General features: G+C 42.5%; 3 protein-coding genes across 3 annotated transcripts; 2 read left to right on the forward strand and 1 right to left on the reverse strand.

Annotated features, from left to right (window-relative positions):
• Positions 1 to 16,161: 16,161 nt before the first annotated feature.
• MRPS22 (mitochondrial ribosomal protein S22) lies at positions 16,162 to 22,945 on the forward strand. Its single transcript, XM_053389984.1, has 8 exons — positions 16,162 to 16,321; positions 17,078 to 17,241; positions 18,083 to 18,247; positions 19,514 to 19,657; positions 20,574 to 20,657; positions 21,079 to 21,224; positions 22,293 to 22,401; positions 22,765 to 22,945. Exons 1-8 carry the CDS (start codon positions 16,189 to 16,191, stop codon positions 22,855 to 22,857), a joined length of 1,038 nt encoding a protein of 345 aa, XP_053245959.1. The 5' UTR covers positions 16,162 to 16,188; the 3' UTR covers positions 22,858 to 22,945.
• A 136-nt stretch (positions 22,946 to 23,081) lies between these two features.
• Positions 23,082 to 41,941, reverse strand: COPB2 (COPI coat complex subunit beta 2). Its single transcript, XM_053389982.1, has 22 exons — positions 41,818 to 41,941; positions 39,457 to 39,594; positions 38,960 to 39,046; positions 38,082 to 38,208; positions 36,361 to 36,509; positions 35,758 to 35,904; positions 35,310 to 35,409; positions 33,751 to 33,893; positions 33,321 to 33,520; positions 33,035 to 33,145; positions 32,517 to 32,605; positions 32,317 to 32,423; positions 31,980 to 32,123; positions 30,925 to 31,055; positions 29,511 to 29,718; positions 29,131 to 29,241; positions 27,985 to 28,199; positions 26,930 to 27,022; positions 26,662 to 26,842; positions 26,481 to 26,549; positions 25,248 to 25,337; positions 23,082 to 23,409 (listed from the first exon to the last, which is right to left on the reverse strand). The coding sequence occupies exons 1-22, from the start codon at positions 41,818 to 41,820 to the stop codon at positions 23,317 to 23,319; spliced, it is 2,736 nt and encodes a 911-aa protein (XP_053245957.1). The 5' UTR covers positions 41,821 to 41,941; the 3' UTR covers positions 23,082 to 23,316.
• A 9,811-nt stretch (positions 41,942 to 51,752) lies between these two features.
• MRI1 (methylthioribose-1-phosphate isomerase 1) lies at positions 51,753 to 56,842 on the forward strand. Its single transcript, XM_053389985.1, has 6 exons — positions 51,753 to 51,933; positions 53,076 to 53,317; positions 53,401 to 53,570; positions 54,065 to 54,241; positions 55,133 to 55,357; positions 55,910 to 56,842. The coding sequence occupies exons 1-6, from the start codon at positions 51,802 to 51,804 to the stop codon at positions 56,041 to 56,043; spliced, it is 1,080 nt and encodes a 359-aa protein (XP_053245960.1). The 5' UTR covers positions 51,753 to 51,801; the 3' UTR covers positions 56,044 to 56,842.
• The last annotated feature ends 14,951 nt before the right edge of the window (positions 56,843 to 71,793 follow it).

A 71,793-nucleotide genomic window follows, 5' to 3' on the forward strand; every position in this document is an offset into this window, starting at 1 on the left:
CCCTTCCTGCCAGCCTTGTCACCAGAACTGTATCCTCACCCACAGCTGTGCCTGTACTGCAACCAACATGTAGCAGCACTGGCTAAGGCAATGGGGCTGTGTTGGTGGCAGGAGCGAAGCACTGGCATGGCTGGCGGGAGCGCAAGGGCAGATGAGGGAGTGGGTCCAGTCTACCACCTGAAGCAAATGGCTTCACCTTGCCCAATGGTCGAGCCACTCCGATGAAAGGGGTACATCTAAAGATAAGATTGTATCCCAGCATGGTGTCGTAAGAAATAGAATAACAGCCATGTGGCCTAACAGGGACCACCATGTTATCTGTGACACAAATATGCCACTAAATGTTCAGTAGTGTGGAGCAGTGGTGTAGTGGTGCAGGGACCGACAAGGACAAACTGCACTTTTTTCATAGCAGGGCCATGCTCTTTGTGAATCCTCTGCATGCCACAAGCTTATGTCAGAGAGAAACCCACTCAGAATGGTAAGCAGAGGAAGGGCTAGCTTACAGTAGCATGCGTGGCTAAGCATTTATACTGTCACTTTTATTTTGAAAAATCCCCAAATCGCTTTGTTATGACCAGTGCTATTTTTCTAGAAAAATAGGTGCCAGAACTCACCATGAACACCTCCCTCAGGCTCTTAGAATGACAATGGTGCCCACCTGAGAGGTGCCGGAACTGAGTTCCAGTTGAAAAAAAGCTCTGGTTGTGACCAACCAAAACATCACAAAATGGCAAGCAAGCATCTGAGTCTGCCCTAACTTTTCATCCAGCTGGATGATAAGCAAAATGGGAGGGAGAGGGGGAAATAACGCTAGATTGGATTTTGAAACTTATAATGTCCCTGCCCTCTAGCTAACAATCTAAAACGACATGAAGCAGATAGGAAGTAGCTTGGGAAGGAAAAGGAAAACAAACCAGAACCATTTTAAATCCAGTGTACTTTCCAATCAATGTGTCTCCTTCATTCAGTTTACAAACAAGGACACAATTTAACCAAAGATGAGCACTTCCAGGTCCCACTGAATTTACTGGTAGAGAACTAAGCAAGTTTTCTCACCAATAATCAGTTAATTCTCCCAGTGAAATCAGAAAGACCAAAAAGACTGGAAGGAGGCTTAAATACAACAACCATCTGTTCTTAACAGAGGTCATGAAAATGTCTGAACATCCATCTAGCAGGCTGAATCGTACAATACACTGAGTGAAGTGGCTGTGAGTATACTTTATTCAGAGTAATCATAACTTTGAATTGCATTAGACTGATCAGGTTTAAGCAAAGCCATTCATTGTATGTAAGGAGAGGAAAATGCTGACCCTAAACATTATGCTGCCATCGAATTAGGGAGGTTTTTGCTGCAATAAATCTTGCTGTGCAGTAGGTACTATGCTGGCAGATGACCCAGTGTTCAAGCTGGGGGTTTTTTGTTTTGTTTTGTTTTTGCTATGACCTGACAACTATAAAAAAAGATATTCTGCATTAATCTCCACCAGATCTCCAGGACCGTTTTCAAACTTAGATGAAACTCTCTCTAATCAAAGTTGACTTTGGGGGAAATGAAATGCACAAGGAAATGACAAGCTAGCAGAAGGCTAACCACTCGAGTGCCCCAGAGGCTGCTTCAAAAGTTCACAGCCAAACCAAGACCTGGGTGTCGACCCCAAATGTCTCTCCTGAAGAGATGTGACCCGGGGTGTGACATCTAGATGACATGGTCAAACTACCTGGAACAGACCGAGCACTTGCATAGATCAAATCTTTGGAATGCTTTTCAATTCCCATGGCTATTAACAAAGACTTTGTAGCTTTCATTTTCGCCAAGCATCTGTCTTGTGCTTGACTTGAAAGGTAACTCCTTCCACCCCCCCACCCCAAAATCCCTTTAGGATGTCTTGTTCCTTTAAAAAAAAAAGTTGCCATGATAAGGTATAATTTAATAAAAGGGGGCAAAAATGACATCTAATGAAAAAAATGTTTGCTTCAAAAGAAATGGAAAAGCGTAAGTCACATAGAGATGTAAAAGTGATACACAGGTGCATAGTGCATATTCCTTCTAATGTCCTTTGTGGATGTTGTAAGCAACAGTTAAAAACAGGCAGGCGAGCTTGGCAAGTTAGTGTGGTCCTGGGAACCTGGTGGAAGCCTGGACTCATGAACTCACCCAGCGTGAATTCTCACTTCACATTTTGTTCTCTTGTACGGACACAAAGTACAAAACAGATAAACAGATGTGAAGGGCACATGTATAAAATTTAGTGCATGTTTCTTTAAAATTTTCAGAAGTGTATGTGTGGAGAGGGGGGGTGCAATGCAATCTGATTCTGAATTTACTTTTTGCACTCTGGCATGGATACCCAAGCACAAAATACATAAGTTGCTCAACAAGTGCAAAGGGCACACATGTATAAAATTTGACGCATGTGCCTTCAAAATGTTCAGAACTGGGGGCCCAATCATTTCTGGAGCACCACTTCTAAGAATTTAAAGAGAAATGCACCCAATTTTACACACATGCACCCTTCACACTTGATGAAAATCTTATGCATTTAGTACTCAGGTACACAACATGCAAAACAAAAATTGGCCCTGAGTGGTCTTGGCTAGTTTCTTGTCTCCCATATTTCATTTCATTTCATTTCATTTTTAATATGGACCAAATTCCTAAATGGAGAACACTCCTGTTTAGAAAGAAGTGGGCAATTCAAAATTAGATAGTCTTCTAATTCAATGTACATGGAATGAAATGCACACCACTCTGGCTGGATCTGGACTTGGGGGTGGGGCACTCAGCACAGTACCATGATGAGCTCTCTCCTACACTGGTGTCCCCCATTGTGGGTTATGGGGCAGGGAGTGTCCTGATCCGACTCTCCTGTGTTCCCCTCAATGTTCCTCATGAAGCATAATTCCAGAGTGTTGTAGGATATTTAGATGCTGACCATGTGGTGGCCCAGCACTGGGGAATGGGGAATTAAAGGAGGGGCAGGCCAGGCATCACAGCAGACCTGTCAGGGCATCGCCCCCGGCCAGTACCTGAGGATTCCACATGGTCACCCTTGACCTGCACACCTCCAATAATTCCAGGTGGTGACCTCAGAATTAAAACAGACATGCATTCTAAAATGTAGCTGAAGTGGTTTGAACATACATTTCTAAAAGAAAAGAAAAGCCTTTGGTTTTGCTTTGTTTGCTTTTGCCTCTATACATTTTGAATGTTGCATTGCAATATTATGATTGCCTAAGACCTTAAATAATAAAATCAACGGGCATTAGCTACATTCCAATTCATTTTGTTTTCAGGTCAAGGATGTGTGTTCAGACAATTTTCACCAGACCTAGAATGTCTGTCTGTCTTCTGCTATGTCATGAAGGGTCACTTTGCTTGTTTTACATACATTCAAACAGTAATTAAATTATCACAGACCATATGTTTCAGATTCCATTGCCATGTAATGCCAACTTCTAGATCCCCTTCCCTTTGCACCCATGTGTATACATACCTGTCAACTGAGGATTACACTTCGTGCATCTGATAGACTCTAGTCTACGAAAGCTGATGCCATAATAAAACTGGTTAGCCTTTAAGGTGCCACAAGGGCTGTTATTGTTTTCGTCTTCACCCCGTCTCTCAGGTTTGTGTGCTATTTGCTACATATGAGTTCTTTGGATGTGGCAATTCTGTTGCACGTGGAGCAAACTTAAGGGAAGCCTCCCTCGCAGCATTTCTGCAAGAAGAAACAAAATAGATGTTCCAACTCAACAATTCATTTACCCTCTTTCTATTCCATTCATTTTGGATGGAACAACTACCCCATGCACATATTTGTTTGTGCATGAAGATGTGCTCTTCTTTAAATGAATGAAGGTACATATTGGAACATACACTGAAGGACCATGAGGTGCAGAATTGGACTGGGGAAACAAGACCATGAAACCCTTGCACATTAAAACTTCAAAAACAGATCAGTCTCATGGTCATTTTTTAATTCAGCACCATGCAACTTGAATTTAAGATTTCATTTGAACCCATACAGTAAAATTTGAGGTTTATCACAGCATTTTTTTCTGGGCCATAACTGTGTCAGGACCTTTTTTCTACAATAATCCTTCTTGAATAACTCACAGAAGGTGTATTAGATGCCATCTAGTCTAACCTGCTGCTCAGTGCAGGTTTTGCAACACAGGATGCATCTACAGCCCTGTTGGATCAATGTGAAAGAAGCAATGCTACATCTAATATATGTGCACAGACAGTCCTTTTTTCCTGGGGGGACGCAGGGGTATGCATACCCCTAAACATTTTGTGAATCTAAGTTTGGCCTCACTGAGGGGCAGTATTTCAATACGAGTAGGAAAATGAGAGTACCCCTAAACAGTTTTTTTTAGAAAAAACCCACTGTGCACAGATATCTATGGTTGCCTCCAGGCTGTCATTATTTTGCAGGAGGGCTTCGAGTACATACCACAAATTTAGATTTACACAATTAAAGTGTATTCAAGCACTCTGTCTCACTCGGGAAACAAACCTACTTTAAAAGAAATGGACTTCTTGTAGTTAGCAAAGTAATGCGAAAATACATTTTAAAATGCCAAATGAACAAATGAGTAATGGGAACAACATATAAATACCACTCAAGCAAATCAGGATGAATGCTCATTGCCTTATATTCATTCCACAACGAAATCAGAAGGAAAGCTCAGTAAAGACTGGGCATAGTCTACTCTCTTGTGCAAGAAACAAGAATGAATTATTTCCTCCGTACTCAGCTTGAGAAAAAACTGAACTATGGAACTCCCTGCCACAGGGATATTGGCCATTCCCAAAGTGGTGTTAGATAGCAATAAAAAATTATGTCCGTATTTGTCAACTGATTAGGCTAATATCCATCTGCCACCATTTTGATGTTGACTCTGCCCATGCACTAGCATTTTGTGACTGGTTGGCTTCAGGGATTTTTAGTCTTCCGAAGTGGACCCTGGGATTAAAAAGTGCGAGAAGCCCAAATTAGATCCTTAGGTGATATATTTATTTACAAAATGCATATTCCAGAAATGTACATATTATGTTCTCAGGATGGCTGACAATGTAGTAAAAAAGTATGCAAGAGAATAATATAAAACATGCAAGCTAATGCATCAAAATTAAAGCAACAAATTAAAGTAGCAAAGCTCATTTAAACCAAACCAAGTTAAAAATGTTTCCATTAGCACATTTTTAAAGCCTAGGAGAACAGAAGAGATTTTGCCTGGTGCTTAATTATAGCAATGAGGTTTCCAGGTTGGCCTCCTTGGAGACAGCTTTCCAAAGGTGAGGAGCCACCACAGAAAAGTCTCTCTCTCTCCCCCGCCCACACTTTATGTTTGTTCAAGGCTCCTATATTTGCCCACTCATGAGATGATTGTTTTATATTGTATAAGCCATCATTTATCCATTATTATCCTATATGTGCCATTTCTGATTTCCCAGGCTTCTTAGAGGCAACTAGCCCACTCCACATAGTCATCTCATCCTGAGGATTTTGGAAGAACAGTATAAAGGTAGCTATGTAACAGAAAAATAAAAATAAACTTTATGCATCACTGCAACCTTATGCTAACTTGAGAATAAGAATTAATTAAATAGGATTACTTCCAAGTAAACACTCATAGGCTCAGGCTGTGCAGCTGAAGATAATTGCCCCCCCCCCATTTGTTCAGCTGATTGCACTTTAACTTCCTTATGAGATTCATTCGTTATCTTTCCAGAGTGATTCATTTGTCATCAGAGATCCTTTTCTAGATCAGCCGCTGTTTACATTGCTTTGGTTTAGCATTCATTTTATTTTATTTTCCATTCCAAGGATATTTTACTGCATGCTCACTGCTAAGACCTTCAGCTATGACCACACACATCCTAAGTTCACTTCCCACATCAGCTGGAGCTCATTGCTGTGTTGAGATGGAATAAATGAATAGAGTGCTTTCAACATATTTGACCAAAGGAGGTGGGAGTAGAAGGAGAGGAGAAGCTAGAAATCCAAAATAGGGAACTAAGCCACAAATAGAAGATGCTGCAGCTGCAATCATTATGGCCCGTTACAGTTGGGAAACCTCATCAAAAACAATAGGACATGCATGTGATGCCCATAGGACTGGCTGCACATCTCTGAATGCCCATTTACCTGTATGTTCATTGCTCACTCTACTCATATATGCCACACTGAACTGAGTTTGGATTTTAGATCATGAATAGGAAATCCAGCTGCCACTTCTGAGGATTTCCTGTTTCTCTGAAGGACGCTGGCTCATTTGCTCATCCCTTTACAAGAAAAAGAACAACTATCTGTTGCAATTCTGTGGTTAGAAAGAAAGCAATTTCTGTACAGGAGTACATTTTATAAAATTTGCAGTGTTTCTCAAGCCATGTAATGTGTACAAAAATGTATATGTTAGGGCAAAGTGTGTATATATTTCAGAAAATAACATACAAGAATGCATGTTATTAGGGGAAATTGTTCTGCAGTGGTGTGTGTGTATTAGGCAAAAGTGCATGCAACATGTGTCTGTTTCAGATAAATTCACACTAAAATGCTGCTGAATTTTCATGTTATGCATATTGTGTGAGACAACAGAAAATGAAGAATTTTGTAGGGAGCCACCTATGGAACAACTAAGTACACAGAAGGCTGGGGCTGATAGCAGGCTCTGGAAGGCCCCAAGTCAGCAAAGGCTGACTTAAAGCTTGATTATGGTGATAAATCAATACATTTTTTTACTTGTGTAACTAGCTAATCAGAATCCATATGTCAACCATAGGGGGGAAAGGCTTTCTGCTTCATCCATACATTCCTCAGTAAGCCACTGCAAGGTTGTTGTTTTTTGTTTTTGACAAAAAGCTTGGGGAGTCTGTAACTTGATTATTTTACAATGTTCACTTGCAATGGAAATAGAAGCCAGGGCCAGCCCAAGACAAAATCCTGCAAGCATTGCTCCCTCTCCCTAGCAGTGAAAACACAAGAATAATATGTTAAAATAGCTTTAGCAATTTGCTACATGAGACCCCAAACCAGAAAATACAACAGAAAATGAGTGCATTATGTAGTCACTTGTGGAACAGTTGTCACAGTGAAAGAAGAGGTGCAGATGTGATGGAGACGCCTCACTCTGTCTCATGGTGGAGCTGGTCCTTGCTGGTCCTGTGGCTTTTCACCCTAGAATAATCTGGAATGGTGGTGTGATGCATTTTTCAAAGAAACTCAGTGCTCAAGAGAAAGGCCAGTCTATCTTGAACTTTTCAGAAGCTCTTTCATGACAAGTGAAAGACCCTCCCTGCTTCGGTTTCTTATAAACCAGAATCTCCATATTTGTTGCTAACTAGGGCAAAGCAAACCCAAAAGCTGTATTCACACGGAAGTGGGTCAGTCAAAAGCCTCTGCATTTCTTCTAACGTAGACATTCTTGCACAGAAGTTTCCTCAAAAAGGATACATTTTTGTATGTTTTTTTCAATAATATGTACATTTTATTTATTTTTGTTTGACACGTTATATGCCACTTAACTACATTTTTGTACATGTTATTTGGCTGGGAAATTGCATTCCAATATTCAGGGAAGTGCACATTTTGAAGGATACCTATATTTCAGATCATATATTGCTCCTTAAAGTATATTAGGTGGGTTTGCTTTTTAAACAGGAACTGAATTGAATTTATCCCTCATTCCTACTATCCAGACACTTAAAACTATGGCCTATTTCACATAGTATGTGATAGGAAACTCAGGTTTGTCCTTGACCTGTATTGATGCAGGTGTTTGTTGCGTTCACGCTTTTCAATTATACATAATACACACAAAAAGTGCAAATACTATTTCTGTGGCTGAGTCCTCACTTGAGAGAGATCTTGTGATTTTAATAACTATGTATCAGGGAGAAATCTGATAACTAATATTTGATAACTAAGATTGTGTTCCAGCTGGCTGAAAGTATACCAACTAAATTACTTTCTACCACCAGATTTTAAAAGGGATTGGTGGATTCAAGCCTTTCCAACTGAAACGGAAGGTGCAATTATGTTGTGGTGGATCTGACAAAGGAATCACTATTTGCAGGACTTGAACCAATGCATTCAAGTTACAAGAAAGGAGATTCTGATGAAACATCAGGAAGAACTTTCTGACTGTAAGAGCTGTTTGACAGTGGAACAGTCTCAGAAGGTTGTGGACTCTCCTTCCTTGGAGGTTCTTAAGCAGAGGGTGCATGACCATCTGGCATGGGTGCTTTAGTTGAGATTTCTGAACTGCACGGGGTTGGACTAGATGACCCTTAGGGTCCCTTCCAACTGTACAATTCTATGATTCTGTGATCACAATACATTTGTTGATCCTTAAGGTGTGATCAGACTCCTCACTGCTTTGTAAACCATTTCTTTTTCAGGTTTCCCAGATGAAACAAAATTGCTAATTTTTCATTGCTCTGACTTGCAACATTGTTTGTCGTTTTACTCTAAATATTTGCCGAATGCAAAACCTAGACCTTTTGCATCTGTGTTCATTATGAATTGTGTGCACTGTCCTGTATGTAATTTGCTCCTGTGTTTCTCTTTGAAAAGGGCCACTGCTTCAGTCAACAGTTGGTAGGAAAAGGAGATGCACATATTTGAAATTGAAAGTTGGTTGATTTAACAAGTAATCTTCCATACTTGGCATTTTGTGAGTGTGTGTGAGAGAGAGAGGAGAGGGCATATAAATAAAAAAAGATGTGAGTGCCCTCTAGCTGATAAAACTGCACTTCACATCATTTTCAGACCCATGAAGCCAATCTCATATTGTAAAGTCTAATTGTTAAATTCTAAAAAATGCTTTTCTACTGGTTTCAATTGGATTTGCTTCCAGATAAGTGTGCTTGGGATCACACCATTAGTGGCAGTAATGCATAAAATTCTATTGAAGGTTGTTGTTTTTAGCTCTGACATTGATAAACCACATTCGCCCATATATGTCTCCACCTTCACTTCAATTTATTATTATTATCATTTTAAAAAAATCTCAGGGTGCTTTCGCTCTAAAGCTCCAGAATTGTGTAAAGGATGTCATAAAAAGGGACATGGGAGCGAAATATTTTCATTCCTTCCTGTTGTCTAAGGAATGTTCTGATGATATCAGGGTCTGCAAAATTCCTCTCCCTTCTCCTCCAACCCTGAATATCTAGTAATTATCTAGTTTTTGCTTAGACAAAAGAAAGGCGCATGCTGAGCTCACACTCCTCTATCCCATCCAACAAAATGTGGCCTTAAATAAAACTCCCGCAAGGAAGAAAAGCTTGTCTACAAGGCACTAGAATACTTTTTTCTTTTTTTAGAAAAAAGACTGAGCAAGTCCATTACTTTTTTGCAATAAAAGCACAATATGCTATAAAATAATTCAAAAGAAACTAAAAAAAAGATTTTGCAGAATGATATATGAAATTTAATTGCTCCTGTAGCTCATGTGTATCACATGAAGGAAGACAGCGCCCCCTGGTGTTCTTCAGAAAAGATGTTCCTACCCACACAGTGCTTAGGTTCTGAAACCAGCCTGACCCAAAACTGATCCAAGTCACTGGGAGAGCAATTGCTGGTAAATGGATGGCACTTGACTGCCATCTTAATATGTTGCTGCATGCTTGGTAAATAATGCACATGATGTCAAAGTGAGATCAAAAGGGAACCGCAGTAAAATTATGCCCAGCTGTGTTGGTTGAGACTGATGGTAACTAAGAAAGTTGCCCTCGCCTATCCAGCTATTGAACTGACTGACTGTCTGGCTGTTTAATAATACCTGTATGCCTTTCCTTTCCTATCCTTCCACTCCATCCTGGAAGATGCTTAGAGAATGGTGTTCAAGTTTGGACACCATCGTTTAACAAGGTAAAGGGACCCCTGACCGTTAGGTCCAGTCGCGGATGACTCTGGGATTGTGGTGCTCATCTCGCTTTGTTGGCTGAGGGAGCCGGCGTACAGCTTCCAGGTCATGTGGCCAGCATGACTAAGCCGCTTCTGGTGAACCAGAGAAGCACATGGAAACACCATTTACCTTCCCGCCGGAGCAGTACCTATTTATCTACTTGCATTTCATGCTTTCAAACTGCTAGGTTGGCAGGAGCAGGGACCTAGCAACGGGAGCTCACCCCATTTCAGGGATTCGAACCACCGACCTTCTGATCGGCAAGCCCTAGGCTCTGTAGTTTAACCCACAGCGCCACCCGTGTCCCTATTGTTTAACAAGGTTATGTACCAATTGCCTCCTTGGTAGTCGTGCCCACTCTGTGGAACACCCTCCCATCAAATGTCAAGGAAATAAGCAACTACCAGACTTTTAGAAAACATCTGAAGGCAGCCCTGTTTAGGGAAGTTTTTAATGCTTGATGTATTTATCATGTTTTTAATACAGTAGTACCTCTGGTTACGTACTTAATTCGTTCCGGAGGTCCGTTCTTAACCTGAAACTGTTCTTAACCTGAAGCACCATTTTAGCTAATGGGGCCTCCTGCTGCTGCCGCGCTGCCAGAGCACAATTTCTGTTCTTATCCTGAAGCAAAGTTCTTAACCCGAGGTAATATTTCTGGGTTAGCAGAGTCTGTAACCTGAAGCATATGTAACCTGAAGCGTATGTAACCCAAGGTACCACTGTATTCTATTGGGAGCTGCCCAGAGTGGCTGGGGAAACCCGGCCAGATGGGTGGGGTATAAATAAATTATTCTTCTTCTTGTTGTTGTTGTTAGCTGCAGGAGGATGAAAAGACTAAAAACCAATATGAAAGAGGAAAGGGAGACAGAATTGGATATATGCAGCTTAATTCTCCACCACCATGCCTAGTTCTGTGCTGGTATGGTGGTAATACAGTTCTCTACTCATGGGAGGGTTATTTTTTTTATTTTAAAAATCTAGCGCTTTACTTTTCAACTGATTCCCCCCCCCCCCAAATTCATAAGTTCAATAGTAACACTGGATAGGTGCCAATTGCAAATATAATATTAGGCCAGCTTTGCACTTTCAAAGTGCTTAGCTTTGCTTACCAAAAAGAGTTGACAGATTGATAGAATCATAGAGTTGGAGGGAACCCTGAGGCTGAGGATCATCTAGTCCAACCCAAATATGTAGCACAATGAACATGCTGCAAATGAAAAACTGCACTATGCAGGTACCCTGATTTGCATAGGAAAGTGTCTGGGTAAATTCCAACTATTTTTAAACGCATGTCACTGCTTCTATCTATACTATGCTAGTGTAACATTTTAACTTGCCAAGTCAAATCAAATGCAAGTAATTTTTTGTAACTGCATTCATGGTCAATGGAAACCATCTTTTGGAGACTCCTTGCAAGGAATATGGAAATAGCAGGCAATTAAGTGTAGTACCTTACAGCCTAAATAAACGCAATTTACTAATTTTGATAAGTGCTCTCTTTCAATCTGAGCACCATCTCCTTTGTTAAATAAAAAAAAAGGTCACTCCCATTGGAATCATGATTATACGCAGGTGGAAGTGGCTTTTAGCCCATACTAGAGCATCCCTCGGGAAAAAGAAAAATCCACACAACTGCCAGCACACGACTTCCATTTCGGAAAACAGAAAGCCAAACACTAATTTTTGTATAACCGGCAACGGCATGAAATGTGACTTTATAGCCAAATTACACGGGCCAATCTCTTCCCTCATAAATGCCAGATGGAATTTTTGGGCACAATCCAGCCAAAGTTCAGTACTTTTATATACCATCAGTTTCAATGGCAGAGTCACACACATGTTTAACTTTAACAGCGAAGTCCTATGCGTGTTTACTCGGAAATAAATTTAAAGCGAGAGCAGTGGGACATTCTCTGAGGAAAACAGGCGTAGGATTTCAGCCTAAAGTCCAATCTGTGCCATTTAGAGTCCTAGGTTAGAAGTAAAGACCCAATTCTCTATGACATTTGAGTCACCTTTGAGTGGGGCTGAAGCCCATCCCAAATGGTTCCAAGCATAGTCAGTCATGTGCTGGAGTAGCTCTGGAGTGAATCCAATGCTGAACTGATTGACCAAACTAGATAGATAGATAGATAGTCTGGTCAATCAGACCTGGTCAATATATATATATATTGAGTCTGGTGTGTGTGTGTGTGTGTGTGTGTGTGTGTGTATGGAATTTGTATGCCACTTTATTGTAAAAACTTCTAAGAGGCTTACATAAAATATACATAATTTTAATTTTATGCATTAAAATTATTGATTAAAGTCTCGTGCCTGCCCTTTCCCCATTTTGCTCCCTGTTCGAAAATCAGCCCTGGCCCAGATTCACCTTCCTCTGCTAGCTACCATTTCATTTCCTCCTGCTCATTTCCTCTTTCCTTTACATTGACTTCAGCTCTGATCATCCACTTCACCCACCTCCTACGTGGCAAAGAGTTCCTGGAAATGCTCGTGTGCCATTTGAAATTGAGCAAGGGCTCACAGCTTGAGCTGGACGTCCTCCAGTGAGGCTCCAGATTTGGGAGCATTGTGGGAAATTTGCATGGTGGCTAAAACTGCCTGGAACTGCTCAGAGTGCCAGGCTTGGGGGTGGGGGGTATGGGGGGGGGGTTAGAGCCGGCATCTGTAAAGGGTCCTGCCAGCTGCCCAAATCTACAAAGTGCTGAAGGCATGTATGGCATTTACCACCAACATATGCTCACAACATACCTTTGTGCTCACCAGCGCCCATGACTGTTATAGACTAATTTCACATCTCCAAACGTGTTTACAGAGTGTTGACTCTACTTACATGATTCAAATGCATGTCCTTTTGTAAGCACCACAAACTGACTATACCTTGATTTATGATTATAAATATATATGGAATTAACTTTATCTCACATGCCAGCAAAGCTAATCCTCCCAGCAGCTGTTCCCACTCAAGTACAAAATGAATATGATTTTAACTACGCCTGGATCTAACCTAATAAATTCTATTGTTTTCCTAAGCACTTCTGCAAATTAAAGTGAACTCTGGGTTGCCATCCAGACACACGTATTGGGCTGAAGTGGCTTTTAGGCATGTAGCCAAATAACTTCCCAATTCCCTAATAGGGTATATAGAACTCTCCCTCTAGAAAATATGTGCATCAAACGTGGAAAAACAAGCTCCTTTCCATTTCCTTTAAGTTTTTTTTTAGAGTTTCCTAGCATTGCCAAAGTGCCTCGGCAGGATTTAACTGTGTGACCTTGTGGCAAAGAAGTGTGCAGCCTCCAAGTCTCCCACCCTGCAGGCCTGTCAACTCCGCCATCAGCAGCTGGCTCCCCCCTTATCCCGTCTGCTCAAAGGTGCATAGTTAGGGGTGGACAAATCTATCTATTTCACTTTCTCATTTTCCAATCTCCACATTTCCCCATCAGCTCATTTTTTTTAAGTCCACATGAGAATTCAGCAGCACTTTAGTGCAAATTTGTCCAAACTTAACATACTTTTGTACACAATTCTACTGAATATAATGCATTTTACCGTATATGTTATTTTCAGTTCACCCTAACATATGCACTTATGTATACATTACGTACTTGCCTGGAGAACTGCAGCACAAAATTATGAGAAAAGCACATTTCTTTTTTTTAAATAAATATTTTTATTAATTTTACAGTACAAAATTATAAAAACGTAACACACACTTTCTCGCAAATATATTCTTTTTGGACTTCCCTCAGCTCTTCTGATAATCCTCTGTTTTAATCATTTCTTACGCATTTCCTGTTTTTATATTGCCTTATATTAATAACCTCTCCTCTCTCCTTTTCCCATTTTTACAATATTTCTAATATTAATTCTTCACAGAGCTTCTTGCAAACCAACAAACGTTGTTTGATCATCGCATATACTTTTCAAATAATCTACAAATTTACTCCAGTCCTCAGTGAACTTCTGGTCCCACCAGAAAAGCCCATTTCAAAGGATGGCTGTGTTTTGGTTCACACATTGTTTTGGGAAGTGCAAATTAGGTAGGTTTGCCTTTAAATAAAAACTGAATACTCCATCCCTATGTTGGCCAGATTTAAATTTTAAGAGGAAAGGAACTTTTGAAAGACTAATGCAATGTTTCCCAAACTTATGATAGCTTAAACTGTTTTGCCTGTTGAATCTTGATTTCGGATTTAGGGTCCACAAAGGTGTTGGAAATGTAATGTTTTAATAAAGATGATGATGATGATGATGATGATGATGATAATAATAATAATAATAATAATAATAATAATAATAATAATTATTATTATTATTATTATTATTATTATTATTATTATTATTATTATTATTTTATATGCCACCCATCTGACTGGCTTGCTCCAGACACTCTGGGTAGCTCCCAACAAAATATTAAAAATAGAAAAAAACATCAACCATTAAAAACTTCTAGAGTTACAATTCCTGGGCAGAACCTTTCATGCAAGTCTGTTGTAAGGTGTTCCTAGTCAAGGGCTGTGGAAACGGTGGTACTCTAGAGGTTATTGTGCAGGACCAGCCCCTGATCACTGCCTATGCTGGCTAGGTCTGATGGGAGTTAAACATTTGGTGGGTTAGCTCCCCATTTCTCTCCTAGTCCAAGCGAGGCTTGATCACCATTGCTCTTCTGTATTTTTACAGTTGGTGTAAATATGTGATTGATTGATTGATTGATTGATTGATTCTTTTTGGCACACCCAGATGTGTCATCAAATTAAGAGGCAGAAAATCCCCAAGACGGCATGGGGAGGGATGGTACCTCAGGTGGGGGACATGTCATGCTCCTTCTGGGGCAGTTTGTCCAGCTTGCACTCAGCTCTCACCTGTGGCTCCTAGAAGCTGTCAACATGTGACTGGCCGCATGCTGGGAACAGCTTCGACTGGCTGGCTGGCTAAACCAGGTGAGGGTAGCCAATGGCTCTCAAACCTTTGGTGAGTTAGGGACTTCCCCTGCATGTGAAGACAGGCTCCAGCAGACTTGAGTGGACAAGACCAATAGGGGGGCCAACAGTCAAGAAGGCAGTTCTTTAGAGGGAAGTGAGGGGCAGATGGGGCATGTCAACCTGGGAAGGTAGCCCATCTCGGGAGAAGGAAAACTCTGATCTTAAACCTTCACTGCCTTCAGGGATATATATCTTCAGGAGAAGAGGGGTGAATGAGTAAACCCTGCACAAATCCAGAGTAGAGTCCCTATGACATTTGGATGGTGTCTTGTATGCCTCCTTCCAGCAACTCCTGCAGCCAAGCTGGTGCCGAACATCTTGCTCTGCTTCCCTTTGGACCACATCAGCGAGACCGAGAGGGAGGGTCTTGTCATCTGGGCAGCCCAGGATCTCCATACACACTGCCCAGGCTTGCACCTTGGGGAGGCCCCCTTGGTTCTGCTAACCCAGCAGTTTGAGTTCACCCTGCCTGGAGGCACACTTTCATTACTTTCATTATTATCATTTTGTGTGTGGGTGTGTGCACATATGTGTTTTTTTGTATGGAATGTTTGGGAGGGAATAAGACGGTAAATAACAAACTAAATATTGATGTATGTAATTTTTATTTCTTAATTATATTAAGTGGTAGTATGGTTGTATTGCTTTTTGTAACATTAAATCACTCAATAAAGATTATTTAAAAAAAAAAAAAAAACAGCAGCAGCTGGAGGGGACTTTGCCCAGCCACGAACTCAGGCATAGGCAAACTCGGCCCTCCAGAAGTTTTGAGACTACAACTCCCATCATCCCTAGCTAACAGGACCAGTGGTCAGGGATGATGGGCATTGTAGTCCCAAAACATCTGGAGGGCTGAGTTTGCCTATGCCTGCGCTAACTCTTAAAACTGAGCCCCACTCGCGTCACAGGGCAGCGTTTGTGCTGCCTTGAGCTGCCATTGCAATAAATCGCGCTAAACCAGGACGAGGTGCCTATCTCGAGCGCCTCCTCTCTCGTGTGACTTTCTCTTCCTCCCACCCTCGCCTCTCCTTCGGCGCTGCTGCTTTTTGCACGCAAGCAAAGCTCCACAGTGCTGGGTGCGGGCGGACTCAAAAGCCTAGCCAACAAACCAGCACCAGCTCTTCAAACCGGCGCTCTCTCTATGGCGCAAGCATAGAGGCCGTTGCCCCATCGGAGCCTAGAGCGGATTGGTCAAACTCCGCTTCCGGATTGCGTTACCTTAGAAACCCGCGGCGCTGCGACCCGGAAGCGCTTGGCGGACCAGTTCCGGGTCGCCGCGCCATGGCTGCGCTAGGAGCGTCGGGGTGCTTGCGGGGCGGGGGGGTCGCCGTGGCTTCGCTGCTCTTGAGGCAGCGGGCGCAGGGACGCCGCGCCGCGTGGGGATGGCGGGGCCTCTGCCAAGGCCCGGAGGCGGGTGAGTCTTTCCCTCGGGGGGCGGATGCAGGCGGACAGGCTGCCCCCCACGTTGGGCGCGGGAGGCGACGCCGCGTTTGAAAGCGCCTCCTGTGGAAATGGCTCACCTGGTTGGGGCTCAAGGGCTGACCAAGGAGGCAGGTGGGCAGGCGGAACTTGCTGCTGCTGCTGGCTTTTGCCGGTTAACGACCCCACCCCAATAAATGGGACGCTTAGGGGAAGGGGCTGGGCTGGCACCGATCTGCTGGGCCTGATCCAGGCATCTTTGTTGTTCTAGCCTGGGAGCTGGCGCAGTGAAAGAAGCATCTTTCCCTCCTCCACTGGCCCACACAAGTGGCAGGGCTCTGGCCAGGACGTTAGGGTTGCAGCCTAAGTCTTTTTTGTAAAACATCCAATATTGCAACCAAAAGTTAGTCCCCATGTGTTTAATGCGACTTACTCTAAGATAAAACATGCATAGGTCATGCCTAGGTTACAGCTGGTAACTTAGTAGCATCGTTATAGTCTCACTTTTCAAAACTGCATTTTAAAAACGGTATTTGAGCTGTTGCTTTCCTGCCAGACCAGAGCTTTCCAAACTTTTCACGTTGGGGGTGCACTTTTTGGACATGCATTACTCCGCCACACAGTAATTTAGTTTTACTAACAAACCAGAGATTAAGCTAACCCCTTATAAGAGATATCATACGACACACTGCAGCTGACGCAGTAACACATTTTGGAAAGCTCTGTGCTAGACCAACCACTTGTTTTTCAGGGGAGAAGAAATCTGATGTTCCAAAACCTTCTTTTACGGATGAAAAAGTTCAGAACTTACTCTTCCAGATGACAGGACTGAATTTGCAGAAAGTCTTTAAGCCAGTAAAACAAGAACTCAACCCCCCAACGTACAAGCTTATGACAGAAGCGCAGCTGGAGGAGGTATATTGCCAGTGTTCAAGAAATAATATATATGGGTTTAAGATATGAATAGAAGACACTTCTGGTTGTTTTTTATTTATTTGCTTTGGCCGTAAGAAGAGTTAGGAAATATAGGCGCTCAAAACATTTATATATTTGTTAAGATGTATATGTTGTGGTTCTAACATACCAAGGTAGTTGCAAAAAACATTTATAATAATTTAAATTATTCAGAGCAATACAATGACAATATAATATACCTTGAGAAATGTATTGCTTATGCAGTGGTAATAATGAGCATGAATGTTGAAATGTTGTAAACAGTAACTGATTCAGAGTAGCCCTGTACAGCAGGAAAAAAATCTCTGTGTCTCATTTTGATCCAGATGGCAATCAAGTACATGAAAATTGATGCAATCTAACTTGAAGTATTCTAATGTGGTCACAACTCTTTAATATCCCAGGCACTTAGTTATGGGGCATGTAAATAAGTATTTCCATGAACTCAGATCAATAATAGTAGGTGCAGCTTGTAAAAAAAAAAAAGTATCTGCTCTTTCATTTGTCACTCATGTTTTCATTAGTATTTTTGAACAATTATCAAATGCTAACATGTTTTGCCAATGAAATGACAACAAATAATAATTTTTGTGTAAAAAATTGTAGTAAGACATGCAAAAATATCTGAAACCTTTGGGTTTAATTGTCACCATTTCAATTTGCATATTTTTGCATGGCTAAACCATTTCTCCCCCTGTCCTTCAAAAACCTATATCTATCAAATATTCACACATTCTTTATGTTAGATGATTTTCCAATATGACATTTTCTGTGCAATTAATTACTCACTTCTTCCTTTTAGGCCACAAAAGCTGCTGTTGAGAAGGCTAAAGAGAGGCTCAAAATGCCTCCTGTATTAAGTGAGCGGGAGCCAATTCATGATGTATTAGCAGAAGACAAGATTCTGGATGGAGTAGAACCTTATAAATATGTATTTACTGACCTAGCATACAGCACCCCCCACCGTGTGAGTCTGTTAGCTACCTTGTAAGAACATCAATGAATTTTACCCACTTTGCAGTTCCACTAATACACACTGTAATCTACAAGGAAATGCACTGTTTTATTGTACACACAGAATCACAACAGCAGCTGCCTCTGGAATCAGGATATGCAGTTTTAGGATAGATAGCTGGGTCTGCTTTTTTGCTGTTTTTTAATACCATTGATGGATTTGAGGAAAGGAAGAATCTTTACCATCCTCCAGCACAGAGGCTTTTTGCTCATGGCATGTTGTGACGCTATATTCTTGGGCTGACCTATACCCTCTTGTAAAGTGGTACTTGATGCTTCTCAAAAAACACTTTCCCCCCATGGACCACTTGAATATTGGCTGAGTCTTGACAGACCACATCACAAATTTGTATTTTGTAATACAAATCCAAACAAAGCTCACATTTAAAGAACTGCAGTCTTGCCTTTTTAATAGGATGGGCCTGTTTTTGTGAGCAAAGATCTGTGAAATGGTAATGTTTGTCAGCTTTATTATCAGATCAGGTGCAGCATCCATCCTGCTTCTTCATTTTGAAGTATGGTGATGTTAGCCTTTTCACAGGCTATCATGGTGGAGATTGCAGACCACAAGTTTAAGAACTTTTGCCCTATCTGATCCCACTTGTCCCTCAAGATACTTCCCATGGGTTCAACAGAGGCCTGAATCATTTTCTTTTGGATGACTGAACAGGGAGGGCTCTGTCTCCCTTACTATAATCTTTCTATTGGAATTAAGTTTACACTTGAACTTATAGAATTCATTGCTACAAGATGCTGTGCCTTTTAGTACAGGTAGATTTAAAATGGATTAGATAAATTCATACAGGATATGCCAATAAAGGGATACTGGGTATAATAGCTAAATGAAACCAAAGAGAATGATTTTCCAGGTGTGTACTGACTAGCCTGTGACCTTTCTAGAGACTATTGGCTGACTGTTGTTGAGAGAACAGCTGGATTAGCAGAACTGAACTAGTAAGGTAACTCCCATACTCCTAGCTTTTTGCTCTTTAAATCCCTTCCAAGCAGCAGTAACATCAGCTTCAGGTAAGCTGAACAAGCATGTTCTGTTTTCGCTGTGCAGAAGACATGATACAATTCACTTTTTCAAATATCTTGATAGGAAGTTACTGAAAAACAGTTGGCCTTTTGAAAGTTTGCACTGTTCCATATCTTAAAGTAAAGAGACGTGATGGAACAGCTGACTACAAGTGCAGCTTACTTCTCTTTTCAATTTCAGGAACGCTTTATTGTAGTTCGAGAAACAAATGGAACATTACGCAAGGCCACTTGGGAGGAACGGGACAGAATGATACAAATATACTTCCCAAAAGAAGGGCGCAAAATTATTCCTCCAGTTCTATTCAAAGAAGAAAACCTTATGGTAAAAGCTAGTATTCAGCCTTGTGCAAAGCAATTAATCTTACTAACATGAGCAATATGAGACAAATATATTTGCCCTACTGCACCTTTGCCATTGTCTCAACTTCCTTACCAGTATCCTTCTTCATGATTTTCTAAATTATCCTTAGGCTATATGGCCTATTTGGAAACTCAGTTCTCTGTTTGCGAAACCATAGTTTAAAAGCTGGGAATGAGCAGTGAAAATACACACTCCATTCTCACTTGTCTTCTGGTTTCCTTCCTGTCTGGGCACTTATTTCCTGGTATAATTAACCTGCAGTTTGCCATTATGTCCAAAACTCATTTAATGAGAGTTTTACTTCCCAGAATCTTAAACCACATTTTGAAGTTGCATTTAAGAATACAGTAATAAACTACCATTCTCAATTTGGGTTATTAGAGCAAACTGCAGTTTAATTACACCAGGATGGGATGAGGAAACACATCCTATCCTTTGCAGCCTATGGGAAGGTGGGAGGACTTGGCTGATAAGGAAGGTACCTCATCAACTTACTGGGAAGGTCACAGGAGGGCCCTGAGACCTGCAACCTTCACAGACCCCAGTAAGCAGCCCTCCATCTTTTAGTGGGGGCACTATGCACTATTTTGTTTTTGCCCATGGACCCCCAGAACAGAGTCCTCATGTAAGTGGTGTAGTATAAAAATCCAATGAAAATGAAGCTGATAAAACTACTTTGAGATCCGGATCTTTGACAGTGCTGGTAATCTTGATAGAATCTATTAAAGAATGGACCCAAAACGTTTGCGCAACTGCAATCGGATGGGAACCCTAAATTATTGCCATTGTTTAGACCTGGACTATTACTGTTATTGAGTCTGTTTTTTTTGATGCAAGATGCTTCATTTATATTTCATTCTTGTTACAATTGTTCCAGACGACGTTTCTTCAAGACCGCCATGAAGAACTCCTTGATCGTTGCCTTGTACAGTTTGAGCCAGATTCACCTGACTATATCAGAGTGAGTTGCCAACATTTGGGCAGCGAGTGTGGGGCTGAGACAGCTTCTGTTTCCAAAGGGGTAGTCATGTTTTTGTTGCAACAGTCTTAACTTTCTGCACAACAAATAAATTTATTATGGCATAAACTTTCATGGGCTGCAGCTGACCAAAGTGTTATCCTATATGCCAGATGACACCACTGTTTACAATCCCCTTCTTACTTGACCCTGTAAGATGGTTGTGTGTATACCTGCAATTCAGGATAACATTACATGCAGATGAAATGGACTTGTCCATGAAAGGTAATGCTATATAATACATTTGTTTAGTCTTTAAGGTGCCCCAAGTCTTTGTTGTTTTTGCTACATACACTTATTCCGGAAACTTACTCGGGAAGCTATTACGACGTTTAAGCATTATTATGTTTCAACTTCTGCACAGGTTCATCAGCGGACGTATGATGATATTGAGAAACATGGAAAATATGATCTGCTGCGTTCAACAAGACACTTTGGAGGAATGGTGTGGTACTTTACAAATAGAAAGAGGATTGATGGATTGCTGATAGACATGCTCCAAAGAGATTTGTAAGTGCTGTTTATTGAGCTAGAGTTATCTAGGTTCTCCATGGCAATATAGAATTTAAAAGTTCATATTTAAGCAGCCTATCTGCTGAGATTAGTTGCACTTGTAAGCATATGTGTTCAGGATCAAAGCACTGGTTGACTTTTATTCAGGAACTGTAGGCTGGGTTCTTAACGATCATTAACATACTTTGAAAAAGTTTGCCATGAGACACTAGTTAATAGTGTTTCCTGTCAATAATAGACTATGCCTAGCTAGCAATTCCTGCAGTTATTGCTTATTTTCATTTCCACCTGTATGGGTAGGATAATTCAGTTCCATTTAATATTATTTATTAAACTTGTATATCACCCTTTATATACCACTCCATACATCTCTGAGTGGTTCACAACATAAAAATACAAGATAAAAAAGAGAAAATACATAATAAAAACAAGAATAATCCCCCCCACATTTTATTATTATTTAATCATCCGAAACATATTTTGCTGTCATCCAGGAATCAATTCAGTTTGAGTAAGGCTGCAGAACATGATTGGAGTGTCAGGGTAAGGTATCAGATTGGATTTTCCTGTGAAGCTGCAGTCCTTTGGAATAATCCCTTTAACTTGGTGGGAAGTAAGACTTCTCCAATATATGTTCATCAGTGATGCTGGATAGTTTGGAGGTACCCAATATTGAAAGGGGGTGATTTATATTGTAAAGGTACGTGTGTGAGTATAGAACGCCCAGAGCAGGTGGTGTGTTGGAGAGGTCTTTCTACGATATAATCCCTACTGCTGGAATGGCTCCTATATGGGTCTGAACCCAAATAGAGACACTACCTGCACAGGTGGCAAGGGTGAAGCTGAGATCAGAAATGAATTCAGCTGGGTAAAAACCCATGTCTTTGAAGATATTTGCTCATAGTGGTGGCTTACATCTGTTAGTAATTCCTCAAAACTTAGTTCTTTTAGCTAGTGAATTTAATAAAACAAGCAGCTAGTTCCAGTTTAATGTGCTTGTGTGGAGTACTAACTGTGATGGTTCCTGGAAAAGCAATTAAGTCTTGAATAACTTCTGTATTTCAGAATCGAGGACGCAGTAAGCTTAGTTACTTTGTATCACATGCTCCATCCTGATTGCCAGTCAGCAAAAGAAGCACAAGAATATGACATACAAGGACTAGATTTAATTAAGGTATACAAATCTTTTATGTGGGCCTCTTTTCATGTGATAGGTACTTATCACAGCAATTTTCCTTTTTTGGAGTTTTGGGACAAGAAATATTGTACACATTTGTGAAAGCAATTCATCCATGGAACAGTTTGTTAAAATGCCAACATTTCATGTAGCTGAAGTTATCTTTAATCAGTGTTAAATAATCCCTATATGGACTAGAGACTGCACAGCTTTTAACTTCATAACCTGTATCCTCCATTTCACAAAATGTAATTTAGAACATAAGGTAGTTTCGTCATTTTGAGGTTACATGCTAGAACCCAACCCTAGTAACACCGTCAAAAGCTTGCTGGCTACCTAATCATTTACATTTTTGTACAGGTTTTTGTGAAGACAGAAACACAGAGAGCTGGATACATTGAACTTGCACTCCAGTCTTATCAAGCAACTACGCCTAGGTCTGCAGCTTCATAAAGAACTTATCAATCCACTGAATATGTCTGTGAGTGGAAGGGTGGTGTAAAATGTATATAGAATTCTGAATAAAATACTTTTTGCTGTATAGCGTATGGGAAGTAGCTTTAGTTAGCTTTCAAAGCACAGTTGGCCTGTTTTGATTAACAGAAATACAGAGAACTTGTCATATCGAATAGTTTTGTGGGTACAATGCTTAGTAATCAAAACATTAAAAGGGAATCTACATTTTAAAAGACATTTATTACAAGGCATGGTCTTCATGTGACAAGAGCTTGGAATAGTATCTAAGGAGTTCTACACAACAGAAATAGATACTGCAATGCGTTTCACAGGTCTAACCCTACTTACTTGATCCAGCTTGCATATAAAAACCAAGCTTCTTTCCACCATGAAGACTGCAGTAAATGAAGTTTAGGGAAAGAAATTTGTAAGAAATTTGGTCATTAAAAAAAATATTCAGTCAGACATCTCTTCATCCAAATTAATATCGGTAGTATCAATATCCTCCAGGTCTAAGTTATCCAAGTCTTCATCCAGCTCCAATAATGCCTGTGGCAGGAAATACATAGAAGAAAATGGCTTACTAAATACCATGCATCTATCATTGCTAAAGAACTACTTACTGGGAACTACTTATTTTATTTCTGCAAATTGAAATGCTCCAACTACTGCTTTTTAGTGATATTGGACTATCCTGCTACCACATTTGCTTATTATAAAACACAGTCCCAAAATTTGGGTATAATAAGCAACTCTGATTTAAACCAATGTACAATCTGTATGTTGAATGAAGAGGAAGAGGACTTGTTTCTGACTTCTTAAAGAACTGTGAAACCTAGAACACTTATCCAAACAGGGCTACTAACACTCTGAGCAATGGTGATTAAGGCAGTTTTAGAGGCTGTATAATAGGACAGTATTTACATTAATATCTAAAATACTACACATTCCACAAGCAGAAGTAAGTTTACCTAGGCAGTAGAGATGAGGATGGGGCAGGGTTTGGTACAGTACAGCAAGTCAGCAGCAAGATTAAAATGAGGTTATTGGCAAAATTGGTTTTATCAAAGATATCCTGTGTTCTGTTGGGATAGTCACTATCTCTGACACAAATATCTGACTGGCTTTGATACAAAGCATTGACAATGAACTGCATCTGAATAAGGACTTCCTGGAGAAGTAGGTTTGCATGCTGATAGAACTACTTTAAGGTTGTATCCACTGCTGTCACACATACAAGAATGGACTTCTGCTCGCACAATGGGACTTCACTGTCTCCTACACACTTTCAATCTGCTTTGGGACTCTGGAGCAGAAGAGGAATGCAAGTCCTGTGGCACAACTGGAAACCTACTTGTGCAACACAGGATTCTGTCCTAAAGAACCAAAACCTAACAAGCTGAATGGAAGAATTCAAGTTTTTATGCAGCTAGGTTCAAACCTGAAACCTATGGCTTTAGCTGACTAGTGTTGGATATTGCCCCTTATCTTGTCATACTCTGGGCATGACTTAAGTCCACTGACTTCAATGGATCTACTGGGAATATGACTAATCTCGGATATCACAAATACCTATCTTGCTAGAAAGAGTTAGGGAACGTTCAGTTTTGCAGTCCAACTTGATCGTGGTGTATAAACACATTAGGGATATGTGGGAGAAAGTTGAAGGAAGCATTCTTTTTAGCACACACTCTGCAAAAAAGCTTCATGTGCCCAAGTTAAGAACACCCATCCTAAACAAAATCTGATTACAGCCAAGAGCATGCAGTAAGAATGTACTGTGATGTACTGATCAGAAATGTAAACAACTACTAAGCACAAGTTTCTATATTCAATTAAGAAGAAATCAATCCAATGGCAAACTTTCCTAAAGAGGTCAGATTAACATTTAGCCACACTCTGGAGAAAGTGTTTTTCTCTCAAGAGCTCTCAAGTACAAATCTGATCTCAAAGGCTGATCTTCACAAGAAACATGTAACATAGGAAAGTGAGCAAAGTGGGGGAAATTGCAGAATGGAGTTAGCTTGTCACTGAATTGTTATATGCAGAGTGGAAATGTAATGGTAGAATTCTAGATTGTCTCACTCCCCAAATGATCTGCCTTTAATGTTCGTACATTGCAAAAGTAACTAAACCAAGCTTAACCTCATGTGCCAGTTTATTACATTGAGGGAGATTTGCTATCACCAATCTTGAATCTAAAGCTCTGCTGACTTACTCTTATTCTTGTAGAAAAACTCTAATTTTTCTACTCTAGCTTGTAGAAACCTCTAATTTTGAAACTTCCAATGACAGTTTGGAACAAGAGAACAAGAGAAATAAGGATTGCTACTGGGATAAGAACCTTCCCAGCTTTAGGGTTTTTCATGGTGCACTTGACGTTTTACCTTTTCATCTTTTATTGTTTCAATTGGGTCCTTCCCTGCAACCGGAGGCACTATCACAGGCTTAGGAACTAGTTCTTCCTCTTCTGAATCCTTATGACGAAAAAGGAAATATTTAAATATTTGATAAGGCTCATATAAGGAAAAACTGGATCCCATTCTTAGGTTGCGTAACCCAAAGAAACAGATTCAGCAAGAAAGCGTGTAATACAAGCCCTACACAAAAGCAAATTCGAGAGAAGGCAGCATATGGAAAGACTATGTACCATTTTATTCCATTAAGACATTGTTCCTACAATCTTACCTATTGCCCTTAGAACCTCTGATCTAATTGACACTCGCCCTGTTCAGATGACATAACAAATAATGACCTGGTCGTGACAAAAATAAACTCTAGTGAGCTACCCATTTTTCTAACACACACTCAATAGGGAAGGAAACTTAAAATGTCTGGTTATATTTAAACAGGTACAGCTTTGCCCTAACCACAGTTAACATACCAGGATCTCAAAGCTAGTTTCAGATCCTTGTTTATTTGAATTAACTTTGGTTGGAACTAACCACAGCTGCACATAGTTAGATGTAATGGGAAACTGCAAAATGTTCAAAACTGATCAAAAGCTTTAAACTTCTATCAGGTTGTTGGAGCACAGCATTCAAACCTGAGCATTCTCATTACAAGAAACTATAGTTTATTGTGACGTGAACCAGGTCTCTCATTCCTGGAATGTGCAACATTTGCTCGCCATTCCTTTCTTACTACCCTTCCTTCTCCCTTGCTCCCAAAATTTAGTCTAGAAGGACAATCTTCTTAGATGTTGTGAAGTATATGTGGATGGCCTCATAAAGCGATAAATAATAAAAAGAAAACTAAGAATTTTGGAGCTGTTGCTCAGGGCTATTTCAAAGTGCTGAAAGCAACTGTGATGGGAAGAAATGCAGCAATGTTCAGGAAGACAACCGATTTATTCAGACACAGAAATCAGGAAAACTGACAGCAACAGAATTAACAGAAGTGCCAATGCTATCCATAACGGTTTCTATATTAAGGTAACATAGTATGAAAAGAACACAATTACACAGCAATTGCTTATCACCAAAGTAAATGTAAAATTTAAAGAGGACGGGCAATCTAAATGGCTCAGTTTTGTTTTTTTTAAACAGTCCATAAAAAGCCACAGGATTTTGAACATTTAGTGGAGATAACTCTTACTCCAGAATTTCAATACCACTGACCTGCAATGCTTCCCCTATTTTTGGTGTGAAACCTTTAGCTTCTTCCAGTATGTTTCGCTCTTCATTTGGCTACCAAAGAAAGAGAATATATCATGTGAGTAGAGACTTCTGCTGACACTAAATAATTCTCAAGGTTGTACCAGATTCTATATGACATTGCTCATAACTTGTATCTACTTACAGTGACTAGGGGATATTTATTGGCTGGCCGCAAATCAGTTTGTGTTGCCTTGATGTATTCTTCAGCAACAAAAGCTTCCTTTAATCCAGGGAACAAGTTTTCATATTCTGTGGGATCGGCCAGCGATTCTGCAGCTTTCTGGTTGACTTTAGAGAGATTTTCTCTCCATAGTTTTACAACCCTATCGATGGAACAGATGGTCATTGCAAGCACCTCCACTATAAGCAAAATATTTTTACAAAACACACACTAACCACTTCAAAGTTACCTTGAAACTTGGCTCGGCAAATATGTCCGTGCTAGGAAAGCAGCTTCTGGTAAGCGTCCGGTTTTAATCAACAGCTCAAGACAACTGTCAAGCCTACAATGGTACATTTAAAGAAAGTCACATTTTCATTTGTTTGGGTTTGGTTAAATAAAACAAAGCAAAAATAAAAGTAAAATCTAGTTTTTAAAATGTACCCATTACTGGAGTATAACACAAATGTGACAATAGTAATAATCAGAGGATTATACTAATATCAAACCATTGTGTTCAACGTTACTGGCAATGTGGTTTTAAAGGCTAAGGAATGTCTAATGCCCTGATCCTATGAAGCAACTACATAGGATCAGGCATAAAGCTGCTAAGGTTTCTTAGAGGAAACAGGTTATTCTCTTATACCATTTTGGCTGTGAGTCCTGGAAGACCTGCTCCCTGCCTTGCAGGCCTTTTTCCACCTGGACTGGGACCTTGCACCCATAGCCTTTCCCATGTCCATTTAAGTCATAATCCATTTTATTGTCTTTCCAATGCTGGCTCTCTCAAAATTAAAGGATCTCATTGACCACCTTTCCTTGTTGGTTTCCATCCTCCCCCCCCCCTCTGTTTCAGGTACTTACTAATAACTTTATAAGTAATAATAATAATTTTTAAACTGCCCACTACTACTGCCATTTGTTCCTGGTTTCTTCTAATCAGCTGCTAACTCAGACAGTTGCAAAGCCTTTGGCTGCTCTGCAGAATGACCAGAGGTCAGATCTTTTGTCAGTCAACACAACTCAGCTGTCTGAGCCAGCAGCAGCAGAAAAAGATTACTACTGCTGAGTGATTCAGAAAGCACTGTAAATCTGGGAAAGAAGAACTAATGCCAAAGCAATTTGGGGGCAGTTCTCTGCAGAAACAAGTCAAGTGCATCAGTAGGAAACCACATCAGCAAAATAAAATGATGATGATGATATCACGACCAAAAATTTGCCAAGGGTGTGTGTGCATTCAGGGCCCACATAAAAGTTTGGGGATTAGCCACCCCTAGTATAGATGAGAGATTATTTGTTACTTACTTTCCTTGCAGGAAGTAGCTCATAAATGCAACATTGTTCTTCCCATCTTTTTCTGCCCCTTCAGCCAGCTTGTTCACCATGCTAGTATTTCCTGAAGCTGTGGCCAACAGCAGTAAGCCACCGTAGTCTTGCGCATGGTGCAGACACTCTTGGGCAAGGCCAAACTGGCATTTACTGATAGCAAGCTCAGCCAGCTGCTTCCACTTCTGCTCAGACTGCGTAAACAGAGAACAATTCCACATCAGCCATGTTTGACATTGTTCTGAAGCCTATTCAGACTAAATTTAGCCCAGTTAGGTTTTTTATCTCAGCTTTCTCATCTATAGTTCCCCACTTGCACTGAATGTTTCATTCAAGGCACACGGTCATGCCTTAAGAGAAGATACTTATTGCACTATTTGGACACCCAAGAACTATGGGTATGCCTCTTCTAAAAATTAACTCTTGGTTAGCCCACAGTAAACTTCTCACTGCCCAGATCACCCTCAGTATTTTCAAACTATGCTCTGTAAACCAAAAACTATGAACCTGGATAGATCTTGAGACTATCCTAGACATGTGGACTATCTTATACCACTGAAACATCATTAGAGCAATCTAGTCAGACACTCCAGATAAGCAGCAAGACAGAAAATATATTTTAAAAAACACTTGAATTAAGCTGCTTGCTGCTGTCAAAATCTGGGGAAAGCTATCTTGCTCTCACTTCAGCATTACAGACAGAGATCATGTCAAATAATCTTGTTTAATGCTTTACAATAATATAAAAATCAGGAATTCTAGAACTTCAGTGGGCAATCAGTATTTTGCACAGATTCCATTAAATTCAGTTCAGCCTTGACACTAAACAACCAGGTGGACGTTGCACCTTTATTGTTGGCATCCATTTGTCTCAAGAGACAACGGAAGAATGCACCTTTGAGGGTAAAGTCAAACCACTGGAGAGTTACAGCACCTGCTGTGGCTGCGGAGACTAATACAGGAGAGACATGTTTTACTGCAGGTGGGGCAGGTGAAGGTATTTCGTTTTGCTGCTACAGGTGGACCTTTATAGCCAAAACATTTCTTTCATAAGAGACTATTCTTCTGCATCTTAACATGGACATTGGTAATTCCTCCTTTGTTTCTAAAATGGTGTCGGCATACCTCTGCTTCCACTGCAAGCTGATATGCAATTTTAAGTTCACCAAGCTGAAGAGCAAGCTCAAAGCGGTGTTCTGGGTCTGTGGATACTGCGAGTGCTTGCTGTTTGAAGCCCTGAATATTACAATAATAAAAAAAGACATTAGTGAAGGAATCTTCTTAGCAAACCACAGCAAAAATTGATACACAAATACATCTCCCTTTTTATACAAGTCAAAAACACACACACCATGATTATTTACCTTGTATTTAAGAGCATTTAAGGGCCTAATAGATATGTCCACCCCTGCCAAATTAGATTTGCAGCCATTTCCAATTCCAGTATTTTAATCTATATTTGTTTACCAAAGATTCGTTTGACAGAATGTGTCAAATGTTTTCACCTGCTTCTCAAGGAAGTGTGCAACTCTGGTCCTCTGTTCCTTTGGAATTGTGGGAAGAACTTTGTCAGCCATACTGAAGTCTCTCCTCATCACGGCAGTTTGATACTCTAGCACAGAGACTAGCAAGGAGTAACTCACTATGTTCAGTTCTTTGTCACCAAGGTAAAGCCTGTTGTCTTTGGGGATATATCCAAGTAAATACATTGTCCTTTAAGGAAAGGGGGTGGGAGAGAGAGGTTGCATTCATTAGAATAACTTCAGTCCGAGAAATCATCTGGCAGAGCGATCCTAATGAGGAGCAAGAAATAGCCTAGTGGCAGTTGAACCACCGCATCCCAAGCTCCACTGGCTCCACTGGCTGGGGAAGATGGTGGTGGGCTGGTTCTTCAGTATATTTAGTGCATCAGATCCTGGCTGGTGTAGCAGAGAGGCACAAGGACCCAACTGGGATGCTTTGCTTTCCACTGCTGATGGAACAACAGCTGGCAGCAGCTTTCTACTAGCATGGGCAATAGCAATGGTCTTACAACTACCAGCACTCCTGCTGGCCAGAAGAGAGCCATTAACACACCATCCTGACCTGCATTCCCCTAGCCATCAACACCACAGTCCTTAAGATTGCACGTTGAATTATCAGGAAATTATGTAATTCACTTGAATTAAACTGATATGCTAAAGATAGTGAGTCTCTATCAAACTGTGAGTATGCTGAGGTACAGAAACTCCAGATCAGTGAGGAGACCCACCCCACCTCAAAGGAATTTTATTTCTGAAACTCTTCCATTTCCTTAAGTAGTAACACACTGGAGATAACAGCAGTGACGGATAGGAAGAATTTATGGCTTAGCACAAGTATAGAGAAACTTTGGCCCTCCAGATGTTGCTGAACTACAACTCCTATCATCCCTGGCCATTGACCGTGCTTGCCAGGGCTGCTAGGAGTTGTAGTTCAGCAATGCCTAGAGGGCCACACCTAGCTTAGTATGTGATCTTAAAGTTTAGCCCACACCTGGATTAGTGCTGTATCTGAAAGACAAAAGAATCTTCAAGAAGCAGGTTGCGTGGGCAACACAAAAGCTACGCTGCTGGAGCATCCCACAGTCAGATTTACACTCTAAATAGCTTCTTGCTTAAGGACCACATTTCTGCCCATCACTGGCACAGTAATTACTTCTTGCCACAGAACTCTGCTCAATGTGCACTGAACTATTAAAGAAGTAGAACATGCTACACTTAATAGCAATAATTTCATATCTTACGTTGCCAAACCTTTATTAGGCATTACAAATATAGGCGATCATAAAACCTCCATATAGAAAATTTTAAAATATATGCAAATAAACTTATCAACTATATATATGCAAATATCAACATATCAATTAGAACTATATCTGATGAATAGCTGGACACTCACCGGTCCAAATGTGCAATGGTGACGATTTCTCCTCCAACATAGTAGTTCAGTCTGTTCACAGAACTGGTATAAATAAAACAGTCGCCTACCCACAACCCCGTTTTCACAATCTCTTGGATTTCACCAAGGACCTGGAGGAACAAAGGTGTTTAGGCTTAGGACAATCTTGTTTACTAAACTCTCCACAGGCACTGGGTCCATTAAAAAAGTTTAGTTATATAAATGGGTCAACTCCACAGGCTTAGTGATGAAGAGTCCCATATTAATGGAAGCTCAGCTTAAATATTTGATGCACCAAAAAAACCTCTTCTACTACAACACAGATAAGATTAACAAAAGTTCAAATTCCCTATTCACCACAGTTCTCTTAGTAGTGGGATATGGTACAAGAAGTTCCATGTGACATATATGTACATAGTAGCCTAATGATCTTTTAAAATCCAACAGAACAAAGTTCATTCAGTAACTTTGTTGTCAACAAAATATTCTGAACCAGGAATGTGACCTTCCAGCTATTTTTGGATTCCAAACTCCCATTAAGTTTAGCCAGCATGGCCAATGGTCAGAATGACAGGAGCTGGAGTCCAACAACATCTGGAGGGCCACAGGATCCCCAGCCCTGCTCTATACAGATCAAGACAGCTGTAAGATTCATATTTACATGAAGTTGTAAGATTCATATTTACATCTTAATATGGTTCCCTTGCTGCTAATGTTTAGGAGAACAACTAAAAAATTTTTTTCAATTAGGCTTTAGAGCCCTCGTAAGTATTTAGGCTGCTATCATGTTATATTGTATTATATTGTCTATTGTACATAATTTTACACTGTTTTTATTTTTATTGTATATCACTTTGATTTCCTTAGAGAAAACAGGATCTAAATGATTTAAAATGACCATGTGTCCCCCAAAGCTAATCTTCCAAGTCAATCCATCTTGTCAATTTCCACATTCTCCTTATATCACATGGCTAGTCTGTTAGTTGACAGCAGTATAAATGGTTTAAAAGACAGAATCAGATCCAAAACGCCTATTAATCATTAAGTGTAGTTACCTCAAAGGCATCTTCAATGCCATCTTCAGTGACTCCCTCGTGTGTCTCTTGGGCTGTTGCAACTTTTTCAGAAAGGTACTTCAGAATGAAGAAAGATTCTTCAGTGGCTATGCAGACGAGCTCACCAGAGTCAGACCAGAAAATCTACATCAAAACAATGCAATAACCTTTAAGGTTTGGGCTCTGATTAGAAGACAAATTAAGCCTATTGTGGCACCAAAAGAGATAGAGCACACTAGTTTTGTTTTAAGACTCCGAAAGTTTCAGAATTAACAGCAGCTGACCTAGAAAGGTGAGCTTTAATTAATCAGCAAGTTGCAACTGGAACAAAACTCACATGTTTGGGCTGGATTTCAATTCTGCGTATCAATTCTGTATTTTCCCAGTCGTAAAATGCCAGGCCATTGACAGATCGGACACCCAGCAAGAAACCGCCGTAGATACCTTCAGGGGACGAAAGCAGAAGAAATTAGAAGCTTTCTGGACAGTGTTTAAAACTAGTTAAGATGGGGACAAAAGATAAAATGTATAACGTGCCTTCTGCTCCAAAGTCAGGTTTAAAAGACTTCTTCTCTTTGAAGTTTTTAAATATCTTGACACTGCTGTTGCTTTCCCTGATTGCATACCTGCACACAAACAAAAGATTTCAGTAGAACCAAGCTCTTATTCAGCAAGATTAACAAACAAGGCCAGGAGCAGTCAATACTAGGCACACTGGCCATATAGATCCTGCCAATGTTCTCTTGCAGACTTGTATAGACAGGTTATTCCCCTTTTACCAAAACAGCTGTGAAAGGACGGCTGGAATAAGGCTTGAATTAACTGGATGCAGTCCACAGGCCATGTGTCCTTGCCTCCAACTCGGCTATAAACTGAATTGGGATGCAGCCACTACAAAAACTGTTGGTTGCAAATTTTATATTTCATACTGAATTTTTTTAAAAAACAACAGCAGACCAAAGAGCTATGCAAAGATGATTGCTGTTCATAGTCCAAAACAAAGCGTCATAATATTAAACGAAATGTTAAGATTAAACAAAGTACAAAGGACTTACTCTGAAGAATCATGTGCCCATGCAAACTCCTGAGCAGAACCAAAACTTTTGTTTCTCAGTGCCATAGCTGTGTAAATGATGTATTCACCATCCCCACACACTACTACAAACCTGTAATGCAGTAAAAACAAAAGAAATGTAAATTACAGTATGCAAGGAAGGTTTGTGTAAGACTCAGAAAAGCATGATCAGAAACATACACACATACAATGTCTCTGGTCCTAAACATAATTTAAAATTAATGAACGGGTTTAAGTTTTTATCTTTGGAAATAGAAATCTCTTACCGCCCATTGGGATTGTGCTGAATAGTCTGAGGATATATTTCACAGCTGCCCATATCTTTCACAGCAAGTGGCAGTCGCTCTCCGTCTTTGATTTCAGCATCCCCCATTGCTTTCAGATTAGCTTGCTGAATTTCTGAATGCTTAGCCCAAATGATCTTGCCATTAGCATCCATTGACATGGCTGGCTCTTCACGGCCAAGCTAGCAAGGAAGGAAGCATGAGGAGAGTAGATGTATATAATACTGAATATAACTAATAAACCAATTTGCTTAAAAACCTTTTGACGTTGACAACCAACAGTTAAGTCTCCAATGTGGTATTACAAATAAGACTGGTGTCCTCTGCACTGACCCCATTTAATAAAAATATGCCAAGTAATTATTCTACTAGTGGACATCTAGCACAGTTAAATATTTTCTAAGGCACGTACCTTAACAATGATGCTACCTTCATCATATCCCAGAGCCACATTATTTGATCCTCTCAGGCTCGCCACACACCACACCCTTTCCATGCCATAGTTCAGAGTACTTTCCAAACGGTAAGTGCTTGAATGCCAAATCCGAACAGTTCCTATGCAGTGGCAGAGTTATTGCATTCAGCATTACTTAGATACTTCAAGGGGGGGGGGAGGAACCCAACCCCCATTCATGATTATTAATACACTGTTTCATACCCTGTGCAAAACTGGGTTACATAAAGGACAAAGAATAAAACTACAAAATAAAATGCAACAAATATGTAAACTGCACAAATCACCTAAATACATAAAGGAGCAGAATCATAATGAAATAAAAGAACAAAAGCATCATCAAAAACTTTTCTGAACATTTATGTTTCCGTTGTCCACAGAAAGGCAAGTAGCTGTTGGGCCAGGTGATTCCACATGCGCGGTGCCGTGCCTGAAAAAGCTCTCTATCCTGTTCTCCCCTGCAGGAGAACACAGCAGGATAGAACCAGCACTTTGAACTGGACCCAGAAACAAAGAGATACTCAATAAAACTTGCACAACTGCCCTCTCCAGGTGTTTGTAACCTGTGTACAATACATTGGGGGGGGCACAGGAGCTGTGAGGATGAGAACAATAGATCCACCGCCCCTCAGTTTTCTGTTGCCTTCCATGAGTTGGGAGGGGGCATATTCCGGAGTGGGAAGGCTCCCTTGTACCTGTGGAGGCTCCCTGCACGTTTTACAACTGTGTGGATAACCATCACGTGTGCAGGAGGTTCCCTGCTTCAGACAACTGTCCTCCAATTTGCGGAAGGCATCAAAAATGATGAGGGGGTGTGTGGTTCTAGCAGCACCACCCTTTTTGTTTAAATGACTTACAAATGCCTGAACCTAATTATCATCATAGTTACTGCAGTCCCAATTAGAAGTAACTGCTGCATTTTGAACCATCTGTAGCTTCTGTACATTTTTCAAGAAATACATTAGAGAAGTCCCACAGGGATGTTGCCATAGCATGAATGACTGTGGCCAGGTCTGCCTTCTCCAGTCTTTTTATAAAAGGTAAGTATTTTCCAATCAGAGTATTAAGCATTTGTTTATCACTTCTCAGGCATTTCTAACTGAGAAGAATTTAAATCTGTGCAATGGAAATATCTCTCATGAAACAATTCTACCCTTCTTGCATTTTGTATTTATTTGTAATCATACCCCTTTTAAGCCTTCGTGCTTATTAAAACTCACAGCCTCTAGGCATATTTCACTTTTGTTTACAAAGCTCCTCCAATAAAGGAGCTGTAAATGAAAACTGTTCACAAAGAAACCCATTAACAAGCCTACACTTCGGCTCTGCAACCCATCTATACAAATATAACAGGACTATTTCTAATTGTCTCGAGTTAATTTGTAAGCATCTGAAAGAAGAAAATGCTTATGGCTCATGTCAAGCTTTGGTGAGATGTTAAGTTCTCACTGCTACAGAAACCCCTATAGGAAAATAAAGTGGCACTCTAAAGAGAATTGAGAAATGGTTGAATTTACCATCTTCAGAGCCAGTGATGATGATGGGAAGCTCAGGGTGGAAACTGACACAGGACACATTTTGTGCGTGACCCTCAAGAGTTTGCACACATGTTTTATTCTGCAAAGAGAAAAAAGAAATGAAGCTGTGGATGCAAAGACTTGATAGCACTCTTTAACATATGATAAATGTTGTAAACTATAAAACTGAATGACAGTTATAAAGTACCTAACTAGACCTTTCTGATGATGACAACAACTTTATTATTTATATGCTACCCATCTAACTGGGTTGCCCCAGCCACTCTGGGCGGCTTCCAGCAAAATATAATAATCTTCAACTGAATACGGCCAATGAAAAAAATATTCATATATCTGATTTAAAAAACACAAAACACAAAACCATAACATTTTTGCTTTTCCAATATTATGCAAATAAATGGTATAGGAACAGTAGGACACAACATACCTGATAGTCCCAGATCTTTACTAGGCGGTCATCTGCTCCAGAAATTAGGTACGGCTTATCACCTCCACTGTAGTAATCAATGCAATTTACACCTTTCTCATGGCCTTCCAAAGTGAAGTTGGGTGATGAAGAACCAAGCTGCCACACCTTACAAGAATATGAAAATTATTGGTGACTGGGTCTAATGAAACCCTGGAAGCCCTTTTCAAACTATCACATATCACTATTGGCTAATTTCATGTGTTTAGAACAGAAGACAAAGGGAGCAGTATAATTAGAAGCCTGTGTTAAATCCTGGGGCAGATTTTGTCCCATCCGAATTCTATGTGATGACAATAACCCCTATGATAGGCAGATCAAAAGTTAAACCCAGGGATCACGCTATTTTGAGCACAATCTACACTACAAGTATATCATGTGCACCAACCTTTGTATTGGATGCATACTGGTGCAGATAAATAAAAAAATCTTCCCAGAGTATTAAAATGACTCAAAATACAGTTTATGCTATATCCTCCAAGCAGCTGTTAAGCACCTACAATATAAGAAAAGTATTTCACTTTAAATTTAAAATTCTGATTTTCAAGTAAGAAATCACTCTACCTTGATTGTTCTGTCCAAGGAGGCACTAGCAAACTGATTATTATCCTTAGGATTGATGACAATCTGCATCACATAATGAGTGTGCCCTTCAAACACTTGAGAACAGGACCATTTTTTATCCCAGTCCCACAGCTTAATAAGCATGTCATCTAGGAGGGAGAGAAAAAATACCTTCCATTATGCACTTCACAAGCACCAAAGGGGAAGAAAAATAGTGATAACGTAATACTATTTTTCTTTTGTTTCCCTGAACATCTACCTGAAAAGTTCAATATGGCTGAAAAGCTTATCTTTACAAAATAAAACTTTTCAAGAGTCTACCCATTCTAGTGATATCAAATTTGCAGTGACCTGTTTAGCAGTCCCACTCTCCTCTTTAATATGAAATATGCCAGCGGGACTGCATCATGCCTAAGTGCCATTGCTCTGACAGCGCTCCCTTCCTCTTTTCCCTAGACATAACCTGGCAGAGGGTGTTTCTCTCTGATCCTACCTGGCCCCCCAAAAAGGTTCACAGCTAAGCCCCCTCCCCCCGCCCAAACTACTGTTATATTCAGATGTGCCATAGGAAAGCATCCATTGTTACTCTTTCAGATACTGAATTGCTGCTGTTTGGTCAAGTTTTATTCTTAATCAAATACTTCTATGACTTATTCTTTCTAGAGCATGGATGGGAAATCTGTGGCCCACCAGATGTTGTTGAGGTGCAATTCCCATCTTGATTGACCTTTGGTCATGCTAGCTGGGGTTGATGGGAGTTGAAGGCAAGCAAAATGTAGAAGGCCCCAGTTTTGCATCTCCATAATGAGAGTTTTATGTTGCATAGATATGCATCATCATCATTATTATCAGCAGCAGCATACATTTAAATTCTTTGAGATTTAACTACATCCTACCACAGTGAACTGGATAAATGAATACAGATGCTTAAGAACCATAAATACTTATGTTTTGTAAGAAACTGGGTTTATGTTAAAATGGGACTAGCATATAATGCAAAGATCTGGGGCACTTAAGATATAAGGTAAAGGTAAAGGTACCCCTGCCCGTACGGGCCAGTCTTGACAGACTCTGGGGTTGTGCGCCCATCTCACTTAAGAGGCCGAGGGCCAGCGCTGTCTGGAGACACTTCCGGGTCACGTGGCCAGCGTGACATCGCTGCTCTGGCGAGCCAGAGCCGCACACGGAAACGCCGTTTACCTTCCTGCTAGTAAGCGGTCCCTATTTATCTACTTGCACCCGGGGGTGCTTTCGAACTGCTAGGTTGGCAGGCGCTGGGACCGAACAACAGGAGCGCACCCCGCCGCGTGGATTCGAACCGCCGACCTTTCGATCGGCAAGCCCTACTTAAGATATAGAACAACATAAATAGGAAGACTATGAGACAATAAGCCAGCTAATATGGATCTAGTTCTAATCAGGGATGACTAACCTGTGGCCATCCAGATTCTGCAGAACTACAACTCCCAACAGCCACAACCAGCACGGACAACAGTAGTACAATTATAATTTGGGAACATCTGGACGGCTAAAGTTTTGTCAACCCTGTTCTATAGCTTCCAGTAGGATTCTGCAGCAATCTTGTTACAAGTTCTGGAGTCGCTAAAATATGTTGCTACTTCAAGGAGGTACGCAGCTTACTTTGTTACAAAATTCTAAAGGTGCTGCTAATCAAGAATAATTCATTAAAATAACATGTAGTAATAAAATTAAACTCTTACCACTGCTAGTTAGAATGAAAGGTTGTGTAGGATGCACAGCAATGCAGCGGATATAATCTGAGTGTGCTTCAAACATGTGAACCCTTTCCAAAGTGTTGTAGTTGAAAACCCGAATTTGCATGTCATCCTATGAGAAAAACCCAATAAAAATCAGCTTCTCTATAAATGAAAACTGAATTTCCACTTCCAAATAAAGGGTTGTATTTAATGCTGCCATTCTGCTTGTGCAATAGACTTCTATTTGTGCAATGGAGCTTTCCCTTCTCTCCTCTGTGTCCTACCTATGCACTCTCAAAACCTGCTCCAAAGAGTTGGGGGACACTCTAGAGCAGACTTAGGCGACGTGCAGGGACAGAAGAAAGGGATGTCCCACTGTGTGAATGGAACACAACTTTATTGGTTTTAATCTTAGTTTCTAAGCTTCCCTCATACAGAAAGATACATTTTAAAAATAAAAAAGTAACTTTTAGTATCACTTTGCATATCTTTTAGTGCAGAAATGGGAAAACAACTGGTCCTCCAGTTGTTGCTGAACTATAGTTCTCATCATGCATGACCACTGGTCATGCTGGGTGGGCCTGATGGGAGCTGAAGCCCAACAACATCTGCAAGACCACAGGTTCCCCATCTCTGCTTTAGTGGACTGTATACCTATACTTTTGCTAATATAGCACCTTGTAAATCTCTTTTAAAAATTATCAACCATCCTCAGTCCATAACCTCAGCCGATAAGGTTCCTCTGCAATTAAATTTGCAATTCAAAAATTTCTTACCACTTAAATAAGCTTCTTTTCAAAGAGCAAACCTCTAATTGATTAGTAGCTTCAATGTTCCAAAATAAACAACAAAACATTCTTAGTGAAAGAAGTTTAACTTACGGCTCCTGTAACAACCCAGTTTTTTCTTGCCACAAATTTAGATGCTCTCACTGGTAGGTCACATACTTCAAAAGTCTTCACTAATGTCTGAAAACAAAGTTTACATTTTATGTTAACTTTTATTCATGAAAAAACGCTTTTTAGAAATCTCTTCAGCTGTTTCAGATAGCTGTTTTTCAACTGTCGGAACACGATGGACAATATTCTAGAAACATAAATAAGTTACAAAAGTTACATAAATAAGTTACAAAATGTTTCAAACACTTCATAAATTTAATATTCTTAGGAAAATAAATACACCACACAGTTCAATGCCCTTGAGTGGGGGGAAGGGTCTTAATGTGATACCACAATCCCAATCAAATTCAGAGGACCCTGTGACTTCATAAAACACAAGCAGTCCTGATCACAAATCTCCCCAATCACATTTAATTGGGCCCTAACATCAATAATCATTTTACAACTTTTCACTGAACATATTTTATATCACACATTACCTGTGTTTCATGGTTCCAAACACAGACGCTACCATTGTAAAGGCTAGCCAACATCCATGGCTCCGTGGGATGCAAGTCCACACTCTTCACTCGATCAGATCGCGCTGTTAGCTTACGCTTTATGTCAAGTCGAAGAGGCTAAATAGCAGAAGAATATAATGAGGCTGTTACAAACACATACAATAGCTGGTTAAATATATTTATACTGAAAGAAAATCGGATAGGACCTAAACAGCCAGTCATATTTACATAAGTGGTTCACACTAGCCTGACTGCAACAAACCTATTCATTCATTCATTCATTCATTCATTCATTCCCTTACAGACTGTTCTCTGGAATGACCCAAAGATTTAGTTTATCCAGGCCATGCTAAAAATCAGTAACAGCTGTCAGCTTATTAAAACATTATTGTGAAAAATAACACACATTCATCATGTACCTAGTCCTAGGCTAAGAATTTTGACAATGTGAGAAAATTTCAGATATGAAAGAACAGTTTGGGATGAAATTATACTGCTACAATATTCACAAAAAGTGACACAGATAAAAGAGCATGTTCATGCCCTTTGCACACAGCCCTCTTTTGGCAAGGGTAATAGAAGTACTAGGTATGATTTTAAAAAACAAAAACGTGATGCCCCATTAGTATATACAGTCATGCCTCTGGTTGAAGTTGCTTCAGGTTCAGTGCTTTTGGGTTGCGCTCCATGGCAACCCAGAAGTAACGGAGCGCATTACTTCCGGGTTTTGCCACTCGCAAATGCGCAGATGCTCAAAATAACGTCACGCGCATGCGCAGAAGTGGCGAATCAAGACCCGCGCAGACACAGGTTGTGTTTACTTCAGGATGCGAACGGGGCTCCGGAACGGATCCCATTTGTATCCAGAGGTACCACTGTATACAACCATCCAGGAAAACTCACAGGTCACTCACAAAGCACACTGCATGCATTTGACCCCAGGCTCTTCCAGTTAAAAGCATATAAATCAGGCCTAAGCGAACTCAGCCCTCCAGATGTTTTGGGACTACAACTCCCATCATCCCTAGCTATCAGGACCAGGGGTCAGGGATGATGGGAATTGTAGTCTCAAAACATCTGGAGAGCCGAGTTTTCCTATGCCTGATATAAATCAACAGCAGGCTAAGAAGCTTCTGCTTGTAAAAGTTGGCAGTACTGGGCTAAATGGACCACAGATCTGCCTCTATAACTGGCATTTTTATTATACTGCTTCGATCAAATCTCACACCCCCTTGGATACATCTAAGCTAACCTATTTATACAATTCATAAAACCCAGAAATGTGCAAGCTTACTTTCACCCTCCATTTTTTTTCCAACTCCAACTTCCATAACCCCCAGCCAGCAAGGCTAACGGGATGATGGGAGTTGCAGCAGAACATCTGGAGGGCCACAGATTGGGAAAGACTGTTGTAGACAATGCACTTCCATTTCAGCAGGCATGAAAAGGGACACATACAGGAAGCAACTGTGCCAATACCCTAACCACATGCCTGGCCATAGGGCTACTATCCATACCGCACAGAGCCCTCAGCTCATGATACATACACAGGATCCATAAGAGTGCGAATTACAGCAATGGTTGCAGGCAGTGCTTTTTTCTGGGGGGACACGTACCCCTAAACATTTTGTGAATCAAAGTTTGGTCTCATCGAGGGGCAGTATTTCAATATGTGTAGGAAAATGAGAGTACCCCTAAACATTTTTTTAGAAGAAGAAAAAGCACTGGTTGCCTCCCCTTCACACATCTTCAGATGAGAACAGGCTGGCAGCTGATAAGTGGCCAGGAGAATTTGCCATTTTCAACTGAGCAAATGCTTTCATTGAACCTTCAACCATCACTCGGACCCCACCCCCAATACCTCTTCTATCACCACCAGTCCAGATGCTACTTGTGAATATAAGAAGCACTGGAACAAAGAGGGCCTACACACCACCATGGGCTCCAAAGGGGAGCTGGCTGTGAACTTTGCGCTGCACAACACGAAATATGCAGGCAGTTTGATAAGAGGTAAATTCGCTCAGAGCCTCGGGAGAGGCAGCAATAGCACAGGTACCACCTTCCCCACCCCCACCCCATAATCAAAGCAGGCCGAAACCAGCAGGTGAGCCTTCTCCTGTCAAGGCGCCTCCATGCCGGGAAACACTTCACCTGCCGGATTTCTGCCTGCTGTGCGGCTTAAAAAGACGGGGAATCCTTGGCCCCGCCTGGCAGGCCTCTCTCTCCCCGGTTCCAGCAGCGCCTGCTCCTCCCCACCCACCAAGCCCACTTCCCGGGGAGACACAGCGGGCCTCCTGCCTTCGGGCCCCGCTGCCGTCGCCCCCTCCTCGCCCGGCTCACCATGGCTCTGGCTCACGCAGTCCGGGCTGCGGCCACCGACGCTCTCCGTCTCCCTCACAGCCCAATTCACCGACGTGGAGCTTCCGGCTGCGGCGGTTCCCGCGAGAAGCGGGGAAACAACGCGAGAGCACGAGCCCTTCCGCCTAGTCGCCTTTATTTCTGCCAATGGGTGGAGTGGAAGGGAATGTTCATAGAAGTAGGCAAAAAGGGTAGAGTCATCGCGTATGTCTAGACACACACACACACACACACACACACAGAGACTTATCCGCTTTCTATGGGCTCTCGATGCGGCGCTGTTCGAATGGGGGGAAAACACGCGCGTTTCTACCTCCCGTGAATATTAAGTGGACAATTCGACTTTCCATTAGCTATGAATAGGATTGCTCTGTTAAGGGGAGCCTCGCTGAATTTAACGAAGTGGGATAGCTCAGTTGGTAGAGCATGAGGCTCTTTATCTCAGGGTTGTGGGTTTGAGTCCAACTTTAAGTGAAAGATTCCTGCATTGCAGGGGGTTGGACTAGATGATCTTCGTGGTCCCTACTGAAATATACTCGGAGTCGAGTGTGGATTTCATGCTCTTTATTCAGCTCATAGTAGCGAGGAATGAAAGTTTCCCCCAAATATCTGCTTTATATACACTATTTACACAATGAGCCGCATGTGATTGGCTAATTCTGGGATTCTCCTGTAGGCCAAACAGGTTGCGGATTCACTTCCACCTGGAGCTGGATTGGGTGGCTCCTGCGAACCAATCATACTGCTGCATTGTTCTAGGACCAATCATACTGCTGCATTCTGAATCCTATTGTTCTAGGACCAATCAGACTGCTGCATTTTGGATCCTGTTCAACTCAGTACATAACACCTACCAACTCTAGAAATCTGCGATTCTATCTGCAAGTGTTCTTCCTTTCCCTCCCTCTACCTACATGCCTCAGAATAATCCAGCTGACCTCAATACCACTAAGAAACACAAAATAAGCAATACATGTTTCACTCAGGTGGAAACAATGATGTATACTCTGATAATAAAGGGATCTGGAACAGGGGCATGAAACTGTTACAGTCACACACACATAACCCACTCCCTTGTAACCATCAATTTAGCAGACATTATCAAAACCCATCTAGAAAATAGGCTTTTTGGACCCAAATGTTGGAACACAGAAGTCTTCACCCACATGGCAGGGATCCATCTGTAAATTGTACACTATTGATCCTATTTAGAAAAGACTCAGCTCTTCGTTTAGATATCACTGCTCCACAGTTGTCCATAAGGGCCGTGAACCGATAAGGAACACTCAGCCCCTGCATCCTAGATAGCAGCATAAAAAAAATCATCCCTTCCTCCAAATGTCTTTTCAGAACCTACCGAAGTCATTCCTTTTTTAACAAGTGTTTTAAGTGAGGATTTTTATTCCATGCTGAATCTGTATTGGATTTGATACAGTTTTTAAAAATATCAAATTGTTTTCTTTTTATAAATCTAATTGTTTTATATTTGCTTCCATTGTGGATGATTTTATTGTTAATTTGCTTTGAGGTCTTCTACAGGAAGCAATTCATAAATGGAAATAAATTAATAAATGAATGAATAATAATGAACTCAGGCAATGAGTGCCAACTGCCAACACAAAATGAGCCACCAATACACACACACACACAAACACACACACACAGCCTGATTAAGACTGAGCATACTCAGTCACTACAGAATGGTGAATGTCCTTTGGAAAATGAAAACAGAAAACTGCAGGTAGGAGGGAGAATGGCCTGTTGGAGGAAGGCATAGCAAACTGACCGGAGCTCTGAACAGAAGCACTGTTTTTTGTTTTGTTGTTATTCCACTTGATTACAATAGCCTCTAAGCAGTGTACGAGCAATACAATGAAAATAAAAACCAGTTAAAACTATAAAATATTCCATTGAGAATAATACTGTTATGAGCTGAGGGGGTAGGCTGTATGCCTGAGCCCCCTTCTAATTCCTGGATTAAATTCTTGAAACATCCAGGCTAGCTTCCTGGTGTGGTAAAGGGCCCTCTGAGTATGGCCCATTAAGGTAACAAAGGAACTGGCTCTGTGCCAGACAAAAGTGGGTGGGCCCCGCTTTCTCAACTCACTGGTAATTCGAAAGATAAAAGACATAGTTGAGAGTTGAGGCGTATGTGAGCTAGAAGGTAGAAGCAAGGCTGCAGGCTGGGCAGCTGGGAGACAGAACCATGCCTGATTTCTGCTGTAATCCAAGGCTATGGCTATAGGGGAAGCAAGACCCTCTTGGGCTCTTAATGCTGTGAACCCCTCCATCATAGGCTCAGGTTGTATATATGTGTAAACAAACCATATATCATTCTGAGAAAACCAAACCCTGGGTAACCGCCTGGAGTCTCTGGAATCTCACACAGCTAGGAGATTGGGGAGGCGTGCAGCAATATAAAGTAACATTTTTTGCAGGGCTCTCTTGTCACACCTTAATACGGAATCTAAGAACAGCAGCCAAGATTCTAATCGTTATTCCCTCTGGATGATCCCAACATCCATGCTTCTATCGGTTTAGAAGCAAAACGGGGCTACCCCAAAAATTAATTTAATAGTTTCTGCATACACATGACACGGCCCAGGTACAGAGACACATATAAGTTTTTTTTAACTAGAATAATAACTCATTTATATGTTTTGTTATGTACTGAAGTTCTCACCCTGGGCCAGCAGGGGGATACTGTAGATAGTTATGCAAATGAAGGATTGAAAAGTGACGTTCAGTGATTGGATAGTTTTGTAGGCAAATGAAGGATCGAAAAGTGACATTCAGTGATTGGATAGTTTTAGAAAATGGCAACAACTGCATTGTTCTGGAGCTCTATATAAGCAGGCTGACTGAGCATCTCAGCCTAGTTTTGTTCTGGCATCTGAATAAAGAAGAGCTGTTTAAAGAATTGCTGTGTCATCTGGCATGTTTGCCCACAACTTAACATGTTTGTTTTTAAAGCCTAACAACTTTAAAGTTGGAGTTTAACAACATCTAAAGGACTACAGGTTCCCTATGCCCAATTTAGCAGATTTTAAGTAGGTCCATGCTGGAAGCTTTTGAAGTGGCCTGTGGTAAAGGTGTATGGTACGGGCTCTTAGAATATCCAGGATGTACACATAAACAGTTCTCTCTTATTTGTCCTTTCTGCCACCAGCACAATAATTAATCATTTTCAGGTACATCACATGTATTTGTCATGCCAACTTCACTTGCACACGTTTTAACTATCTGATACAAATGCCTTCTTCATTTTGCAGGGCTATTTAGTTATTAGTCTCCATGTCGTGACTTTCAACTAGTTGGCTAATTGGGATGTTTAGTTCAATGGCATATGTCCTTCAAGAGGCCTGAGCTGAAAGGATATTAATCCACTTCATTAACCCTTATTGAACAGATGGTAACTACTCTCAGATCATCCGAAATCCGTGCTGAATTTAAGCTAGTGATCTAGATGTGACAGGTTGTGTATTGCATTACCCATCTGCTAGGCTATCCCACTGCTTGGCAGAACCTATGAACCAAGCACCCAGGAAACAATAAAATCTAGAATTGCTAGATGCATTGTATTATTTCTGCGCGAAAGAATAATTAGTTTATCACTGACGTACTTTCCTGAGTTGGTTCCTGCTGTCTGTCCTTAACGACATCCGATGATTAGCATTTGGACTTTGAACATGGAAGGTGGTGGAATATAACGTGGAGAATGTGTTACAACAAGATAGCCATTATCATTTGCCAAAGGGCAACATGGCAGCTTGTGGAACAGCAGGGAATTAAAGAAAGCAAACACCATAGAAAAACAATCAGTGTTTCTAACAGGTTGCTTTGTATCTGCTTAAATTTTTAGATTTACTCCTGAAAACACATTTTTACATAGCAAGCTGCCTTATATTGCGTGAAGCTGTTAGTCTACTTAGACCTGTACCATCTACCAATCTGGATAACAGTGAAACACCAAGTTTTCAAGCTTTCTCCGCTCCAGAGCTGGCAGCAACTGAAACTTGACCTTCTGCATGTAAAATAGTGCTTTACCAATGACGCATGGCCCCTTTCCTTGCAGACTTTATTGCACATGTGATCTTCCTGCCAGCTCAGATACTAGCCTTGTTCCCTACAACCAAACAAGGGGATATGTGGAGTCACTTTTGGTCACTTTTGCAGAGTCTATGTACATACTCTAGAGATGCATGTAAGTGCTCTTTGTGTGATCAGGGACTCTGTGATCTTGGTCCAACAATTCCACACGTACACACACATTCAGTAGCTTGTGATCATGTTTCTAAGAGCTGTTATTAAAGGACTTGTCAGACGAGATTGCTACAGACTTCTAAAATCACTACCAAAACAGGCAGCCCAGAAGTCTATGGGACCATTACAAAATAAACAGTTTTCTTTTGAATACACTAGATGAAATCACACTGAACACAGCAACGCTATCCTAGAAATACTTCAATAACTTGCTTGGGGACTGTAACATACACTTCCGTCAAAATCACTGCCAACCAACTGAGCCGCTGCATCAATATGAGTTTTGGTTATTAAAAAATAAAAGAGCACTTTATTTTATCTGTAATCAAGCACTATATGCTTCAAGTTGCAGTAATTAGATTTTGACACTTGAATTGAGTTTTAGAAAGTATAAAAATGAAAAATGCTATGAAACCGCTCTGTAATGGTAGGGCTTTGCATATTCTATTATTAACCAACTTACAGTGATTTAGGAGGTGCAATGAAGCAACAAGCAAATTGGAAACAGCTTGGAAGAGCAGGCTTTAAAAAGCTAGAAGGCAATAGCAACTGCGCTATAGTGACAGCCTGTGTACCACTTCCTGCAGGGCTTGCCCAAGTTTCTTCGCTTGCATATAAGTAACAGAAGTTCCAAAATTGCTGCTATTTAGAAAGAGAATTTGGAATAGATCAGAAAACCACAATGGCCATCCGGATAGAATAATATACTAACACATTGACCCTAAAAAGGAGATACTGTACAGGACAATGCCTTTTCATTTCAATGAAGCTAGAATTATTCCCTACCACATATTGACTCAGCATGTCTGGTGCACATGCAGGGACTGCTGCCAAACCCTCTGTCCATAGTTCATATGGAAAAATGAGGACTAGTGGGATCAAGATGTGTGACACATTCCAGATAAGTTCCTGTAATGTTAAGCCCTTGTGATCCTATAAGGTAGTGGTTTTGAAAGTTTCTGACTTGCTCAGCAGGGAAGCTGGCTCTTATGCCAGGGTGAAGGTTGGTTTGGATTAAACAGAGGTATCCTTCTGCAAAGCTCTCCCATGGGTGCTGGCCAGTGATAGCTAGCAGAAGGCCCTGAAATTGGGCGTTTGGAGGTGGAGAATGGGAGCTGCAATTTGCACGGTGGCTTAACAATCAACCCCTCTTCCCAGGGAACTCTAGGAATTGTGGCTGTGTGGGCGGAATAGAGAACTCCTAGCAACTCTCAGCATCCTCAACAAACCACAGTCCCTGGATTCTTTGTGGGAAGCCGTGAGGGTTCAAAGTGTTATGACACTGCTTTAAATGTATAGTGCAGATAGAGCCCTAATGGCTAGCAACTGGCATTAGAGGCATACTGCCTCCAACAGTGAAAATAGAACATGGCCTTATCCTTCATGGATTGTTCTAATTCTCTTTTAAAGCCATCCACCACCAGACCCTCCAAGTGTTCCTGTTTTCTAGGGATAGTTCCAGATTTACAGAAGCCGTCCCGGTTTCTGATTTGATCCTGGAATGTCTTGTTTTTCTTTAGGACATCCCTATTTTCATTGGAGAAATGTTGGAGGAGATGCACCACTGCATCTCTCTGCCTCTGGGTCCAGGTGAGTGAGTAGGAAGTGACACCTACTGCTCCTTTTTCTTGATCTTGTCTCACACTCTCTAGCCCAGAGAGAGAGTAGGCAAACAGGAAACAATGGCTAGAGGAACAGCAGCAGAGCCAGGGGGCTCTGGTGGGTCAGCTGTGGAGCCCTGGTGATGAGGCGTGGGTGCCAGTGCCAGGCTATTTTGCACCCTAAGCTAACTACTTGCACCCCCCAGGGGGGGAAATTGCTAACTTCAATTTTCAAACACAGATCTCTCATAGGGAAAAAAAAGCACAAAACTTTAAACTGCTAAATTCATTTTAAATTGCAAGAATACCTTTTCTAAATAAGATCAGGATGGGACTAAGATTTAAAATTAAGTTCATTTTTACTTTGTCCAGGGCAGCTGTCTACCAGCTCCATCTGGTACACAGACTGCCTTCTGGCGGTTCTCTCACTGCGAGATGTGATGTTACAGGGGCCTTCTCGGTAGTGGCACCCACCCTGTGGAATGCCCTCCCACCAGATGTCAAGGAAATAAACAACTATTTGACTTTTAGAAGACATCTGAAGGCAGCCCTGTTTAGGGAAGTTTTTAATGTTTGATGTTTTATTGTGCTTTTAATTCTGTTGGGAGCTGCCCAGATGGGTGGCGTATAAATAATAAAATTATTATTACTACTACTATTATTATTATTACTATTGTTATTATTTACAGATCAACTCTACAATGTATCTATTTTGTATATACTTGAACAACAATTCTATCTCGTTTATTAATTACTTCCAAAATGATAAAATTCTTCAAAATATATAATAAAGGTAAAATACTATCAGTAATGCACAAGATATAGCAAAAACTAATCTGTATAAAAGTGTGCCCCTACACTGTGCCCCTCTGAGGTCTGTGCCCTAGGCAGCTGCCTCGTTGGCCTAGTGATAGCCCTGCAGGCTGCAACTGCTGCCCAACAATACTAATCTCCTCCGCCTGCACTCCCCCCCTCCACGCCTTCAGAACCCTGCTAACAAGTAAGTACAGTCAGATCGCAGGCATCTTTTACCTGAAATGAGAGAACCTGTGCTACAGCTTTCAGATTGCATGGTTATCATCCCACGCTTCTATTTGAACGAAAGTTGTATCCTTCTGCTTTAGGGATTGCTCCCGGCTCGGATTTCAGTTCTGCTTCCAATGCTTGAAACTAGCAAAAACATCGCATGCTAAGACGCATATTTTACCATGCATTATTTACAAGGCAGCATATTTACGTAGGAAGATAGCCTTTGGCAATGTTTAGGGATGTTATCAAAACTCTGCAATGAGCAGGTAGGCAGGGAGATGAAAACAGGTACACACTGTAAGGCTCCTATTAGTATGCCGAGGCTCAGTGCCTAGATCCGCTCGTTATTACTGTGATTACATTCACATGAGGTACCATTATATGTATCCCGCTTGACTGGATGCAGGTTTGTGGGACACATACATGCACTTGCTGGGAAACACTTTTAACCGAATAATATCTTCTGTTTAAACTGCAATCGTAAACACACGTAAGTTCCACTGAACACAGTGGAGATGCATTTCTGAGTAAACGTGCATAGGATTGCATTGTAAGACACGTGAGCCTGCTATTTTGGGATAGATAAGATGGTCAGCAGGATCTCTAATGTCTGCATTCTCTTCAGTGGAAAGTAATTAAACAGCTTTCGTTCAGCAAATGCGCAAACGATGCATCTCTTAATGCAGTCCATTCGCAACGCTTCAATAAATCACGGGCTAATGAGCAGGAATGCTCAGTTTGTTTTAATTTATTACATTTTAATCTCATCTTTGTCACCAGAGGCCCAAGTGTCCTGTGGCTGGGAGTACCTTTTACCAGTTTTGTCTGGTTTGCCATCTGCAGCCGTTCATGGCCAGGGATAGCCAGGCTACGGTAGTCCATGCACTGGTAACCTTGAGGCTGGATTACTGTTAGGCGCTCTATGTGGGGCTGCCCTTGGTCTGGTTGGGAAGCTTCAGCTGGTGCCAAATGCTGCAGCCAGATTGCTGATGGGAGCTTCTGCTTGAGACACCATGTTGACACCATTGTTAAAACAGGTAGCAGTAGCTGCCCACCTGCTTCTGAGCCAAGTTCAAGCTTCTTGCATTCATTTACAAAGCCCTGAACAACTCAGATCCAGGAAACCTCAGGTGTCACCTGAACCCTTATATCCCAGCTCAACCACTGAAATAATTTGTAGGAACATCTTTGGTCATACCCTGAGTTGGTGAATCATCATCATCATCATCCATTATTTATACCCCACCCATCTGCCTGGGTTTCCCCAGCCACTCTGGGCAGCTTCCAACAAAATATTAAAATATAATAGTCCGTAAAATATTAAAAGCTTCCCTAAACAGGGCTACCTTCCGATGTTGTCTAAAAGTCTGGTAGTTGATTTTCTCTTTGACATCTGGTGGGAGGGCGTTCCACAGGGCAGGCACCACTACCGAGAAGGCCCTCTGCCTGGTTCCCTGTAACCTCACTTCTTGCAGCGAGGGAACCGCCAGAAGACCCTCGGTGCTGGATTTCAGCATCCAGGCTGAACAATGGGGGTGGAGACGCTCCTTTAGGTATACTGGGCTGAGGCCGTTTAGGGCTTTAAAGGTCAGCACCAGCACTGTGAATTGTGCTCAGAAACGTACTGGGAGCCAATGTAGGTCTTTCAAGACTGGTGTTATGTGGTCTCAGTGGCCACTCCCAGTCACCAGTCTAGCTGCCACATTCTGGATTAGTTGTAGTTTCCAGGTCACCTTCAAAGGTAGCCCCACATAGAGCGCATTGCAGTAGTCCAAGCGAGAGATAACTAGAGCATGCACCACTCTGGCGAGACAGTCCTTGGGCAGATAGGGTCTTAGCCTGCAGACCAGGTGGAGATGGTAGACAGCTGCCCTGGACACAGAATTGACCTGCGCCTCCATGGACAGCTGTGAGTCCAAAATGACTCCCAGGCTGCGCACCTGGTACTTCGGGGCACAGTTACTCCATTCAGGACCAGGGAGTCCTCCACACCTGCCCGCCTCCTGTCCCCCAAAAACAGTACTTCTGTCTTCTCAGGATTCAGCCACAATCTGTTAGCCGCCATCCATCCTCCAACTGCCTCCATACACTCACACAGGACCTCCACCGCCTTCACTGGTTCTGATTTGAAAGAGAGATAGAGCTGGGTATCATCTGCATACTGATGAACATCCAGCCCAAACCCCCTGATGATCTCTCCCAGCGGCTGCATGTAGATGTTGAAAAGCATGGGGGAGAGGACGGAACCTGAGGCACCCCACAAGTGAGAGCCCAGGGGTCTGAACACTTATTCCCCCCCCCCTTTCTGAACACAGCCCAGGAGGAAGGAGCGGAACCACTGTATGACAGTGCCCCCAGCTCCCAGCCCCTCAAGACGGTCCAGAAGGATGTTATGGTTGATGGTATCAAAAGCCGCTGAGAGATCCAGCAGAACTAGGAAACAGCTCTCACCTTTGTCCCTAGCCCACCGGAGATCATCGACCAGTGCAACCAAGGCAGTTTCAGTCCCATGATGAGGCTTGAATCCCGACTGGAAGCTTGTTTGAACAAGAAACCAAGCCTTTAGTGTCATTGGCCTAGTCCTGTGGAACGCCTTGCCACTAGAGATTCAGTGAGCACCTTCTGCACCAACTTTTAAACGCCTGCTGAAAACTTTTTATTCAGCCAGGCCTATGCAGGCAAGTAAGAGTACATCCATCCCGCAAAATGGTCTATTGATGTTTTTAATTTCTTTTTTGCTTTTAGCTTGTTCTTAACTTTTTACGATGTTATTGTTTGGTTTTATATCGACATAAACTTCTGCGATATATTTTTATGATGCAGCGTTACATAAATATTCTTACAAATAAATAATAAATAACTCAGCGGTAGACGAATAGAAAAGGAGAAGAAGCAAGGATCCTTTGCCCTAGTGGAGCTTTTGGGGTCAGCAGTGGGGCATATTCGAAGGGACTTGAAAATGGTTCTTCCTAGGACCCAGCGCAGCTTCTCGGCCGCGGGCAGAAGCACCCACGCGGGCTGCTTCCTCTCCGCTTCTCGCTCCGCCTCCCGCAGCCCAGCCTCGGAAGCAGCCATGAGTTTGGAAGCGATCCGCTACCGCAGGGGATCCCTGCAGATCCTCAACCAGCTCCTGCTGCCCCAGCAGAGCCTCTACGAGGAAATCGGCAGCGTCGAGGACGGCTGGAGAGCCATCCGCGCCATGAAGGTGCTACGACGGGGAAGGGGAAACGCCTAAGGGACCCGAGTGATCTTGGGGCTCCGCGTGCTGCTCCCCGGCTGTGGTCTCGCACCTTTATCAGCTGCACAGCGGGCAGCGGTTCAACAGGAGAAGCTCTTGCCACGTGGAGGGGCAGTGATAGGGGAAAACAACTCCCTTTTGAGTGCCAGCCCGCAGTTTGGGCGGTAGAGCTGCGGGACTGTTTATCATTCGCATAAAGGAACCCCGACAAAGAGTAGCAAGCAGAGGATCCAGAAGTGAAGGCATATGAGCAGGATATTTTTTTTCCCGTATTGTGGGGGGAGGCAAAACATTACTGGTCGAAAAGAATGGGGTTCATCGTGTGCAGAGGTGGATTTTCTTTTAAAAAGGCAGGACACTTGGTTTTCTCCTTTGTGGCCAAAAATAAAGTTTGTAATTCCTGCTTACGCAAAGAGTTCCTTAGTCGCGCATTCAGAGTTGAGCTGATGCAGCTCCTGTTCAAAAAGTCGGTGGCAGGAAACTAGCGTGACAGGCAGGGTTTGTTTCTATTTATAAAGACAGGCCTGAGGAACCTTTGACCTTCCAGATGTTGCCGAACTACAATTTCTTGTTGGGGCCGATGGGAACTACAAAATGGAGTGGGGTGGATGGGAACTGTAGTTCAGCTACATCTGGAGGGCTAAAAGTTATCCATTACCTGGTTTAGAACATGCAATCTCTTCTCCCCCCACTGAAGGTCTGAAGTAAAGCAGGCCAACAAGAACTGACCACATACGATTCTGCTGTTTAACATGCTAATTGCTATCCATGTTCTTTAAATTGTTTTCTCCTAAAGTTCCCATAAGAGGCCATTAAAAATCAGTTCCCTACGGCACATTCTGTGTTAGGAGTGACATAAAAAAATTATCACACGTAATCTACATGCCAGTTGAACTGTGTGCAGCATTGCCATGTGCCTTGTGGAGAAGACACGTGTGTTCAAGTGCACTTCGCACATGCTAGAAGGATCCGTCTCCCAAACGAAAATGCTTTTCAACTGCCTGTTCTGGGGCAGGCTGTAGGTAGCCCTGAGGGACAAATTAAAGTGAATCACAACTCCTCATTTCCTGTGTAGTATGGCGCTTACACTTCAGTTTCCTTTCCCTTAGGTGCGAGGTGCTCCGGCCATCGCCATTGTCGGCTGCCTGAGTCTTGCAGTGGAGCTGCACACAAAAGGAAACGCAGAGCAGACTGTGGGCAGCCTTGAAAAATTTGTGGCAGACTCGCTGCGCTACCTAGAGAGTGCCCGTCCTACTGCTGTCAACATGGCCCGGGCAGCTCAGGAGCTGGGCCACTTTGTTTGCCAGGAGGCCAAGCGTGAAGGGAGCACTGTGGAGAGTTTGCAAGAAAGGTGAGGGCTCAACAGCTTCCCAGTCTCCCCACACCTTTTTTTTTAGGTGAGAACACACAGGTCAATGTAACCTCTTGTCACAGCGTGATCAGCTGGGCGGAAGCCATGTTGGATAAAGACCTGAAAGACAACAGAAGCATCGGGGAGCATGGGGCACGCCACCTCCTGCAGCACGTAGGGAAGGACAAGGTGACTGTCATCACCCACTGCAACACGGGCTCACTGGCCACTGCTGGGTATGGCACTGCGCTTGGTAAGTTATAAATTGATACCTCGGGTTACAGACGCTTCAAGTTACAGACTCCGCTAACCCAGAAATAGTACCTCAGGTTAAGAACTTTACTTCAGGATGAGAACAGAAATCGTGCTCCGGTGGTGCAGCGGCAGCGGGAGGCCCCATTAGCTAAAGTGGTACCTCAGGTTAAGAACAGTTTCAGGTTAAGTATGGACCTCTGGAACGAATTAAGTTCTTAACCCGAGGTACTACTGTAGTTCGGAAGCGTCACCTAAGCTTAAGTTCAAAACACAGGAAAGTGCCCCACAAAAAAAGGTGGGGCACCTTTCCCATGAGTTGTGGTTTCCTCTCCCAACCCTCTCATATTTTTCTCTGGTTCCCCACTGTCCCTCCCCGGCAGATAAAGGAAGGAGCTAGGAATCCTAGCTGCCCTTCTGAAAAAGCAAGGTTGTATATGGAGTGACACCTGGCACCTTCTCCCTAGTGTCAATATTTATGATGTTGCTTGGTAGGTGTCATTCGCTCTCTGCATGCCATGGGTCGTCTGGAGAAGGTCTACTGCACAGAGACGAGGCCGTACAATCAGGGAGCCCGGCTGACTGCTTACGAGCTAAAGTATGAGGAGATCCCTGCATGCCTCATTACGGACAGCATGGTGGCCGCCCTCATGAAGCAGCTCGTTGGTACAGGTGAGCGCTGGTGTGCTTCTCTCTCTCTCTCGTCTAGTTTGGCCCTTAGCATTGCATTTTGGTTTAGCAAGGAAGCTTAATATGTAGCAATCAGGCTGCCTTCTGGAGGTAGTTTTGCTATTGGAACAGCTGTTGGTGGCTCGAGCATCTCTTGAACACGGAGGAAGAACTGGGACAATTTAGCCAATGTGGCACACTGGTTTGAGTGGGGAACCCAAGTCTGAGGACACAGGCCCTCTCAGAGACTCAGGACATTTCCAGCTTTTGAGGCCCTTAAGTCAGTGGCAGCTAGTGTCCTCTGGACTTGGCAGGGCTGCTATAAGGCCACAGGGGTGTGGCCAGTGAGGTCACAGGGGTGTGGCCAAGTTGTTCTGCATTTCTACCCCATCCTCCTTCCTTGTAAACATTCCATGGACACTTAAGCACTGCAATTTTACGATTACTTGGCACTCAACTAAATTGAGAAGTGTCTTACTTTGGTTTAGAAGCGGTGCCTGCTGTCACAGTTGCTCCTCTGCTGAGAGAAAAGTTATGTGGCCTCCACCCGTTCCGATTCTATTTTTTTATCATCTTCCTTTGCAAAGATACAGCGGACACTTAAACATTACAGTTTTATTAATTCTTGGTGCTTAAAAGTGTCCTTCCTTGGTTCAGAAGGGCTACCTGCTGTCAGTGTCTAGAGTGGGCTCATGTCACACTGAATTCCATGGGGATTGCTTTCTCTGTCACCTGTCTTCCAAGGCTAAACATGCCACAGATTGTTAGCATGAGCACTGCTTCACCCATCCTGTAATGGGGAATTCCAAAAGGAATCAAGTGCAGCTTGCAGGTGGGCATTTTTTTAAATGTGTAAGGGGTTTGTCATCCTCTCTTTCTTTTTTTTTACCCCAGCTGTCATTGTGGGAGCAGACAGGGTTGTTGCCAATGGAGACACTGCGAACAAAATCGGCACCTATCAGCTGGCTATTGCTGCAAAGTACCATGGGATCCCCTTCTATGTGGCAGCACCCAGCACCTCATGTGACCTGACCTTGGAACATGGCGGGAAGATCGTTATTGAGGAGAGGCCAAGTGAAGAAGTGACGCACATCAATGGTGTGCGGGTTGCAGCACCAGGTACCGAAGCGTGGGAAGGACATGTGCAAAGAAATGGGTCATTCAGTGGGACATTTCCATCTTCAGTTGCAGTGCTTTAACAGGTAGACACACCAGGCTCTGTACTCCAGTTTTTACAGTAAGCCTAAATGAAAGTCAAGGAAAAGTGGCTCAAGTATCTCAGAATCCAGCAGACAGCTACTTCTCTTTGGCCAGGCATGGCCATCCTGTGACCTTCCCAATGTTAGACTACAACTCCCATCACCCCTTCTTTTTCGAGAGGCAAAAATGCATGGGCTCGTTTGGAAGGAAGAGTGGAATGCAAACGTAACAAATGAATAAATCAAAATAAGCAAGCCTTTCCATTTCCACTCCATCCCCATAATGTTTTGATTTACGTATTTAGGGACTAAACATCTCTGAGTTCTTGTGACAATGTGCCTTTTCTTTTGAGGTGTCTGCATCCTATTTGCAACACTGGGATAATGAAACATAGAAGCAGAGCTTGGGGGCGTTGAGCTAGGACAACCTTTACCATGCTGTTGGACCGACTGTATTCTTTCTGCTTCCTAGGCATTGACGTTTGGAACCCAGCCTTCGATGTCACCCCTCATGAGCTGATAACCGGTGGCATTATCACTGAATTTGGTGTCTTTGCTCCCGCTGAACTTAAAGCAGGACTGACACAGGCAGCGAAGAAAGTCTGAACATGTTGAGCTGGGCTGCTTTCTGAATTTCTGGAGAAGAGTGTGACAAGGATGAATCAGCTGGAGAGATCAGTATTTGAGCTTGGTGGGATATATTCCTAATTCAGCTCTCTGGCTTTGTATTTATACACTTGTCGATAAATACTTGTTACCATTCCGCCAAACCAGTGGGGTCTATGCAAAGGACACATACTTTCCTTGTGTCTTATGCTGCAGATTGGAAAGCCAGATCAGAAGGGTTGTTCGTGTTTCCATCCAGTTACTGTACAGCATCTGTATTAAATAATACAGAGGATGGTTATCCGGATCCTGAGCCATTTGTGGCTCTTTAGATCCTTTGCTTCTGCCTCAGCCAAGAGAGATGTTCCTTTTTTACTGGAGCAGCAAAGAAGAGTTTGAGACTTCTTTCTCACTACACCCTTAGGGCACAACTTAAATCCTTGCATATTCTTTAGCTCCTTCGAAAGAAAGCTGTGAGGTTCCTCTTTGCACAAAAGCAAAATTAATTCATGTGTGAGCTTATCTGCCAAATTGTAGCTAGCTGCTTTGGTTTTGCACTCTGTATTTTGCATATTCCCTTTTTCGCTTTGCAGTGTACCATGCTAAAATAGACTTCCTTTGACACAATGTGAAATTGTACGAATGCTGCATTCTACTATTATTTGGCTAGATTGGTGGGCACTAGGGTATTTGGGGGGGGGGAACACTGTTGATCTGCTTTTCTCTACTGGACTGTGTAGTGCTTTTAAACAGACTCATTCGGTTTTCTAAAAAATACAATAAAAATATTTAAGCTGAATTTTATGTTTTAAACACATGTAAGAAGCATCGTTGAAGGCTTTGTCCTGGAAGGCAGCATATAAATGCCAGGAGTGAAACAAAATAAATTGGGGGGTGGGGGTGGGGAGCCTGGTGTAGGAAGAGGTAAAAGAGTGGAGTGAAAATCCATTTTCTGACAATACCTTCTGTAGTATGCAAGACTTGGTTTTCTGGACCAGACTAAATTTACATCAAATCCAGCACTCTTGTCTTCAAGCTTAGCCCACTAGCTGCCCCTGGGAGGCTTGCAAGCAGGGCAACAGGAGAGTAGCCATGTAACCTTGTTTGGTTGTTTGCTAATTAGAGTGAAATTGTTGCGGAGTTCATATAGGGAACATGAATTATTTGTTTAAAAGAGCTTTTCTGTTTTGTTTTCCTTGTAGGGCACACGGTTATTATTTTATGAAATTTTTAAAGTAATACTATGCAATGTCAAAACATCATTCTCCCCTCCAAAGTTACACTAATATGAATAGGTCTGCTAAGACTTCAGATGGCCTTGTTTAATTATTTCTTCATCGTCTTAATTTAACAATTGTTCCCCTAAAGTCTCACTTGTTTAGTTCTTTGACCCAAGAAGCTGTGATTGTCTGCACAACTGTTCTGTACCCTACTGGTTTTGACTCAGGAAATCTGTACAATACCCCTGTTTCCTGTACTCCCATCTTGAGTACATTTGCATGGCTGAAAAGTCACATTGATTAGCTGTTTATTGCAGAGGAGATGGCAAGCTTGAAAGAGAGTGGCTTGACTCAAGTCCTCTGGTGGATTCATTGCCAAGTTCAGATTTGGCTGTAGGATTTTCTTGAGCTACTTTCAGCAAGACTTACTTTCATGTATGATCAATACACATGATGCAGGAGAGCTGGGAAATGCCATAAAATGGAGAGTTTTGTAACATTTCTACTAAGTTCCTAAAAAGCTATCTAATAGCTGTTCCAGCTGCCAGCTCTTCTTACTCAAAAGATTTTCCATGAATTTTAGAGAAGGCTCTTCAGTAAACCTCAATTTTGATGAATATGATATGAACAGCATAAATAAATTTAGGAAGTTCTTTACTAGGCTAGGTTTCCCCAGCCACTCTGGGGAAGTGGCTTAAAAAAATTAAAAATACATTTAAACAGTCATTATTATTATTATTATTATTATTATTATTATTATTATTAATTTATACCCCACCCACTTCCCCAGCCACTCTGGGCGGCTTTCAAACAAATATTAAAATACAGTAATGCATCAAACATTAAAGGCTTTCCTATACAGGGCTGCCTTCAGATGTCTTCTAAAAGTTTGGTAGTTGTTCTCTTTGACATCTGGTGGGAGGGTGTTCCGCAGGGTGGGCGCCACTACCGAGAAGGCCCTCTGCCTGGTTCCCTGTAACTTGGCTTCTTGCAGTGAGCGAACCGCCAGAAGGCCCTCGGCGCTGGACCTCAGCATCCGGGTAGAACGATGGGGGTGGAGACGCTCCTTCAGATATACTGGACTGAGGCCATTTAGGGCTTTAAAGGTCAGCACCAATACTTTGAATTGTGCTCAGAAACGTACTGGGAGCCAGTGTAGGTCTAAGTTAAGGAAATAATCCTCAGCATGAGAAGATGGAATAAAGCGCACCAATATGAGTTAAGCCATTGTAAAGTCACACCAGGTCCAAATTCTGTGCAGAAGTGAGGCTGCTCCATCTGAAGCCTTGCAAAGGAAAAACACATCTTTAAAACAGTGTTCTGTGTTAGGTCATGTAAGCTAGCTCAATGGTTGCCCCTTCCATGCCTGTTTTGGGAGACTTACACCACCCTTAGCTACTCCAGCATATTATACTCTGGCTGAGTTGGGATTGGGGATTTACCACCAGCTGAGCCAGAGATCTGGTGCATCCTAAGCTCATCCTGCTGGATCTTGCCATAGCGTTGCCTCCTAAGAGTGGTCCAAATCTCTCCTCTGCCATGCCAGATTGCTTTATTCAAGCTGCCATCTCTCAGCTTTAGCACCCATTCCAACGTGGGGATAATAAAACTTTTGAAAGGCAATTGTAGAAACCACTGTGATAGTGTATAGGAAATGCTACTAACATTTAACATATGCTATGAAAATGCTGAGTCGTCTTAGCAGAAATTCAGCAATCTTGCAGCTGTTAAAACCACAGTAGCTATGCCAGAAAGAGAGATGCAAACTTCAGATAGAAAAGAAGGATTTCTGCATGGATGTCAGCCCCATTTTAGGGTCAAATTAGACATGATGCATCTTATGCAATTGGCAATGAATTTTTAAAATTGCAGACATGATGGGGCTCAATTTGGGTAGAGACCCTGACATGATGGTGGTGGGGATTTAATTATTTCAACCCCTCCTGCAGTCCTGTTGAGGTGGGTGCCTACTATCTGCACTGAGAAAAAAAGTTTCCACTGGAGCTCTGCCCTCAATGCAAATAGCAGGGATCGGACCCCAATCCAGTTCAGGAGCTTGGAGGGAGCAAGGGGTTAATTCCCCCAACTCTTCATGCCAGCACCATGATCTGTATAAGGACCCAAGCAATTAACGTTTCAAAAAGCCATTCGTATAATGGTTAATTTCTGTGAATGTCATCGCATCTAGTTTGGCCCCGAGTCTTTCCCTATCATCTGGGCATAAACCATTCATTTAAAATGTTTAACTTGGCCAGGCCGGGCTTTATGATACATAAGGGATTTCATATTCCTAACAAAACGAAGGAGGAAAATAGAGGTCAAAGGAATCTCCGTTTATCGTATAGATGAAAATTGCCTCCGGTAGGTTAAGTTGGCTTGATTGACCATCATTTGCAGCAGCTGCAGATCTGACCTTACGCTTTAAAATTTGTTTCATCAGTTAAATGAACTGGATTTGAAGCTTTACCAGTGTGTGTTATGACTGTTACACAGCTAGTGATCAAATTTGCAATAGCAGCCTGATCTGCACAGCTAAGTTGCATTCGACTGAGTCTAATGATTTTTGTTTCACCAACTCACAGATGGGCTCTTGATGCACTGTGTTCATGAAAAGTCCTAATGTGAAAATTTGCTTTAAGGTCAGGGTAATTTAAATAGTCTGTCAAGAGAAGCTTTTAGAAAACCCAGTGTGTGACTATAATCCACAAGATTTCTCATAAGGCATGCCTTATATTAAGCATTGATTTTGGCACCGTTCCTTCAAGGGGAAAACAGCTCTGTCAGCAGTGTGGGGTAATAGTAGGTGTTTTAAAAATAATTTCTTTCTCCAGAAGTTGTAATGCCTATTTAATGGTCTTGTTGGAAAGGGTAAAACCAGTGATTGTTCCTAAAAAAAAATATCAAAAAACACCTGGCATTTCAACTGTATTGTGGGTCAAACAATTAGCAATCACCCAGCAATCGCAGAATATATTCATTACACAGTGCAGATGTTGGTATAACCACCTGAGACTTTGCCAAGACCAGGTTAACCAATAATTTACTCACTACAGTGAGTGATGGCACAGCCTATGTACAGGCTATTGCTCTTGTTTTGTTGCATGCAAGGTGCCATATGTACAGCTTCCAGTTCACAAACAAATACTTATAAAATAATAGTATTTTATTCCCACTGTTGCTTGCAGATCTCAATTTTTTTCTTTTCAGCAGAAAAATAAACGCCACATGGGTTGTTTTGACTGCTGTTCCACATGCAAAAATTAGTGGGAGGGGTTAGGCTTTACCATGGAGTGATTTCAAACAAGGAGACTCCAGAAGTAACCAAGAAACCCCCTGGGGCTTTGGGGTTTTGCTTGTGGGCAATGATTCATGCCGCTTGGGGTGAGAGCTTTGGTGAGTTGGAGCATGAGGGTGGAAGGTGTTGCTCAAAAGCCGAACATCAAGAGTCTGATAGTGCAGAGTGGAGCCTCCTTCACGTGAGAGAGACAGAGGGAGGTTATGGGCTGCCCCAGGTGAGAGAGGGAGTGTGGGAGCTCTTGCTAAGGCCATTTGCTTCAGTTGGTTAAAGTCCGCCCTTTCCCCCTCCCCATGTATTTGGTTAAATTGTTGAACAGATTCTTGGGCTGGGGTATTGTTTACGAGGGGCTGAGAGAACTGTTGCTGTTACTGATATTATTGTTGTATCTTTAGTTTTAGATCTTATGATTTATGTGGAAATTGTTTCCATTTGGTTGTGTACTTTTTGATGTGCTTTATTTATTGTTTATGACTTCTGTTAATGTTTGTAATTATGTAAATCTTATCATGTTGTAAGCCGCTTTGAGCATAGTTTCAACTATGGAAAGGCGGCATACAAATAAAATGATGATGACGACGATGAATTGGAAATTCTACTTTTTGTCCCTGCTGCGGGATAGGCTTGTTTTACATGGAATTGTGATATTATTATTTTAAATTTTTTTTATTCGCCTTGTTTTTATGGATTTTTATTTTATTTCACTATTCCCTGCTTTAGGATTAAATGTTTGGAAAGTTTGTATGAGGAGTTTCCATTTGTTTCAATTCTATTGCAGTTTTAGCTTTCTGTGTGTTTTAAATTATGACTGTAATTTTTTTAGTGATCATTTTATTGTTTTATATTTTCTGTAAACCACTTTGAGGGTTTTTTTCTGCAGTCAAGCTGTATATGAATTTAATGAAATGAATGAATAAATAAAATACTCAATGAAGATCAGGTTATCAATACTTATAAATAAATAAAAAAAATGAAAGGCTCATCTCCAGAATTTACTGCTTGTTGATGGTCATGAAAATGATTATAGGAGCAGGTGGACTCTGACAAACGGTACTGTGTTCACATGTAAACCTGGAGACAGAATGGGAACTGGGAGCATGGACAAGGAATGTCCTAAACTCTTGGCAGTTTTTTTGTGTGGGTAGATTTAGCTGCCATCATAAGTACACATATTACGCTTATTAGAGTGTAAGTACACTTATCACAGGGTTTGGGCTGGGTGTTCATCAGTATGTGGATGATACTCAGCTCTACCTCTCTTTTAAATCAGAACCAGTGAAGGCGGTGAAGGTCCTGTGTGAGTGTATGGAGGCGGTTGGAGGATGGATGGCGGCTAACTGATTGAGGTTGAATCCTGACAAGACAGAAGTACTGTTTTGGGGGGACAGGGAGCGGGCAGGTGTGGGGGACTCCCTGGTCCTGAATGGGGTAATAGTGCCCCTGAAGGAGCAGGTGCACAGCCTGGGAGTCATTTTGGACTCACAGCTGTCTGTGGAGGCGCAGGTCAATTCTGTGTCCAGGGCAGCTGTCTACCAGCCCCATCTGGTACGCAGGCTGAGACCCTACCTGCCCACAGACTGTCTCGCCAGAGTGGTGCATGCTCTAGTTAACTCCTGCTTGGACTACTGCAATGCGCTCTACATGGAGCTACCATTGAAGTTGACCCAAAAACTACAACTAATCCAGAATGTGGCAGCTAGACTGGTGACTGGGAGTGGCTGCCAAGACCATATAACACCAGTCCTGAAAGACCTGCATTGGCTCCCAGTACATTTCTGAGCACAATTCAAAGTGTTAGTGCTGGCCTTTAAAGCCCTAAACAGCCTTGGTCCTGTATACCTGAAGGAGTGTCTCCACCCCCATTCTTCTGCCTGGACACTGAGATCCAGCACTGAGGGCCTTCTGGTGGTTAAGAGCAGTGGGCTCATAATCTGGTGAACTGGGTTCGATTCCCTGTTCCTCCACATGCAGCTGGTGAGTGACTCTGGGCTAGTCACACTTCTCTGAAGTCTCTCAGCCTCACTCACCTCACAGAGTGTTTGTTGTGGGGAAGGAAGGGAAAGGAGATTGTTAGCCGCTTTGAGACTCCTTAGGGTAATGATAAAGCAGGATATCAAATCCAAACTCCTCTTCTCACTTCAAGAAGTGATGTTACTGGGAACCAGGCAGAGCGCCTTCTCGGTAGTGGCACCCACCCTGTGGAAAGCCCTTCCATTAGATTTCAAGGAAATAAGCAACTATCCTACTTTTAAAAGACATCTGAAGGCAGCCCTGTTTAGGGAAGTTTTTAATGTTTAATGCTGTATTGTGTTTTTAATATTCGATTGGGAGACACCCAGAGTAGCTGAGGAAACGCAGCCAGATGGGCGGGGTATAAATAATAAATTATTATGATCAGCCCCAGCCATCATGGTCAATGATCAGAGTTGATGGGGCTGTAGCACAAGAACCTCTGCAGAGCCACAGGCATGGGTTCCCCATCCTTGAATTAAGGATTCAATGGAGTTAATACAAGTATTTGGTCAAGTAGCAGGTTTTAAGCTGAATAAACAGAAAACAAAGGTACTGGAGAAAAATCTAACAGCTGTTGAAAGAGAGAGGTTTCATAGTGAAACCGGATTAATGGTAGCAAAGAAAGTGAAATACCTGGGGATTAATTTAACATCTAAGAATATGAATTTATTTAAAGATAATTATGAGAAATGTTGGACAGAAATTAAGAAAGATTTAGAAATATGGTCAAACTTGAGACTTTCCTTGTTAGGACGAATTGCTGTTATTAAGATGAATGTTTTGCCGAGAATGTTGTTTTTGTTTCAAACATTGCAGATTGTGGATAAAATGGACTGTTTCAAGAGGTGGCAGAAAGATATATCTAGATTTGTCTGGCAGGGCAAAAAGCCCAGAATAAAATTTAAGATATTAACTGATGCAAAAGAAAGAGGGGGGTTTGCCCTGCCAGACTTAAAACTGTATTATGAATCAGCGGCTTTTTGCTGGCTGAAAAACTGGCTACTTCTTGAGAACACAGACATTTTGGATTTGGAAGGGTTTAATAACAGGTTTGGTTGGCATGCATATATATAGTATGACAAGGTAAAAACTCACAAAGGTTTCAAAAACCATATTGTTAGGAAAGCACTATTTAATGTTTGGATTCGGTATAAAGACCTGTTGGAAAACAAAACCCCTAGGTGGCTGTCACCAATGGAAGCTAAGGAAGTGAAAAAACTTAATATGGAATCCAAATGGCCAAAATACTGGGAAATTATAGAACAAGAGGGGGGGGGGAGTGAAACTACAGAGTTATGAGAAATTGAAGTCTAAAGTAAGAGACTGGCTTCATTATTACCAGATAAATGAAGTATTCAAACAGGACAGGTAAATTGGCTTTCAGGTGGAGAGATCAAAATTAGAAACAGAATTGTTAGAACCCAATACTAAGAATTTGTCAAGAATGTACAACTTGCTGTTGAAATGGAATACACAGGATGAAACGGTTAAATCAGCTATGATTAAATGGGCACAAGACATTGGTCATGACATTATGTTTGCTGACTGGGAACAGTTATGGACCACCGGTATAAAGTTTACGGCATGTAATGCCTTAAGAGAGAATATTATGAAAATGATCTATAGGTGGTACATGACCCCAGTCAAGCTTGCAAAAATCTATCATTTGCCCAATAATAAATGCTGGAAATGTAATGAAACTGAAGGTACTTTCTACCACCTTTGGTGGACGTGCCCAAGGATTAAGGTCTTCTGGGAAATGATCTATAATGAAATTAAGAAGGTCCTTAAGTGTACCTTTCATAAGAAACCAGAGGCCTTTCTCCTGGGCATGGTAGGCCAATTGGTGTCAAGGAAAGATAGGACGTTTTTTATGTGCGCTACAACAGCAGCAAGAGTTCTTTTAGCAAAGTATTGGAAGACACAAGAACTACCCACGCTGGAAGAGTGGCAGACGAAGGTGATAGACTACATGGGACTGGCTGAGATGACTTGCAGAATCCGTGACCAAGGAAAAGAGACGGTGGAAGAAGATTGGAAGAAATTTAAAGTTTATCTTAAGAACTGTTGTAAAATCAATGAGTGCTAAAATGTCATGGGTAACGTAAAACAGAATTGCAGCGGTAAATGATTGGGTAAGAGAAAAAGGATTAAAGAAAGTGAATTATAAGTAATTGAAATTAGGGGTTGCTGAAAAAGTTTAAAACAGGGATGCAGAAAAGGGAGGCATGGGGAAGTCGTTGAAATAAGGCTTAAGAAAAAGAGGTTATGAAATTATACGTGTTTATATGTTTGTTTGTCTATGTATTGTGAGTTGTAATGTGTTTTAATTCATGTTGGAAAATCAATAAAAATTTATATATAAAAAAAAGAATTAAGGATTCAATGTCCTCTTATTATAGCCTTGGTCTTCAGTCTTTTATTTGTAATGTTCTGCCTGCTTTGATATATAACTATTGTGGATCAACTGAGTGGTGGACAGAATTTGCGCACCCAAACTTTAACCCCAGTAGTCACTTGTATTGGTCCAAATACTTTTGCATTTATCTACCGTAGATGTGTTGTGCATTTCTGAAAACACTTAAAGTCTCAGTGAGTGGTGTGTTTCTGCGCACACAAACAGAGTAAATTTAAATGTCTGTCCCCTGCGCCGTGATTAAGCACCACAGTATTTCAATGTAGCCTCCTTAATTTCTGATACAGTTTGGGGCCACAAATGCCATATGCATTTGTTTTATCAAGGTAGCATTTTAGAGCTACAGGACCTGTTTCATATGATTTGCCCACACACTAAAAGTACATATATTCTGCCACTAGGTGGCATATAGACTCTGTAAACTGTTCTAAAATGATCTCATCAGGAAACTTTCTTTTATTGGATTCACTTTTAAGTCATTCAGATTAGTTCAGTAAGTCCACTTACACCATTCATGTTTCTTGTCATTTTACTTGCTCTATAAAAGCCTTCTTTAAACATAAAAAATGGAGTTTTAATACTGTATGGACAGAATTCAATACACTTCTTTTCTTTTAAAAAGAAACTTCATCAGTGGCTACATACACTGTTAATAGATGTATTTTGATATAGTTAAAGTAGAATTAATACTTCCTAAGCCTCATCTTTCAGAAACTTTCGCACACCCTTGCTCATAAGTGCAACATTGCATCCTTTGGTTGCCCAATGTCCAGATGTCTATGTAGAAACGACTCTTCAACAAAGCTGAGAGATGAATCCATGTATGGCAATTGCATTCCACAATCAAAATACAAAGTTGGAAAAATGTATGTCACATTCCTAATGAGAATAAGAACTAGGCACATAACTTCACTTTCAGCACCTTAACCAGCAGGAGAGATGAAGCTCTGCAAACTGCACCCCAAGCTTCTGCCACCGGAAAGCTTGTATTCAGCATAACTCTGCCCACACAACATGATGTCCATTTCCTCTCCTTCCCCTAAAAAAGGTAAGGGTAAAGGAACCCTGACAGTTAAGTCCAGTCACAGATGACTGGGGTTGCAGCGCTCATCTCGCTTTACAGGCCAAGGGAGCCGGCGTTGATCCACAGTTTTTCCAGGTCATGTGGCCAGCATGACTAAGCCGCTTCTGGCACAACAGAACACCGAAACCAGAGCAGCCGTTTACCTTCCCGCCAGAGCAGTACCTATTTATCTACTTGCACTGGTGTGCTTTCGAACTGCTAGGTTGGCAGGAGCTGAAACCGAGCAACGGGAGCTCACCCAGTTGTGGGGATTCGAACCGCTGACCTTCTGATCAGACACAGACCACAGCGCCACCCACATCTCTCCTCCTTCCCCTACGCCCTCCCAAACTATTTGGAGCTGATTTTAAAGCATAGAGGGGAAAGTTAAGGAAGAGGTGGTTCCATTGCACACATGTCTGTTGCATTAGTGGAGGTGGGAGGTTGGACAAAGCCTTAAGTCTTTTATATATTTATAAAGATACTGTCTTCATTAAAAAAAAAAAATTCCCCGAGAATCTCGGGACCTTAGCAAGACCCCATACACGGCATATTGTGATTGACATCTGGATGGTCCCATCTACTTGTCAAAGTTGGTCTACAGGAGAGTTGGGGACATACGGATTTGGCCTACCTGCCTGCCAAATTCATCTCTCTCTCCCCCCCAATTGAACACCCTTAAATGGGAGCCTCTGAAAAGGGTGAAAAGTCAGTTTGAGTCTGAAGCAATAATTCCTAGCTGAATGTTCTTTTATGTAAGCTACATTTGACATATAATATTCCCCCAAAGTAAGGCTTGTTAACCCAAACTACTTTGAGACATTTGGGTATTAGCTTGGTTCAATAATTTCCTGTACAACTTCCAGACTCTTGTCTGTTATAGCACCCTTGAATTAGCTGACCTTTGCATTTACTGGCATTTATTGTGCAGATGACAACTTCCCTGTGTGCTCGTTTTAGCAGGGATTTTTAGCCAGTGACTATTTCGCACACCCTTTAGAATTTAGCATTTCTTCAACAATAATAATAATAAAAGTGCAGCTATTATATTATATTATATTAACAATAATAAAAGTGCAACTAGTCTTTCTTTTCTTTTCTTTGTCACCCTCATCTTCTGGGCAGCATAGGAGCATGCTGAATTATCTTGTCTTCATTTGTTCTAAATAGAACCTGATTAATAAGAGGGGTGAGTTTCAAATAATTAAAGAAAAAAACGTTCTCTGCACATGAGATGTACCTGCAATCAGTGCTTAGAGGTTAACTACAGTCTATACTGTAATCAAAAATGGAAGGAGCCAGAGTTCATAAAATTGTTCTTCCAGTTTGAATGGCAAAAATTTCTATCCTTTATACATCAAGTTCCAAACAGAACAGAATAAACAGAAGTCCTTGTCATAGGCAGAAACCTGATTTTGTGTGTGTGTCTGTGTGTTACTTGAGGGGGACAAGAGATGCAGGCAGATTTATGGGGGAAAGACAAAATCAGAAAGAAATGTGATTGCAGCCATTACAAACCCTGGGAGGTAAACACATTGTGTGTGTGTTTCTATTCCCTTTGAGCTTGTGGAATGTGACTGTCTGAACCAGAGAGCTTTTTTTCAATCTATGGAAGCTCCTGACACATTTTGGAGCACTGGAAAAATCAGGGTTCCAAAATGCACAGGTACAAAGCAGCATAGAAAACTGCTTTATCCCAAGACCTTATCACAACTGCCTTAACCCAACAGCCCATCTAGTTCAGTATTACCTACACTGACTGGTTTTCTCCAGGTTTTCAGGCAGGAGTCTGTCCCAGCCCAATCTGGAGATACCAGGGGTTGAAACTGGGGACCTTTTGCATGCAAGACGGATGCTCTTCCCCTAAGCTCCATGGGCACAAGAGGCTCCCCACTGCAGAGAGTCACCTTCCACAAGCCGAAAGGTGAAAAAAACATCCCTAGAGTGAGCATACTTGCCCCCACTGCTTCCCTTCACATGTTTATTTCCCAGCAGTTGTAACACCTACATAGGGGTTACAAGAAGCAGCAGATGTTGGAGCAGCAGCAGCAGCAGCAGCAGCAGGAGGAGCATTACAGAAGTGAAATATACTCAGAGTCGCGAAGTGATTTCATGCTCTTTATTCAGCTCATAGTGGTGAGGAGGAATGAATGAAAGTCCCCTCAAAGTATCTGCTTTATATACATTATTTACACAATGGGCTGCACATGATTGGCTAATTCCGGAATTCTACTGTAAGCCAATCAGGTTGTGGATTCACTTCTATCTGGAGCATGATTGGGTAGTTCCTGCCAACCAATCATACTGCTGCATTGTTCTAGGACCAATCAGACTGCTGCATTCTGAATCCTATTGTTCTAGGACCAATCAGACTGCTGCCTTTTGGATCCTATTGTTCTAGGACCAATTAGACTGCTGCAGTTTGGATCCTATTCAACTCAGTACATAACACCCCTCCCCTCTAAGTTCCAGTCCTGCCCGGGAGGTCGCATTCATAGTCCTCGAGGTACGCTGGCGGCCTACGTGTGCGTTGCGGCCTGGGGTGTTCCCTGGTCCGGGGTTCAGGTTCTGGCTCGTGTTCCAAGGATGCTGGCTGTGATGGGGCTATTTGGTCTGGCGCAACCGGCTCGCTCAGTCGTGGTTCTGGTTCCGGTGTCCTTTCGGCCTCGCGGGTCCTCTCTGTATTTACTGATTCTGCCTCTCCTGCTGGCCCCTCGTGCTCTATGGGCCTCACTGCCCCTCTGTTCCCTTGGGACTCCTCTGACCTTTCCTCCTCCTGGTTTTCTCCCGGGAATCGTCGCCGTATCTGGTCGCAGTGGCGGCGCCAGCATTGTCCCCCATCTGTTAGCACCTCGTACGACACAGGGCCAGTGACCCTGGAGACTGTGGCGGGTACCCATGCTGGGCCTGCCCCAAAATTCTTTGCGTACACTGGGTCCTGGGCCTCGAAGGTCCGGGGGTTCCTGCCTTCCCCCCCCACTACCTCATCCTGAGCTCTATCGGGGTGAATGCTGTCCAATCTGATTGCAAGGCGCCGACCCATTAGTAGTTCAGCGGGGCTCCGGCCAGTTGTTGAGCTGGGGGTGCTGTGCTGTGCTAGAAGGAATGTGGCAAGGCGGTACTCCCAATCCCCTTGCGTCATGCGGCGAAGGGTGTCCTTGGTGGTCCGCACCATGCGTTCTGCTTGGCCATTGGTGGCAGGATGGAATGGCGCCGAACGGGTGTGGCGGATGGCGTTCTGCGCTGTGAAGGTTTGGAATTCTCCTGACGTAAATGCAGTCCCGTTGTCTGAGACGAGAGTGTCAGGGAGCCCGTGGGTTGCAAACAGCCTGCGTAGTACCCGGATGGCTGCGGATGTAGAAGTGGACGGTACCAGTGCGACTTCCAGCCATTTGGTGTAGGAGTCCACCACTATGAAGAATGTTTTCCCCTGAAAGGGGCCAGCGAAGTCCACATGCAGGCGTGACCATGGTGCTCGGGCGGACTCCCAGGACTGGACTGGGGCCCTTGGGGGATCTGGGCGGGATTCTTGGCAGGCCTGGCAGTGTTTGACCCAGGCCTCTATCTCTCCATCGATCCCCGGCCACCACACATAACTCCTGGCAAGGGCCTTCATTCTTACTACCCCTGGGTGTGTCTCGTGTAGGGCTGTGAGGACCCTTTTGCGGAGGGGCTGGGGAACAACGACCCTGCTTCCCCATAACAGGCACCCCTTGTGGGCCGACAGTTCATGTTTGCGGGTTGTGTAGCCGGTGAATTCTGGCCCGGGGCTGCTGCTGGGCCATCCCCTCCACACCCAGTCCAGGACCCGGGAGATGACCCTATCTTTCTTGGAATGGTGTGCAACTTCTTGTGCCTGAATGGGGCGGTCGGGAAGCAGCTCCAGGCTCATAACCTCTTGTGCAGGTGCTGGGTCGGGGCCTGTTTCCGGTAGTGGTAGCCTGCTGAGGGCGTCCGCATGGCCCATCGCCTTCCCCGGACGGTGAATCAGTGCATACTGGTAGCTGGCAAGGAAAATTGACCACCTGAGGACGCGAGGAGACAGCACTTGGGGGGTCTGCTTTTCAGGGGCAAATAAGCCAAGCAACGGCTTGTGGTCAGTCACCACGGTGAAGGGCCGCCCGTACAAGAAATCATGGAATTTTTTTACTCCCTTCACGATTGCCAGACCCTCCTTGTCGATTTGCGAGTAGTTCCGCTCGGTTGCGTTGAGTGTCTGGGAAAAGTATGCCACCGGTACCTCTCTTCCATCCGGGAGTTGGTGTCCCAGGACAGCGCCAATTCCATAGGGCGAGGCATCGCATGCTAGCACCACCGGCAGCCTCTCGTCGAAGTGTGCCAAGACCGAGTTTGAGACAAGCAAGTCCTTGACTGCCTGGAATGCGGCCTCCTGGCGCTGGCCCCACACCCAAGGGGCCCGCTTGTCCAGGAGTCTGTGTAGGGGCTCTGCTACCGCCGCCTTGTGGGGAAGGAAGGAATGGTAAAAGTTCAATAGTCCCAAGAAGGCCTGAAGTTCAGTCTTGTTCTTGGGCGCTGGGGCATCACAAATGGCCCGTACCTTGTCCCCAGTCGGGTGGACCCCTTCTGCGTCCACCATAAATCCCAGAAAGTCCACCTGAGGCACTCCTAGTAGACATTTTTCCCGCTTCACCTTGAGACCCGCCGTCTGGAAACGGTGCAGAACGGTGCGGAGGCGGTCCTCAAACTCCTCTGGTGTGGGCCCGGCAATCAACACATCATCGAAGAAGGGGGTGACGCCAGGAATCCCTTTAAGTAGAGAGTCCATTAGATTCTGGAATATGCCTGGTGCCACGCTGACACCGAATTGCAGCCGCTTTACCCTGAATGCTCCTCTGTGCGTCACAATCGTCTGTGCCTCTGCTGTGGCCTCATCTACTGGCAGCTGTTGATATGCTTGGGCCAAGTCCAGCTTGCCAAAAATTTTCGACCCAGCCAGGGTGGCAAGAACATGGCTGACCACTGGCACTGGGTATGCCTGGGCCCTGAGGGCCTTGTTTATGGTACATTTGTAGTCTGCGCAGATGCGGACTGAACCATTAGGCTTGACGGGCGTGACGATTGGGGTTTCCCAGGGGGCATTAGGCACCGGCTCCAGCACTCCTTGCTCCACGAGCCGGTCCAATTCCTCGTCTATACGGGGTTTCAGGGCGAACGGGACCCGGCGGGCCTTGAGCCTGACCGGTCGTACTGCGGGGTCAAGCTGTAGAGCAATGGGGGGGCCCGTATACTGTCCCAATTTCCCATCGAAAACCCCCAGAAATTCCTTGCATATGGCATCCACGTCCACTTGTAAGCTAGTGTGGTTCACCCCGGTGACGGCTAGCCCCAGTGGTCCAAACCATGCCAATCCCAGTAAGCTAATGTAGGGGCCCTTGACCACAAGCAAGTCCAGTTGCCGCGTCCGCCCTCGGTATTGCACCCTGAAGGTCCCCACCCCCATTGTGGGGACCTTACGTTTTTGGAAGTCCCGGAGGGTGAATGGGGCCGGCCTGAGTTTGGGACCCCCAGTAGGACACAGTTTCCTTAAGGTCCTTGCCGAGATTATGGATAGAGTTGAACCCGTGTCAAGCTCCATGCGGCATGGGGCCCCCTCTATCTGTACGTCAACATAAATTTTCTCTACGTTGGGGTGGGGCAACTGGTATACCTGGAAGTCCGTGAGCTCTGTCGAGTTGCCTTGGTGCGTTGGGCCCCGGGACCTGGGGCTCTTGGATTGGTCATC

This window comes from Podarcis raffonei, chromosome 5 (assembly GCF_027172205.1).
Source record: "Podarcis raffonei isolate rPodRaf1 chromosome 5, rPodRaf1.pri, whole genome shotgun sequence".
Lineage (NCBI taxonomy): Eukaryota > Metazoa > Chordata > Lepidosauria > Squamata > Lacertidae > Podarcis > Podarcis raffonei.

Bases quoted from the DNA above. Each gene is read 5' to 3' on its own strand.
- MRPS22 (XM_053389984.1), top strand. From the start codon at position 16,189: ATGGCTGCGCTAGGAGCGTCGGGGTGCTTGCGGGGCGGGGGGGTCGCC. The intron at 16,322-17,077 runs GTGAGTCTTTCC...CTTGTTTTTCAG, and splicing joins CTGCCAAGGCCCGGAGGCGG to GGGAGAAGAAATCTGATGTT. The intron at 22,402-22,764 runs GTATACAAATCT...ATTTTTGTACAG, and splicing joins AAGGACTAGATTTAATTAAG to GTTTTTGTGAAGACAGAAAC.
- MRI1 (XM_053389985.1), top strand. From the start codon at position 51,802: ATGAGTTTGGAAGCGATCCGCTACCGCAGGGGATCCCTGCAGATCCTC. The intron at 53,318-53,400 runs GTGAGGGCTCAA...CTCTTGTCACAG, and splicing joins GTGGAGAGTTTGCAAGAAAG to CGTGATCAGCTGGGCGGAAG. The intron at 54,242-55,132 runs GTGAGCGCTGGT...TTTTTACCCCAG, and splicing joins GAAGCAGCTCGTTGGTACAG to CTGTCATTGTGGGAGCAGAC.
- COPB2 (XM_053389982.1), bottom strand. The intron at 33,521-33,750 runs GTACGTGCCTTA...CTTCCTTGCTAG, and splicing joins AAGGTAGCATCATTGTTAAG to CTTGGCCGTGAAGAGCCAGC. The intron at 32,124-32,316 runs GTGAGTTTTGTT...GTTTTGATGTAG, and splicing joins TTGAAATCCAGCCCAAACAT to ATTTTCTGGTCTGACTCTGG.